This window comes from Athene cunicularia (genome assembly GCF_003259725.1).
Source record: "Athene cunicularia isolate RWA chromosome 7 unlocalized genomic scaffold, athCun1 chr7_part1, whole genome shotgun sequence".
Taxonomy (NCBI): Eukaryota; Metazoa; Chordata; class Aves; order Strigiformes; family Strigidae; genus Athene; species Athene cunicularia.
This window is the reverse complement of record NW_020799107.1, coordinates 23,462,037-23,534,125: the sequence shown is the minus strand read 5'-3', so window position 1 is coordinate 23,534,125 and position 72,089 is coordinate 23,462,037.

The window sequence follows — 72,089 nt, the reverse complement described above, 5'->3', positions numbered from 1 at the left end:
GGAACACTGGGAACAAAAAACAGGATGAAGGAAAGAGATTTCATTCTGGTAAAGCTAAAATAAATAAATAAACAATGTTATATTAAAAAAAAAAAAACAAACCAAAAAAACCAAAGAAAAAAAGAAGTCTTTCTTCCTCCTAAAAGTAACTCTTAGAAAACCAAAAATCACCCTTAAGTAAAATTCTAAATTATTTTTTCAGGACTCTGAGGATTTTTTATTTAAAATTATGTCTTATCAAGAAACTGCTATTTTTCGACTTGAAATTAGAAGGAGAACTAAAAAGTAAAGTCAAGACCAAAAGCAATTATAAATAAATTTCTACCTGAAACAAAAATAGGAGCAATTTTCTAACTAGCTGTAATCCAAAAGCAGATATCAGACGAACTTCTTTGCTTTACTTAAATGATCTTTGTGATTTTGATTTATAGTCAATCTTTTATAGACTAGTCCATATCACCATCATTTTAACTTTAGTAAAACATGACTTATAAGTGAGAAATAAGTGAGAAATGAGGATGTCATGTAAGAATTGGCAATTCCAAGAGGGATGGGAAAGATACCAGTAAGTGGAATTAAATGCCATGATTTGGGTCTTTATTCCACCCCTAACTGTGCTCATGATTTGAGTGCTTCTGGATATAGAACTAGTTTTCCAGAGAACAGCAGTCTGACTGGGGGAAATGTGTTGTTATGCCTGGTAATTCAGACTGTCCATAGCAAAGTTGAGTGCTTCCAATGAAAGGAGTCAGGTTTTGATCCCCTGCTGAAACTTACAGTGCCTTGCTTTCTACCCATTTTTCTTGGACCTGGGAAGTGTGCTAGGGAATTTTCATTTGGTGTCAATACAATTTACTTAAAAACCAAGCTAAAGGTCTTTGGTGACTGGAAAGCTCAGTTGCTTGTAAGAATTGCTTCTTCACCCATTTAAGTAAAAATGATCTAAATTTTACTCACTTTAAGCAGTGGATCCTGTTTTAACCTTTTAACCTAAATTTTTGCCTGAGACAAGTTAGGAGAATTCACGTGAGTGGTTCATCAGGCAGAGGTAAGGAGAGCAAAAAGCTATGTCACACAGCAGAGGAGAGGTGAGGTCAGTAATTTGTTCAGTTGGCAGAAAGACAGTGGGAAAGGATGTTTGAACAGACTTGCAGCACTCAAGGAGAACAACTGGAAGCAGGATGTCAAGCACTTTGTGATTCCAAGTATCACTGATGGCAGCTGCCATTGGAAAAGCACTGGGGTGCACTGGCACTAGTGTAGCAGTATCCACTTGGGTACAGTCTTGTTTGGGAATGGGCTTTGATGCTTGCTGGAAGGGGATTGAAGAGCCCTGCTCCAGTAGTCCTGAATGGCCATTCCTGTAATCTTATTCCACGCGATTCCCAAGAAATGTGAGGCATGTTTTCCTGTAAACTGGAAAAAGCCAGTTTGCATGTATGTTGTGAGACCATCTTTTCTTTTTGTCTTTTGGTTTTCAAGTTTTGGCCCTTCATTCTGAAGTGCCTGCTGGAAAGTTAATTGTGAACCACCTCTGCCTTTTTCATAGTTCTGCTCGGTAGTGTGGTTTATTGAGGACTCTGCAGTGTAACCTATCAAACATTTATACTTTAAAAATTTTTTAGAAATAATACTTTTTTCTTTCCTCGCAATACATATCTGAGGACACATCAGAAGTGCTTATAATCCACCAGGTTTAATGATTTTAACTACTAGATATTGCAGGCAGAAAATAAGAAATACTTATACATGTGTCTTGTGGTGTGAGAGACAAAAAATTCTAATTCCAAGTGTTTACCAACAGCATGTTAATTGCAGGCTGCTGATGTACTTGTAAGGTCTTGTTTAATCAGGGTTAGTTAATCCTAAATTAAATACAATCAAGAAAATATTAAATTGCTTAAGGTTTAGCTTCCCATCTCCTTCATTTACATAAAACTAGCGGAGTAATGTTTAGTCATTATGCAGCATCTGATCTGAAGGAAGGGGAATTCAGCTGGTACTGTGCCTCTTAAAGTTTTACTGTCACATTCAAGTTTATTAATGTTTAGCCTACTTAGGGTACATTAATATGGAGTCATAAGATAACTCTGTCCCGTTAACAAATTAATCAAGCACTAAATATGCCTTAATGAAGGATCCACAGAGAATATACATGAAAGCTTACTAGGGGCATGAGATTTGTCTAACAGAGATACAGACCCTGAGTAAATGAAGACCATGTTATAGTTTTGCTGCATGCCATGTCATACCATGAGTGAATAACCCCCAGGGAAATTGGTGAGCAGCTGCAGGTTGACCAGTGTCCCCTGAATGCTTGGGAGAGTGGAGAATTAGTGAGGCATGGCACTGGTCGAGCCCAAGGTTCCAGTAAAAAGACAGCAATGCTTCCTGGGTTGGAATTAAAAACAAACAAAAACACACCAGGGAATGGTCTAGCATAGAGGACTTCTTTGTTTTGTAGGACAGAAAGTGAGATTAAAGTATGACTGAGCATCACTATTTGGTCCATTGTTGCATTCCTAAAATGGTTAAAAGTCATTGGGACAAATTCAAAGACAAAAAATAATTAAGGATCTTGAGTAGAAATTTTTAAAAATCAAACACATAGTAAATGTTTAAAAAGATGAGCTCTTTATATAGGTTAATATTTTTACTCCAGGGAATAAATGTATTAGGAAAACGGAAGTAATTACTTCACTGTCTTTTAGCCATTCTAGCCTCAGACCTATTTATTTTGTGTATCATCTAAGCTATTCTTTGAAAAGTCTTTCACAGACTTCACCCTGACATGAGTGAGCAGAAAGGGACACAAGATCAATATCTGAGTAGTATTAACAAATTAAACAGAGGCACTTACATTTCCCTGATATCTTGAGATCACTTTAAGTTTAAGTTATACTGGGATTAGCACATTGAAAGAAAAATGGAGATAATATCTCAAAAGAATGTATGTATGAACGCTTACCATATATTTGTTCTTAATCCCATAGACTGGTATCAAAATGTTGACACAGGCTGCTTTGTGCACCATACAACTCAAATCATACAAGATATGAAACCAATTTCAGCAAAACCAAAGTAAGCCAAAGTATTATGCAAATCCCTGCTGTAAATCAGGAATCTAAAGTAAATCTGAGTTATTTTAGTCAGATTATGAATTATTGTTTCTTTTTTATTAAATAGTAAAGGAAAATTTGCCATCATTCACCAGCAGTGGAATTAAACTAGCAGTGTTTCCTGTTTAATTAACATATAAGAAATTGTGAAAGACTTTGATGTATAAAAAAGCAGCTAAGGAGGATACGGATTAATATCAGATGTATCTGTGTACATGAGTACATGAGTGTTAGTGCAGGCATATATATATTAATGGCATTTTCCATCTATCATAAATACAAGATCTACCGAGTCAAAATTAAAGTTAGAAAGATTGAAATCAAGAAGAGTTTGGGTTTTTTTTAAGTAATGAAAGTGATTAACTTGGGGATAATGGCTGATCTTCACCAGTAGCAATTTCTAAAAATCAAGATCAGATATCTTAGTTTTCATGGCAGAATTTAATTCAAACAATAATTAATTTGGGGTAGTATTGTGACTGATTTTTCAGGAAAATCAGTTTAGATGACCACAATGGTTTCTCTGGCCTGAGATTCTATAACTAGCATTCACTGAATAATGAAAATTTACAGGATTTCTTCAGCATTTTATCTGAATTTTAGGCAGACTTGCATTGCCCTCTCTCCTCTCCCCACACATACACACACACACACACGCACACACACACTGTAATGATTTGCCAAACAATTACGGCGACATGGCACATAGAACACTATGACTGAGTTTCACAGCAGCCAGCAACCGAAGATGCCTTTCACTCAGTAGCAGTGTGGTAACAAATAAGCAGTACTTACAAGAGGGAGTGTTATAACTTCCTATGCTATTAACTATAGCTCATTCATACGTAGACTATTGTCAAAAATCAATGATACTAGCATCACACAGAAGCTGTATATTGATATTCATTTTCCTCTGCAATATGGCTATATTTTATATCCCTTTCATCTTAGGCAACCAGCTCCTTGGCTTGTGCAACTCGATAGAGTTTCAGTGAAACTGCAGAGTGATATATATTTATACATATATACACACACATAGGCACACATACACATCCATATTTTTTTCCCTTAGACTAGGTTTTGTCCTATAAAACTTCTGTAAAGTAATACTATACACAGTATAGAAGAATGTCTGAAAGGATAATTTGTATTGTTAAGTGTTCCTGGTTATATTGTATGTTTCTCTGAGAAACATCTCCTGTGTTTTTAATATTTTTTTCAATGCTGACTGTTCCCTGAGAGGAGAATTTTGCACCCAATTGGCCTTTCAAGAATAAGAATTGACTACAAAAGGTCTGATAAAATGTCAGTATGCTCTCCATAAACTTTCCATTATTCACCTTTTTCCTTTTTTATTTCCTTTTCACTTCTTACTTGTCTTTTCCCAATTCACAGCTCTTTGTTTTTCTCTTGATAACTGGGGTTTTCCAGCCAACACCCAATCCACTTAACAGATGGCTGGCAGGCAGAAACCAGATGTGTAGTGAATCCTTGTCCAACATTATGACTTTGGCTCAGTTGCATCCATGGTTTTTCTAGGCAAGGGTCCCAGATTTCAAGAACCCTGCCTTCATCCTCTCTTGGCTTCAAGTATACTGTACCAGAGGGACTGACACAGAAAACAGGCTAATGGTGACTGATAGAGCATATGCAGAAAGACTTCAAATTGAGAAAAGGGCAGTCTGACACATTCATCACAAGGGGAATCAGGATTCTTTTAAAACACCCTTAGTTCATGTTAGATCTAAAATTTTTTAGAAGCAATAACAACATTCAGGAGTGTCCAACCCGGTGAATTGGGTGGCCCTCTCCAAACTTTTGCTGGAACACTCTCATGACCTTTAATGCATGCTATATAAGTTAAAATAAATGATGTCCAGTTAGTGTCAGAAAGTTTTTTTTCCTCAAAGCTGATGTGGAAAAAGCCCTCCCCATGGTTCCCTGCTCTGTCTGATGACTGTAAATGAACAGGAAAATGGACACAGCTGTTAGTATCTAAAAACAAGTTCATGTAATATAAAGCAGTTTGCACACCTCCTTGTGGACAAGGGGAAGATTTAAAAAAAATTTTTTTTTTTTTGGCAAATGATTCCAACTGGTATAAGTGCCTCCTGTAGCTGATACACATGATTAGAAACCATTGCTTGATAGAAATTAGGTGCAAATAGATTAAATGAAGTTATTCTGGAGTGCTTGTTATGATGAGACAACAATCCTGAAAGACTTGAGAATGAATATTTTTTTGAGTGTAAAAGTTAATTTTTATATTTTCAATCACATCTGTCATGACCATATATATAATTTATTATAAATCATTTATATATATTTGCACACATCTTTAAGAAGTCTTAGATGGTTACTTAGGAACTATATTTCTGGGAACTGACTAATTTTGCATCAATATACGAGTTTCCTGGCCTTTGTTATGAAGTGTCCTCCAGAAAATGTAATTGAATTCATCTCTATTCATGTCTAAATGCATCACAGATCTCTCATCACTGTGAAGGATGATCCTGTCTGATGTCTTTGGTTATAACTGAGTAATGAATTCTCTGACACCCCAAGGATGGGAACCTTGGAAGTATGGGTCTGAATTTGGCAAAGCAAGATCTGAAACTACTATAGTGGTCATCAGAATCTAGTGGTCAGGTAATATCATAAAGGACAACAGCAAATTTTGCACTAAATTAAATGAAAAAGAAAGGAGAAAGAAAAAGTAATTTCCTTCATTTAATAAGTCAGAGCAGCTTCATTCTCTTTGTTAAAGCAGTATCACTCTAAAGGAAGTAGATCCAGTCTGGTGAATGGAAAAATCTCTTATGTGTTCCTGGCTTATGACCAGCCCTTGCCCTGGCTGGTAACTCAGTGACTTGCAGGCAGATGTGTCATGCTTACCTAGCAGAGTGAGAAGGGCCCTAATAAGACAAGTTGAAACTGGTGGATTTAATAAACTGGTTCATCAATGTACAGATGGTTCACTACAATAAAATATCTACTTTACATCTGCTGTAAGGATTTGAAGATATTCTCTCTTTTCCCCTGTGACTGGAGGAACTGGTGATGGCATGCTGTACATTCCTCTTCTGCCTCATCTTCCATTTCAATATATCCTAATAACATCCTGCTGCTTGATTTTATCACCGTTCCTAACGGTTTCTAGCCCCCTCCCACAGCCAGGCACTCACCACTAACTTCCAAATGGTATCCTGTTAAGTACATTATGCAATATGACACATCCCCTTCAGCTATACAGGACATCAGCGCAGATCAGAGCAGTTGACAGGTTAGGACCCAAGTAGCCCATAGTCTGGGAGAGTTTAATGGATGCACAAGAGGGTACTATACATTTTTTTCAGCTTTCAGGATTCAAAACCTGCTCATCAGCAGTTAAACCTTTTTGACAGAGCAGAACATGATGCCTTCCTATGAATCTTAATGGACTGCATTTGCTCCACAGCAGTGTTTATAGTGAGCATGATTTTATACATGATTTGTTAATTAAGCAAATTGCTGTTAACAGCTTTCTCAAACCCCCATTACCTCTATATCAATTGACTTTTTACAAATTAACATGATTTATTTAAAAAGCATGAAAAATGAGAAACAAGGCTAAGAATATAAGGATGAAACTTGAGGTCACTCTTCTGTGGAAACAGTTTTTTTATATTAAATTTTCAATAACTTTACACAACAAAAGGAAAAAATACGGAGAGACAAAAATACAGTCAAATGTGTCAACTTACAGTCAGCTTTCAGTTGGCCTGTTTTGCCAGTGCAGGTGAACCAGATGATTTCCACAGGTCCCTTCTAGCCCTGTTCTATGAATCTAAGCATCTATATTCTCAATAGGGTTAACTTTGGGAACACGCACATAAAGGGAATGGGGCTCTCTTCTATTGTTTCAGTTTGGTAAGGGAGGATTCACTCCTCAGGCACAAGTGAGTATGCTGTAAAATGTAACAAAGCTTCTGTGATTTCAGCTAAAGTAAATAAAGAATGGGGGAGGTTTTACCTGATAATATTACATTTATAGACCAGCAGCTAGAGACCTCACACATTTATAATATGAGAAGATCTCTGCCATGAAGAGTTTACCATTTAAGTAGATGAACCAGAAAGGAAGGCAACAATGTCTGTACTGTTGAGATAAATAAAGTGAATTAACTTCAGGTTAACCAGGAAGTCAAGAAAACTGAAGTTGACTGTTGGAATCCATGTCCATCATTTGAAACATGAGACCATCTTTCCACTTCAGGTTTCATCAACCAAGTGTATAAGTAATACTAGAAAAGAACATAGTTTTTCTGTACTTTTTCAGTACCTTTCTTTTTTCCATTTGACCTTGTGTTCATTCAGTTTTCCACATCCTTTTGTAAAATTATGCAGACAACATCCTGCTGTTAGTGTGGGTATCTCAGGCAGTCATAGAGGAGAGAAAAAATGTATATAATAGAAAATATGTGCTTGTCAAAAATTGACTTTGGGACTCTGAAACCAGCACGGATCCTGAAACTGCTTCTAATTTTGATTTTTCACTGACAGTATTCTCTGTGCATATGTAGAAAGAACTGTAAAATTTCAGTCTGCTTTGTGTGTTTATTCTTCATTTTATTTTCACAGTGTATTAGAGACCAGTTGTGGTAGCAAAATTCAGTACTGCAGGTCTGTATGTATTTGCTGACCCAATTTTTCATGTGCTAGAAATGTCTGACAGCTGAAGATTTTCTATATCTTTAAAAAGTCAAACAGTTAATCTCTTTGATGAGATATTGTACATATTCTGAACAGCTATAGGACCTTTTACTTACAGATTCCAGGGGCAAGTATTGACCTTTTAACAGCTTACCAGTTCCATATATCCCTTTGGACTTTGAGGATATCCCCAGAATATTGTTAGCAAAGAATGTAATATGATATAGCTAACAAGTAGTCTGGTCCTATTTGGGTCAACTAAATTAATGACAATAGAGTATTAAACATATATAGTCTCATTTCCCCAGTAAGATTTCTTACATGATTCATCTCATGAGTGTGTAGTCAAGATTTTGTCCTTTATCTTGGAGTACATATTTTCTTGTATAATGACTATGGTTTGTGCCCACAGTGAGGTCCCAAGTTTCGGTTCTAATCAAAGTATCATGGTAATGCTTAGAAGCAACCTTGGGAGCAGTATTTCATTAAATCTTGTGGTTGGTTGCATCTCTGCAAATTCAGATCTTACCAAATGAACTGAGGCAGGGGCTCTATTACTGTCTGTGTTTATAAATTCTTGACACCAACTATGGTTTGCAGTGAAAAGATTATTCATATCAGTACTCATATGGCTACATGAAGAAAAATTTCATCATATATAAGGAAAGGTTATTTTAGCAGAGAGCTGACAGTGTGATCTGAGATGTATTGTTATTGTCATACTGTAATGCAGAGATGTGAAAATGACCCCTAAAGTATTTAAAGTACTGTTTTATTTTTTAAAAAGCTAGTATTCTGGCAGAGCAATGTGTGTATTGGGTTAAAGATAAGTTATCTTGCCTTTGAATAGCTATGAAAGTGGAAAAACTGAGATTGGATATTAATTGTATTTTATCTTTTCATTGTTTAATTTAGAAGGTTTCAGTGTACATTCATACACCAATCCAAACCTCCATCCCACCATATAATATCCGAATGAAGCTCCTACTGGGAAGTATCAGGGCTATGGCAGCTTCTACTGAGATACTGCTCACAGTTACAGTGGTAGTAAAACAGAGCTGTATAAGTGCAGTAAATTTTCTTTTACGTGTCTGTGGGTCAAATCCTGTAAAGGAGAGCACAAGCAGAATAATCAAGCTGGTATCTAAGGTGAGACCAAAGGAAGAAGCTGAGTTGCACAGATCCCTGCTTGCAGTGCAACTAGAAGGGCTTTAAATTTCCTGTGAAGTAATTCCTTAAAAACAAAGAAATGCAGCATAAGGAGCAGTTGTTTTGTAAGCACTGATACAATGCTAGTCAAACAAATACAAAATGGACGTAATACAGACCAAAAAAACTTTAATTGTTCTGATTTCTTTGCTGTCATTGAAAATACCAGTCAATTTGTTGCCTTCTTAAGGACTCTTGTGGTGTAGGTTTAATCATAGTTTTCTGACGGAAAACTGTTCTTTTCAAGAAACATCTTTGACTGGCCCTCATTTTCATTTTTGTTTGACAGTGTGGATGAAATGCACCATTTTTCTTCCTCCTTGTCATTTCCCCACCAGAGGAGAGTATCTGTGTTTATTTGCTTAGCATTAATCCCTCTGTAACCTCAGAAGTGAAGAGAATTAGCTCATACTGAGCATTGTGCTACTGCAAGGCAACTGAGTCTCAGGATCTAACGTGGCTCATTTAAAGCAACCTCAAGTGTATTCACATAACACTGCAGACTGCAGTATAGGCATATCCTGAGTAAAGTACCAGGAAAGATTTAAAGAGTTTCTTCATACCTTGTGTCTTGGGAGTTATAAAATGAAAAGAAAAAGGGGGGATCCAGGGGGAAGATGTGTTTCTGGGAATTGCAGCCAGCAGTTTGTCAGTGAAGTTTTATTTTGTTATTCATGTCTCTTCGTTTCAAATAGTAAATCATGCTCTGAGGCAATGGGCCTTTAAAGGACTTGGCCATGGTGCTTGCTTCTTTTCCCTACCTTCATGGAACAGTCCTTCTAATTTAAATACTATCTCCTGATCATGCAAATCCAGACAGATCAAAAGGACTGCAGAACCAAAATACATACTGATTCCTACAGCCATATTTTGACTAAGGGAGTTTTAAGAGCTTTTCTTTTTTTTTTTTTTTCCCATTCCTCTCCCATGTAAAAGCCCCAAGGAATTAAGGCAGGTAGTCATAGAATCATAGAATCACAGAATGGTTTGAGTTGGAAGGGACCTTAAAGATTATCTAGTTCTAAACCCCTGCCATGGGCAGGGACACCTTCCACTAAACCAGGTTACTCAAAAACCCATCCAACCTGGCCTTCCACGGAGAGGGCATCAGCAACCTCTCTGGGAAACCTGGTCCAGGGCCCTCACCACCCTCACTCTGAAAAACTTATTCCTTACATCTAATTGAAATCTATCTTCTTTCAATTTAAAGCCATTACCCCTTGTCCTATCACTGAATGCCCCTGTAAAAAGTCTCTGTCCGGCTTTCTTGTAGGTTGCTTTTAAGTACTGGAAGGCTGCTCTAAGGTCTTCTCAGAGCCTTCTCTTCTCCAGACTGAACAACCCCAGCTCTCTCAACCTGTCCTCACAGGGGAGGTGCTCCAGCTGCCTGATCATATTCACAGCCTCCTCTAGACTGACTTCAACAGGTCCATGTCTTTCTTAAGTTTGGGGCCCCAGAGCTGATTACAGTAAGTCCTTTGGTGTTACAACTGCCATAGAACTGGCCCAGGGACCTCCACAGAGCATCAGGAAACAGTGTCTGGAGAACTAGAGGAAAGGGGACTTCTGTGGGCCCTAACAGAAAAAGGTAGACGTTTGTTCTGAAATTATGCTTTGCTCTTCAGTCTCACATTAAGGAAAATGCGTAGTGGTTTGGGCATATGAATCTTAATAGTATGACTGAACACAGAGTCTGGTTTCTGACATGTTTTTTTCTGAGAGTAGCTTCCAGGGAAACAAAGAGAAAAAGCACAAAACCCACTTGTGTACTACAAATTATTACAAGGTAAGGGGAAATGAAAACAAAATGAACTCTTGTTCCAATTACTACTTTTAAGTTAGTATTTCCCTTTTGGCTCTCACTTTGTTGCTGAACAGGTGGAGTCATGGAAATAATGCAGCACTGTAATGCCACGTCTTTGGGACTCTTGATTTGGATGGCTGGACAAAGTTATCAACAAACCTTAACACAGATCATACTCTTAACACTGAATCAAATGCCAGGGTAGCCCTCAGAGGAGACTGAGTAGAAGAGCAGATGAGAGAGAAGCATGTAGTGCAGCTGTTTCTTAACAAATTGGGAATATGATACAGTTAGTAGACAATTGCCCTTCGACAGGTGAGGAAAGGAGAGATACAACTGTTTAAAAGCCAGAATGTTTTAGGAACTCTTCAGAAACAGTCTTCCAAACAGAGAATGCCAATAGCTGTATTGAACTAAATAGGTAAATACAGCATTCTCAATTGCTCTACTTTATAATGTTTTGAGTATTATTTGGTGGGTAGGCAGTAAGGAGATTTGTGTTCCATGTTAGGGATTATGAAAGATTTCCTGTATCACCATGGAAATCCACTTAGGATGCATTTTTAAGATTCTAATTTTTTTTTAGGTACCTCCTTGTGGAATTTGAATACAGTAAACTGAATCTAGAAACAAAGGACCAAAATTACCTAACTATTTTGAAGGCCTTGACCTTAATCTCCCTGTGCTATAGTTTTTCCAAATATGATATTTCTGTTTTTCCCAGAGTTTGTCTGCAAATAATTTAACTGGCATTCAGAAGGAAGTTAGCCCATAGATGAAACTATAAATCTGTGTTTAGAAGCACCAAGACTGGAGTACATCTCATTGTTTTGCTTTTGCTGTAATATTTTTTGTGTTGCTACTAATGCATTTCTGTCTACTGAGTTCTAAAATTATTTCACCAACATCCTGTGCTATCTATTAGGGATGGGTAAAACTTTTCAGCCACACTAATGAAAAAATGTTCATCTAAAAATGAATTTGAGCCAAGTATGGGAAACAGTCAGCAGGAATGTTTTATGCTTAGATTTTGCGAGGGCTATAAGGTAGGAAGCATGGTCAACAATTGTCCCCTTTTTCTTCTACCCATGAATTCTTTCCTGACCTTTCTTGTACATACAGAGCTTCACGATTCTGATGAATTTATCCGACTTTAGACTCATATTTTAAGGTGGTGTTTTAAATGAGTTGAATCACAATCTAGGGGTGATCATCTCTCATCAACTATACAGCTTGCTTCAGACATCTAGGTTTCACGGGTTTTGGTTGCCTCACTTAAGTGTTTAAAGCTAGATGAAGCTGATTCTACATGAGCAGAGTATTCTCAGGAGATTCTCATTAGGGTACATATACTGAAGTTCTGTACTGAACTCCCTAAAAGGAGGGGGAGATACGATGGACATCATACCTCATGAATTCTTTTCCTTTCCATACAGGGGGAAAAAAAGCTCTGAACATTACTATTTAATCCATATAATTATTTTTATGTGAAACTAGGAAATGAATGACAGCCTGATCCTAAATACTCTGGTGTTTAAAAGCAATAGTACTAGGAGCAATTTACATCACATCAAATGCAAACACCTTATGAATATTCCATTTTGTGGCTTCTTCCGCCTTACTATTTTCAGAGATTCTGCCTTCTGACAAAGAAATATTTGTTCTACTCAGCATTTCAAAGAAAGTCAGAAAAGAAGAAGAAATACTGTAACTGATTTTTATTGTCACTGTCAGTGGAAAAAACACGTATCATTATAAAGACATCAAACATTTTGGGGCAAAAAAGTCCCAAGAGCTGTCTGCTGTCAGTGATATGTCAATAGGAAGACTGTCTTACTTCAGAGCATGCCTTGGTTGGATACAGGAGAGTTAATATTTTAAAATACTTCAGATTTGCAGTTCCCCAAAATATGAAGTTTGACAGGATACTTAGGAAGCAAAACCAATGTAGTGCACTTTTTTTTTGACTGATGAAAACCCATTAGAAATGATTGTGATGCAGGACCCCAGAAAACATACCCTGTCAGACTTGTGCTGGCTCTGCCGGGTAGGTGTTTTTGTAAAGGGCTTTTGAAACAGAATATACTTTAATGATAATTTCATATATACAGTTTTGTTTTGTATTGTTTTGGTTTTAAATTCAGTAATACCTGCTGATGAGACCAGAAAGGAAAAGATCTCAAGATAAAGAACGTTAGGTGATCATAGGTATCATCTAACAGCAAATCTGCAACAATATGATTCTGCAATACAAGCAAGATTAATCTTGCAGATATTGTTTAAAAGTTTCCCATTGATGGATGCGGGAACCATTTTTTCCTTATTAATCATTTCATTCACTTCATCTACAGGGTGATCATTCCCCCTATTCCTCTTCAGTGGCCCCAGTGTTAGTGCATGATCATCTCCAGGGGAAATAGAGATGAAAGAAGGAAATGAACAATAATATCATTTCAGAAATAGCAATGAGGTACTAGCTGTAAACCACCACAGATGATTACATCTTTGCACTCTGGGATGGAATTTACTTGCAATGGTATTTCCTGATCTGAAAATGAATACATTTTAGCTTCTCTTGTTTTTACACCTCTGTGGTCCAATTTCTTACACAGTCAAGATGTTAATGTAATATTTTCAGTCTCTGGTCCTAGGTAATTTTCTTATCTATTTTTAATGGGATTAGCATAGAGTATGCCATGTCTTACTTTCGGCTATGAAATTTTAACTGCATATTGAGTTGTGTTAGCAAGAACTCAGCTAGCAGGCAGAAGTGAATGATTGATCCCCTCTATTCAGTGCTTGTGAGACCACATCTGAAGTGCAGTTTGGGTCTTCCCAGTAGAGGAAAGATGTTGACTAACTGGAGGGACTTCAGAGGAAAGTCACCAAGATGGTTGAGGGCATGGATGTGCTAGGAGAGGTGTTTGTTCAGCCTGGAGAGGAGAAGGCCAAGGGGAGTATCTTTGTCTTCATCTTCTATATAACTATCCATGAGGAAGTTGAATCAGACTGTTCTCAAATTACAAGGATTTGAGAGGAGCCGGACACAGGTTGTAGCAAGGCAAATTCTGGATGGATATGAGGGAAAAAAAATCACAGTGAGCATGGCTCAGCCCTGGTTCAGGATTCTCAGAGAAGCTGTAGAATCTCTATCCTTAGAAATATAAAAAAAAAATTAACTGGGATATTTCCAAACACCAAAAGAATGGGGTTTTACAGTGTTTTGGTTTTGCCTGACTAGAGGAAGGATGAAAAAAGAAATCAAAACCATGCAAATATTTTCAGCAAAAGGATATCAGGGAGAAAAAAGGGTAAATTTCATTCTAGAATTTGAAAAAGGTTTTTGTAGGTTTTTCCTTGTCCCTAATAACAATTCTGATACTTAGTATATCAACTGCAATGTCTCCTAACATCTTTCCACTTAGAGCACTTGGCGCACTAACTTTTCACTAACTTTTCATGCTACATGTAGATGACACCTAGACCAGAGTTTAAATTTTTTATTCTTTACAGGAAAGAAGTGGAATAACAGATGGTTCCAATTAAAAAACAGCAGGAGAACTTTTTTTTTTTTTAACTGAGCAATGTGGGTCATGAGCAAATACTGTTTTTTCTCTCCTGCTTCATCTTAAAATTGTAATGAATTCTGAAAAACTAAATCTCTAACTAGAGATCTGTGAGATAAGAAATGTAATTAAACCTAGTAGGAGTCAGGCTGCTCTGTAACACCTTTAAACAGATGGAAGGATTGAATGAGGCCTAAGGCAAAATCAGATATCCTTTGGAAAACTGAGGAATTATATTCATTCCTCAGTTACCCCTGCATTCCACTATTGTACCCAATGGTTTGGATAATCTGATGCTAAATGCAACTATATTGCAATTTGTACATATAATTTGTCCACTGTAAAGACTTGGGGGAAATTGCTGTTTTTCTATTCCTAAGCAGAACACAAAAGGTGTTGCAAGAATCATCAGAACACCTCACAAAGTGCAAATACACAAAATAAAGTAAGAATCACTTTCTCAGTTTCCAGATGACTCACAGATATAGTCCTATGATTTATTTTATTATTCACTGTAACACTCTGTCAAAGGAGTATTATCATGGCCAAGGACTGGTTGTACAGGGGACAAAGGGCTCATGGTGCTATTGGTGAAGTCATGTCAGTTTTGAAGGGGGCAGAAATCAGTGGCAAGAGACCTGGATTCAAATCTGATCTTTGATGCAATACATTGTAGCAGCTATTGAATGTCCAGGACATCCTGGACAATCAATACCTATTTCTTAAATCAAGGGGTAGTATTGGTTTGCATAGATGACAGGAACTACTTTCTGCTATCACATGAAAGATGCCTTTTAACTCCAAAAGGCTAAGAATTGTGTCTTGGTATCTAAGATGCCAGGCTTGCCGCTGGGGTCAAGCCAGAATAGCAATCAATACCATGTATAAAGCACTTGCTGTGTTCTACTCTTAATGAGAAATGACCCACTTAACACTGGAAAATAAATACATAGATAGAAGTAGTTATTTAAATTGCAAATAGCGCCAGCAATTTAAAAATGGTGCTTTATGTAATTAATATTTAGCAACTAATAAATTTTTTTAATAGTAATTAAACACTAATTAAATAATTTCCTCAGGAATGTATTTTATAATGGCATTTCTAGATATTCCTTTTTATTTTAAATGTTTCCTAACTGTTGTTGAGTAATTACTGTTCACTAATTAATTTTGAAGTAAGAGTCGTGACCCTCCAAGCAGTTTAGGAATGGAATTCCCTTAGCTGATGTGTATTCATTTAAAGCAATTCATAGTAAGACCAAAAAATAGTATGGCTTATAGGGGACAAAATACCAGTGCCTTAGACTCCTGAAACCTATTGATTCTTAGTGAGGTTTGAGCTCCTAGAGGCATGTCTGGAAGGATTCAGGCAGCTGGACATGTGCTTGTGCTGTGAGTGACTTAGTGATGAACTGCTACTCCAGTGTGGCATCCATGAACATACCTTTAGGTTGTTGCACTTCCCAGGTTAAATTAATTAACTGAAAGATTACAGTATTTCTGAGCTGAATTTTTTAATTTCTCCCAAGTTCAATGCAAACAATTTCCTCTTTCTCTCCTCGCTAGGTTCTGGCAAAGCGGGAGTTTTGTTAAAGCTCAGGGGCTGGTCAGTCTGAAGGAGTGCTCATGGTGCTTGCAGCTACAGACACAGACCCTGGCACAAAGGTAAGGTCTCTGCAGGTGGCCTTGGAGGACTGATGCAGTGGCCAGCAGCAGGTACATTTATAAGGTATCTCTGCTTTGCTGAACAGCCTGAATGGAGAATCAGTGTATGTGGTGCCACTAGCCTCACTTTCTGAAGACCGCAGCAGAGTTCTCTTAGACACTGCTCTAGGATTTGATAAACTCAAGATATTTCAATTAATTATTTCAGACTTAAAGAATTTTAAAATGAAAATTTGCATTGTTTGAAGGTTTCTGAGTATGTCTCTTTATGAGGTGCAATTCCTCTGTGGGCTACAGCTTATAATTATATCTCTGCCTGGATTTTTAGTGGTAGGATTAAATGTGGATATTTTAATTTGGAAAGCACAAGCTGAAGCTCCAGTTTCACAGGGTCAAATCTCATTTCCATTAACAATGGCTGTAGAAGGGTCAAAAAGCTCTGTCTCAGGCAATCAATATCACGAGATCACAAGTAGCACAATGAATGAGTTATAGATGCTTGAATGCACATGACCTGTGCTCAGTGGTAATAGACTTCAGAGTGACAACTTGTGAATATTAAGTCAGAGCATGTTCTTAGCCCATGGATGTTCTCAGTTGCAGAGTGTTCTCTTTAAAGCATTTTTTTTTCAATCCATGTATATCTGGAGCAGTCAACAACTAATGAACTACTGAAACCATTCTAAATCTTAAAGAAATATTAAGAACATATAAAATAACAATTCCTTCCTAGCATTGGATTGAAAAGCATGGATTGGGTTCATTATGGTCCCACAATAATCACAGGCAAAATATGAAAAGGAAATAATCTGAATTTGGTTAGAAAGGTATGCCCAGTTCTGCTTTTATTCATGCTGTGGTAAATCTGGAGCCACTCATGTACAACCTGAGGGTGGCCTTTATTCTTAATTGCTGCATTTCAGTGCTATTTATTCAGCACAAAAAGGGAAAGAGTCAACCTGGAAGCAGAGGTGGTGATATCTGCAAGTTAATAGTATACTGTGAAAAACCTGTCTTTGTAAGAGTAAAGAAAATAGTAATAACTTAGTTGGAAAAATAATTAAAGGATATTGGTGACATTTTTGTCAATTGAAAACACATATTTTACTTGCTTTCAGTTTATGAAACAATGACTAATTTCACCAATTAATTGCTCTGATGGAGAACTGTGTATTTTAAGTTGACATACCCCTTAATTTTACATTATGCTTCATGAACCTAGTAATTTTAAATGAGTATTATTTAATTCTAAGGACAATGAATGAAATAAAGGAGACTGGGAAGTTATGATACAATACAGAGGAGTTCTTTCCACTCCAATCAAGCCTATATTATTATTTTTCTCCTGGTGTTTTTATGATATATTATTCCTCAAAAGTCACCATGAGGTCATTTCTATAAAAGCCTGCAAAATTCTCAAATTGCTAGTTGGGAAGTGCAGCTCTGCTTACTAATCCTGCCTTAGCTTTGAGTCATCCATGGATAACTGCAGCAAACTGTGAATGTTAGCTACATAACACTGCAGTGAGGATGGAGGCAGGTTTGTCACGGTGTCATTTCTTCTCCCCCAAAGCCCTCTCTGGCATTCCCAGTGCAGGACAGGCAAGTTGTCTCAGTCTCACATAGGAGGAACACTGTGCACAAATGACTGAGTGTAAAATAAATAAGGTCACAGCAGGACAAGCAGAACTTTGCTGAGGGAACAGAACCAGGCTGCCTGTTGTGACACTACCACAGGCAAACAACAGCAAAGACTCATCAGATGAGACAGGCAGAGGGTAACTAGAGAAACTGAAATGAAGTGATAGATCAAGGTGCAGCAAAGGCTCATAACACATATTGGATTAAAAATACAGGTTTCCTGAGTCTCAGTTGAATCTGTTAAGCCTAAGATTATCTGCTCATCTAGCCTTCATCTAATTTCACCCCAGTGGGATTCTGTGGGAGAACAAGGAGAGAAGAGTGGAAGGAGAGCAGCAGCTGGTACTCAGACAAATCCTTAATTTTCTGTGTGCCATTTATGCAACTCTGTGCAACTGGCACTGAAAATCCCATGGCAGGTTTGCCCAGGGAATTAACCCAAATGACATATTTATTCAAACTGTGGGTATTTTTCAAGTAACTTCAAGTAACCCAAGTAACTTCAACTTATGAAAATCCACAGATAAATATAAATATGAATATTCATGGAAATCATGTAAGAATGTCATGACTGGTGAAGGACTTTTATACATTCAGATGAAAAACAGCACAATACACAGCTGAGATCTTCCTGCTTAATGCTGGAGTTGGGCTGTCAAAGTAACTGAAAGCAAAGTGTGTGTGCTTAACATGTTGCCCTGAGCCTTCCAAGTATGCTTATTTATGCCTTCAGGTGGTTTATGTGCAAATGAGACCTTAAGCAATAAAGAAGAGTGACTGGGTGCGTCTACAAAGTGTTGGGCATACGGTATCCCTGGAAGAACTTGTACTTCTGAACGTGCTCTTTGTATGTTATTTTGCCAGAGTCTTAACCTGCCCTCTAGGTGCTAGATTTCTGTTTTGAGACATATTGCACAGGTGCATGTATAGACTGGTGGGGTGGGGGTGTCTGTGTGGGTGTGGAGGGTGTGTGCATCTGTGTTCGTGTGTGTGTGTGTTTTTCCTGTACACAGAATTTGTTTAAAATCAGATTCTCTACCTGGAATTGGCCTCGCAGAACCTGGCTGGTTTATGCTGTGTAAGACTCCTTGTCACAACTGCCTTTGAGGAAGTGTCAGATAAGTGCTTTCCAGAGAGCCTGAGCAGTATAGGGGACTTGCAGTAACAATAAAATAATAGTAGTAGTAGTAATAATAACAGTGATAAATGATAATAATAATAGTAGTGAAATGAGATGACACACAAACAAAATTAACTTCCTGTACTTCCAAAATGATATATTTTTTATCATTCTTACTTTAAAAAAAATAAATTTTCATCTCCACCTGCTTCATACATAAGATCAGTCTTTAAATTTGAGAACCAACAGAAGGTCAGATGTCAAGGCAGTTATCCAGCCAAGAGGTATGAAACTTGATAAGCCAAAAATAATTTGGCACTATTATATCAAAAGAGAGTTGAATTCTGTGCATCAATTGAATACTGTGAAGATTTAACTGAGCAGGGAGAGAAGCACTTCTTGGCTCTCGCTATGTCATGATTAAAGTGGGGATGATGTATTTGTATGATATTCCCATTGCTCTTTAAAGTTTTAATGGACTCGGATTCATGGGACTACAGAGGTGATTCAAGCTGATGATCAGTTAAGCAAATTCACTCTTCACATATTGCTTTGGAGAAAGAAAGGATAGTCTTGGGGATAAAGTGAAAGTTTATGAGACCAAGGAAACTGTCTTGGATCTGTTCTCTGCTGCTGGATTTCTGTGCTGGGATGTCCACATTGTTGATTTGTGTCTCGGTTTCTCCACTTGTCTGAAGTAAGTTTAGGTAGCACTTCCAAGATTTTTGAATGGGTGTACGTGCTCTCTTTGAAGGTTAGCACTGCCTACTGCTATTGCTTCTTACAGCCTGATGCTTTCTTTCTTCAGAGCTTCTCCAATTTTGTATATGAATGCACTGCCCTGGTAGAGAATGAGAAAGACAAAACCATTCTGCTATGGTCAGGTCTGCTGTGACCCCAGCTTTCTCTGCTTCTAAATTGAGATAATGAGCTTCTTGATGTTTATGTTTTGGAAACAAACTGTACAATAAAGATGGAGTTAATGAGAAGAGATAGTAATGAGGGATGAAAAACATGATACAACTTTGACTCTCTTGGGAGGGGGAGTTACACAGAGGAAACTGGGTTGTTAACGTATATACATAAGGAGAGTGGTGAAGAGAAACAGTTTCAGACAATCTGGGGAAGAGATAGGGTTACATTAAATGCCTTTGATGTCACAGACTGTACTGCAACCCCTGACCTATAAACTTTTTATTTGACCTTGGACTTTGCATGCATGCTTTTCTCATGTAATATAGAGGCTTAGGTCTGCAGTAGAGGGAAAGAAAATAAAATTCATCTGGTTACTGTTTGTTACCAAACACTAGCAGGGTTTAGAATGTAGATTCATCAGCATTTGAGAGCTGGGCACTGCAACTTTCTGAAGCATGTCTGATGCCACAATCTCTGGTTTATTAATGTATGAATACTTCTGGCTTCTATGAGGCCTTTCTTACTGGAGAAATGTCACCATCGTGCTCCAACATTGCCTGTTGCTTGGTAATTAGCCTGCTTTTCTGGCAGGAAGACATGTGAATTTGAATCCTTGTTAGGGAAGGAATTGATTATATCTTACTCATTTCTTACCATTCTTCTTCTGAATAAGTGTAAAAATTTAGAAGAAGCCAATGAAATGGAGAAGGTACCAATGCCAGTTTATCTGGCAAAGTTTTGTACAGAGCTCAACATGTGTTCTGGGTGTATCTACCAGATGGACAGCTTTTGGCAAGGGAACCATGTCTTTAATGTTCCTGAGGAGATCTGTGCATCTAGTTCATACTCTGTTATAATGAAGACAGTCCTGTTCAAGCCCAGCAGTAGAATTCTAAACGCCCAAGAGATCTAGAGTTTACTTCATGTAGTCCGTGGGTGACTGCAGGGAGATGTGGTAGCTGAAATGAGGGATCAAGGGCTGTGATTCTGGAGTTAGAAGCATCTGTTCCAGTGTGCTGAAGTACATTCACAGATCCAGTCATCAGCTTTTTACTGTGAACGTGTATCGAAGCAATATCATTTGGGAGGTATCTATACCTTCTCAAGTCATTTAAGTGCATTATTACTGGTTTCAGTAGAGTGATTTTCCTATAAGCTATCAAACTTGCTGGGAATATTCAATTTGACTGTAATCAGTCTTTGGTGAGTAATAGGACCTTACAAACAGAGTGCTAATTATATGAGGGATGAATGAGTCCTAACTGAGTGATAAATGAACATGGCTGTCAGTGATACCCCAGCATATATCAGCTTGAAGTTCGTTCAGATTCCTCACTTATTGTGTTCCCTGGGCACTGCTGAATTACATTCTCCTTAGGTTCAGATGTTGTACATGCATTGGGTTTGACAGTGTCACTATGGGATCTTGGTATTTTAAATGTTGCTTTAGGCTTAAAAGAAGAAATATGTCAGTACAAGTCTTTACAGCTTGGCAGACAGATGTGGATTCACCTTGTCAGTCAGGTCTTCCTAATGCATCCTGCTTTGGAAAAGGAGAGCATCTTCTCAAAGGCAGAGCAGGCTGAGCCCTGTGATTGTTATTTCATGTAAAATTTCTACTTTGCAGTGTCTCATGAGTCACACTGATAACTGAGTACCACCTAATGTGAAGCACAATGGGTTTTATGCAACTTTAGATTTCCATTTCATATGAGTAATATACCATTAGGTGTGCCCTGTAATGATCAAAGAGGTTATATTGGAAAAAAAAAACCCAACAAACCAAAACCCTTGTTAATTTTACCAGTTGAAGTTTATCATTAAACAACTACTAAAAGTCACTAGGGTTTTCATTCTGTGCAGCTCAAGTTTATTTTTCCCCTCTTGGCCATTTTTGAACCACAGTGAAATTTTAACAGGCTCTCTTGAGGTCCAGAGGGGCATGTAAAGTTCAGCTATTCCTCAGTGTCCAATTCAAGAATCCCCAGAATAATGCTGTTTGGTAAGCAACACAGTAATTCTCATTCCCTAATTGCCCCTGTTCCCTCTTCATATGTCTTGAGGGAAGACTAATCCTTGATGAATGATAAATTTCCTTTTACAGAGTTTTACTGCGTGGTTTAAGGTCCCTCTCAGAGAGCTGGTTAATTATAAATCACATGCAATTTCTGGCAAAGTTTAGGGATCTTCAGTTAATGATAGCTCTTTACTTTTTTTAAATCAGTGAAAAAGTTGGTAACAAAACACTTTTCAAGAAAGAATCGGCTGTATTGTTGATGTCTTATATAGCCTAAACCTAAGTTGTTGACTGTCCTTTTTTGAGATGAGAGAGCTTTTAGGCTGCAGATAATGTACAGTCTCAGACAGTCAGGATTAGGCATGCCATAATTTTCAGTCTTTAAAAAAGCTATAGTGTTATGACAGTTCCATGGGATATATACCCTTTACCAAACAAGAAAATAATTTCACATTTATCAATCCAAAGGCCATAGGAAGAGATTTCTCTTTCCAGGAAATCAGCTTCCTCTGAGGAAAAAAAACCAAACAAACCAAACCTGCAAAGAATTCTGATCTTTTCATAAAGAGATATGAATGTTCCTGTTCCGATTAATTATGAAAAAGTCATTAAAGTTGAAATTGTCATGGCTATGAATGAATGCTTGGCTTGACACCTATGTATGAGAAAGGAAGGAATGCACTTGTAGATTTAAGGGCAAATCAGTAGATGACAGGTCTTGCTTTAACAAGGAAGCAGAAAGTAAATAATGATTAAAATATTTGACAATCAAATATTTCTAAACAAAACTTTTCTTTGGAGAGGATGTACTCATGATATCGAAAGCTGGGAGGTGATTGTGCAATTTTGAATGCAACATGGCCATGATCTTAATTTGTTTATTTGAAGTTGCAGGATAGCTGTTGTCTTACTCGGTAAGTGCAAGGAATACGATAGCAGATATATACATAGATTCATTCTATGCAGAATATACCTCAAAAACATAAAGATTTTATAGTAATTAAAAAAGATATTCATGTTCAAATTGTAGCCCAATGCCCATAATTCAGAGAAAGAAAAGATCAATCAAATCATCATCATGTTCCTTAAATACATCCAATATACTTTCTGGTTAATATCAACAATAAATTGGTGTACATTTAAAGTGGAATCAGCAGCCTTCTTGAACCAATTATAAAAAGTCAATACATTTTAAGTAAACATACTCATCTTATTTGTCTCTTACAGCACAAAATGTCAAAGTTTAAAAAATTAATAAAATGCTTCTAACTTTTTCAGATTTTTTTTGACAAAGTCATCTTTTACCAAAAATTGGGAACATGTTAGCTCAAGTAATAAATGAAATGAAATGAAATGAAATGAAATGAAATGAAATGAAATGAAATGAAATGAAATGAAATGAAATGAAAAAAAAAAATTTCTAATTTCTGATTTTGCTTTTGATTATTTCATGAGTGACTGGCATGAACATTTTAAAAGCTTAAATACAAGCTTCTGCCAGTCTGTGGACTTACTGATGCTTCTTTTAGCTCTGATCTGTTGACCGATTTATTCCTCCCCTTCTCTCCTTGGTAAGAGTTCTGATTCATTCAAACAGAATTATTTCAAAATTATTAAACTCAGTTTCCAGTGCTGCAGGTAGACTTTCACCTTTTTCTGCTTGGTTAAATTACATTACCCTGGAGTAACTGGCTAGAGAATAAGCTAGTACATCCACTTTACTACAAGAGGTATTTTACTGATGAGAATAACCCCATGGAAGGAAGAAGGAATATTCCAATTGTTGATCTAAGGGGAGCATCGCCAGTTTTGATGAGCTATGTAACTCCCACTATTTTTCTGTGGTTAATATTATGTTTTCAGGACAGTACTACTACCTGAGTTGCACTAATTCATGCTGGATAGGAACAAGTTACTGAACTAGAACTGGGTTTTAGCAAGTAAGACACTTGGGGTGGGAGGAAGGTTAGAAGCTGATCTAAAGAATGTTTTTGAAAGTGGCCACTTAAAGTGAAATTTTTATTTTACTGAGAGAATTTTTTTTCAGTAAATGTTAATTTATATCTGCTTTGTTGAGTGATTTTAAAATTGTTAAGTTTTTGAAACTAACTTGCTGTCAGTGCCTCTTATCTCATGTCCAAGAAAATTAGGTTGTTTTGGTTTGGTTCCTGTCAACCTGTTGTTTTACTCCAAGTCTGTTCACACTTTTCCATCCCTTACATCTCCTGTGTTTAAACAGGCATATCATAACCGATGGGCAGGGAGAGGGGATTTCGTCCAGTCTGTGGAATTTTTTCAGCCTCACTAAAACAAGTCCTGTGTAATCATGCATCCTCATCTCCTGGGCTTTCAGAGAACATCTCAGTAGGTGTTTGCCCCCCACATTGGCTAAACTCCAAGAGCTCAGTTTTGCTGCAAGATTCCCCAATCTGCCTTGTCTTGGCACACATCTACCTTATGGCACATAATGTTCTTTTTATGAGAGATCCAGCTGCAAATTACCCTGACACATGGGAATTCTCTGCTAGTGTCTCATTAGTGTAGCTATAGCAATGCCAGCAAAATCCACTAACCTCAGGTATAGGACATACTTGGGTTATATCAGCATTCAATACAGGCTGTACCCAACTCCAAAGCTTTGAGTCGCTTCATGAAGGAATTATTTCTTTGAGATTGCCACAGCCAGAATTATTTGGGAGTATGAGCTTGCTAAAGCACGGCACCCATTTAGAGGGCCATTTGCCAGTTTTCAACAGCATAAATCACACTGAGAGCATGGCTCTCATGGGAGCCAGCTATCAGGCTTGGAGCTTGTTCAGAAAACAGCTTACCTGGGAGAGAAAGTTTCTGTTTCCTGAGTTACAACATATCTTTCTATTTACAGGGCATCTCTTACTGCAGAGATCTATACATTAGAAATTAATGACGACTGAGTTAAAATTACAAAAACAATGCTTCATATTTATAAATGTTATTGTTCTATATGAATACATTATTTGTATATACAATCTCCTTTAGCTGAGGGAATATGGATACTTCTAAACTTTGTTCTCATGGGCTTTGTTGATTTTAATTTTTTCCCAACTTTCACTCTCCCACAAAAAAATATTTCCTTTTTTAAGCAAGATCATGCTTTATGGATGTAAGGACTGGGCTTGTGGACAACCTTGTATGATCTGTGGGAACAAGGATATAGAGACAGCTGGAAAGGAAGAGCCAGAGCTGAAAGGCAAGAATCAACCAGCAGGTGGGTCAACAACTGTGGGACTAGAGCAGATGACAACCATGGAGGTGAAGGACCAGTCATACTGAGAGATTTTTAAAAGCCTGCTTTTTCCAATGACTAATCATGCCAATGGCCAGATTCCTTTTCCAGCTGCAAGAACAGTGCACTAGATGCATACCTGTAATATTTTTAATAATTTGAGACTTGAATTTAGCTAACAAGATAGGGAACTGGAGCAGGTAGTAAGAATAGGTATCCCAATAGACAAGCATCGGAGCTAACTCCTGCCCTTCTCCAGTGATTGTGCATTGATTTTTTCTATGAATTATCCCTAGAGTATGACTCCTTTCCACACTTCAAAAGTCTTGGGAGTAAATTGCTTGCTCTGGGTGGTCTCATCCCTGGTCAAACAATGATCTTTGTGAAACCTCCTCCCAAACGATGTGGAATAATGTCTATCAGGATGTAAGCAGTGCCTTATCCTGTCACTGTTTTACCCTGCTGTAGGCCATGGCCTTGAAACAAAAGAATGTAATGTAGATTACTGTAGGCAAGGTAACACCGTGCCTGTAAATGGTTCCCTTGTGCCTCTCAGAGAAGGAATAAAGAAACCCCTTATGCTCAGCTGACTAGGACCTCACTCAAGAAATAAACCTTTTTCACACTCCCCTGAAATCCTATTTTAGGTCTGAGAATAGTGATGCTACAGTTTAAATAGCTAAAAAAAGCTGCTTAAATTTCTTTTGTTGGCATCTGCATTGTTAGTGCCTTCTCCCTGTATCCTTTAGAAGTAGTTTTGTTAGAATACTGCAGCATTTACCTTTGCACTGCTGGCTAAACAATGCTATGCATAACACAACTAGTAAATATTCATGGTATTTAAAAGAAAAAAAATAAGGTTTTTTTTCTGTTTTTTGCCAATTGTCTTACTTGAATGACAGACTTCTTTTCTCTATCATGATTCTGGGAGGAGGCCTTAGATTTGTATTAGCTTTCAGAAGAAGAAATTATTCCAATGCTGGCTAAGAAAATTTTTTAGCCAAGGTTCTGCTTTGTAGAACAGTGACTGCTTTGAGATTTGTGGGATCTTTCTACTTTTCAAATGACAAAAATTGTAATTATTTCCAGAAATTTAAAGAGTGATGTTGAATGTGCTTTTCAGGCTTGTGCATGACAATTTGATGGCACATAGGTAAAAAACTGTAATAAAGATGAAAGTTTTCCCATAGCTATGCAAGTCATTCACAGTGTTACTCAGCTCCTGAGTGCTGGCCACAAGGGGTAAACACGGAGTTCCTCAAGGCTGTGTTTGGTCTCCAGGATGAACTAGAGCAATTTGAACACAGGCCTGAATTAAGCAGTTGTCAGCAACTCTATGTATTGTGGTGGCATCTGAGAGACAGCAGCAGATGACAGCAGCTGTCCCCTGAATGTTGAAAAAAGAACCTAGTCTGAACCCACTGACAGCAAACGTGCTGGCTGGTCCTAGATACATTTTTTGTAATCAAAGATACCAGCTTTAAATCAGCTGTTGAGAAAGGTGTCCTAATCCATATATTTGCAATACTAAATGAACTTTCATTAGAGGAACTAAAACATATTTTCGTCATCAGTTAAGTGCATTAATGCTGCAGGAAAAAATAAAACTGAGATTTAACTTCCAAAATCAGAAAATCATGGTTCCTGTTTTTCTTTTTTGTTGCCCAGAAAGGTGATTTGTTTAATTCTGAAGGGCCATAAGACAGATGTCAGTTACTAAAAAATAATAATAATAATAATAATAATAATAATAATTAAAAATCCCAAACCAAAACAAAACATAAAACTGATGTTTATTACTCTAAAATGGTCTCAGATGCTCTCCGGTGGTTTTTCTTCTCTTCTCCTTGTATACTACAAGTGGAGACATGGATATATATAGTACAAAGTACAAATATATATTTTCATATATGAAAGAATTTAAGACTTCTAAACCAACTTTAGTTTTTAATCTCTCATTCTGATAGTTTTGTGCTTCAACTGCATTTTGCTTCTGGAGTGGAAGTGGCAGGCATGGAAGAGAAAAGTAAAGCTTATCTCAAAAAAACCTTCTGTGGTATTAGTGTATTTGTCTTCTAACACAGTAACATTCAAGATGAGTATTTATAATAGACTTGCAAAAGTACTACTTAACTCTACAGGTCAGAGCAGACAGCAACTTTCTTGGGGAAAATTAATGAAAAGAGTGTGGACAGTCATGCCACATCCAGTAATATGTAGCTCTGAAGCACAAAGAAGGAAATGGTTTCCTGTAGTGAAACTTAATCTGTGTAAAATGTTAGTGGGTCAGTAAATTTAACTTCTAAACAAATCAGGAGGTTTTCCCACATCCTCACACAGTTTGAAAAGGTATTCATATTCAGAGCAGTGATGTAAGCCAAAATGTCTGGAATATGTAGTGTGATTAGTAGTGTTAAAAGCAGTGACCTTTATCTGACCTTTATTTTATTATCATGGTCTGACACATCTTCTTTGGTAGAGGCTGTGTTTGAAAGGGTCTATAATATAATGTGCCGAAAGCTGGTGGTGAGATGTAGAAAATGCAAAGTAAATACCATCCAGATCTTTGCAGCTGGCTGCCTGCTATGTTGCTGGTGTGATTCTTAGAACACGTGCTTTCTTTGCTCTTTTGAACATCTGCCACAGACAGATCACATGTTTGGAACCTTATAAATGTGAAGTACACAATTGTGTCTCCCCAAAGAGGGACAAAGAGCTAGAATTTGACAATTCTTAAAAAGGTACAACATAGGAGAGAGATGATGCAGCAGTCTAGGATGGTGTAACCCAAGTGGGGCTATGAATATGGAGAGTTTTTTCTTTTTAAAAATCCAATCGATTGTATTGTGCCTTGTTAGACAGCTGTCTTTGGTGGCTACTCAGGATTTATAAAGATGGCCACCTATTGACATGAGTATTGCTTAGGCTGCACTTTTCATCACTAGAGCTATTAATGAAATTGTTGGATGCTGATCAATCCAAGCAACATTTGGAGCTTCAAACTTTGTTTGATAGCTCAAAGCAAATGAAAAAAAAAATCTGGAATTGTTTCCAAATGTCTGTTTTTTTTCAGATTAAAACCTGAATTTTTAACTTGAGGAAGACATGTAGGCTTGAGACAGACTGTGATACTGGATATATGGTTCTGGGAGAACAAGAATTAAATCCTAGCTCAAGTGATTCAAAACACAGCTTTAACTCGGATTCAGGGAAAAGTGTCATCACTGCTGACAATGGTACATGTGTTTCTTTGGTGATTGCTGGAACATTCTGGACTCCCCAGTTTATTAAAGGTTTTGATAAACAAAGGTCCTATTTGGCTGCAAAGACCTTCTGCTGACTTGAAACATCATTAGTTGGAAACTGCTCTGTCTACTGCTGTTTCAGCGCCAGTCAGACATACCATTTTTGAGAATACCATGAAAAGGGCTGCTCACCAGCACTTGGTGTTTCCACCTGGGAAGCTGGCAAATCTGTTTCTAACAGGCATCCCTTTTCTTTCATGGCTACAGTGGGAATTACAAAATTCAGTGAGCCCTAGAACTGTCCAGCTGACTGTCCAGCAAATTCGTCTTTAGGACCAATGAATGAGGATACTTCGTGCAACTGCACAAAGTTTAGACATTTTCTTATTTTCCATGGTGCAAATCACAGAAATACCACTGGGTTTGTGCCTCTTCAATCTCATTCAGTTTTACCCAGCAAGAACAAGGGCTTTTATTCCTTAACTTTTATGTCTGAAGTATATGTAGCTTTTCTGCATCTTAATCTTTTATACCATTTTTGGTTAGACACATTTCCCAAACTACTGTAAGTGAAATTTGCTTTTGACTTAAATGATTACTACAGTCAGTAAAGAAATAAGCATAAAATATGGGCTTAAAACACAGTGTCAAACCTTTTAATTGTGTGGCTTTGCATCATATTGATTTACAATATTACTGCTCTTATTTCCAAGTCAACACAATCCAGAGAGGAGTCTATCATGAAGAGAACAGGTTAACCAATGGTACAGGCTGCATGAAGGTCAGCCTGTTTCTTTTGCCTCATGTAAACCTTTTTCAAACTGTGACGAGGTGGCCTTCCAAATATCACCAAGGAAGAAGAAATTAAGGTGTATCCTAGCTTTCTGCTGTGTATCCACAAAACCTGAATGGGCTGATGGATCAGGATTCAAAGCCTCCACCTGGCTGCAGGGAAGAGATCAGACTCTTTGGGATATAGCTTTTTTTCATTTTCTAGCCTCTCTACAAGGAATGGAAGTTATCCATAGGACTTCTAGGAAGAAGATTGTCCGCAGGGAAATAGCAGGACCAATAGGAAAATTGAGGCTGGGTGTCTCATCACGTGCCTTGAAGTAGAAGATAGAGGCCTGTCAGTGGGTGCCAGACTAAAAAGCAGGAGAGAGCAACAGCCCTGTCTCCCAAGCAGGCTGTGACAGGGAAAGGAGTCAGGTGACCTTTTCATTTAAATGGATATTTTCATTGCAAATGGCTGTTGTTGTGGCTCCTTTATACACTTTTAAAATATTAATTGACTGCAGAACAGCCTGGAAAATGTTGTGGTTTTCAATTTCAGAAAATGAAGGAGAAGAAAAAAATCAACAAAATATGTTTCACATTTGTTACTGCTATGTTGAATCTTATGGTAAAAGCTAATATGTCCCAAATAACTCTCATGGGTGATACTGTAGTTTGTTAGCAAAGGGAATAGAACTGGATTGTCACGGAGACGATGGCTGTGCTCATGGCCCAGAAACTTCTCTTTGGCTGGCAGAGTCTCACCACGGCATAGTGGTGGAAAGAGAGTAACCACTTCATCTTCCTTATGGATATGCTGGCACATCTCTCTTGTGTACTAAAAGCAGGGGGGAAAAAGAATTTATACGAAGGGTTTGAGACTGTCCAGCTTTTTAAAATAAATAAGCCTGTGTTACTGTTGCAGAGCATGCACTCCATTCAGCTGGGGTGGAAATGCATCCTGATTGCCTGTGAAAAATGAAACTGCAGTACCTGACCTTCATCTAAAGAAAGCAAGCTCACAAGTCCATGCCCAGATCTGTGTCCTGGCTAATTTTTTTACATCTGTGTGTCAGGATGCAGATCACTGAGGCATCCACAAAGCATCAGATTTAGTCCAGGAGTACTAGAGAAGGAATTTAGCACTGGAACAAGTTTTAAGAAAGCATGAGATTTCTGTGTATAATGCTGATTGACTAGTTGGGGTGTTGGAGTATACTTGTTTGCCATATAGGCGGAGGCACTTCTTTGAGACTCTCTGCTTCATTTAAAAAAACACAGGTAATGTGACAGCAGAAAGAGCATATAAATAGCTCCTTGATGACAGAGCCCTCTAATGAAGTAAACACTCTGGCACTCTAGCCAATTTCTTTCTACATCTGTCCCCTCTAATTACAGGGAAAAAACACGCTGTATCAAGGAAGGAAGGGTGGGAAAGAGCATCTTGAAACACTAAAGGACACAGGGTGGGAAACAGAGGATGAGTCTTGTGAGGAAGAGGTCTAGTACCAAGCAAGGGGCTTTCATAACATGTGAAGCTAAGGCACAATACTGTTCACTGGAGAATTAACCAGGGGAAAAAAATGCTTCTGGTATAGTCATCAGAATTATTAAAATGTTAGAAAATCCCTTGTGGTTATTCATTTAACAAATAAAAACTGTATTTGTTATGAGCATTCCCATACAGCTTTATGCTTTGAAAAGGGATTATTTTAATCAGGCAGTTAGCCTAGCCAGTTTAAGCAGATGACTAAAATGTATGGCTGTGACTCTATTTGGCAGGTAGTCTCCTGTTTTCATATAGGTATCAGCCATGCTATGTTCCTGTTGCATATCTCACTCTTTGGACAGAAGAATATAGGCTTATTTTGTACTTTTTGATATATCAGTTTTATTCCACCAGATTAATACAGAGAAAATCTAAATTTACCCTGTTAAATATCATGTGAAGCTTGCACTCAAAAAAGATTGGTAAGAAGCACCTTGGAGCAAAGCAGATATTTCTCTTTTGCTTTATATTTTGCTGTGACCATGGAGTCTGCCAAAGCAGCTGGCACTTCTGTGTGCAAGATTATTTGCACAATATCCACTACATATATTCATCCAGTCCTGACACATTCTGTTACAAATTCAGCATCTGTACCTCTTTTAAACATGTTCCTTCTCCATATGAAGGATAAGTATGGAATATACTTGCATTCTTTAGAGCTCTTAATAGGTCTGACTCTGCTTCACAGGCAAGACTTTGGTTTTGGGACCTCACAGAGAAACTGAGCAAATTTTTATACCTTTGATAAATGTCTCACGTGAATCTGAACAAATAATTCCAAAATCAAGGTACTGTTTTGGTCTCTGTTCAGCAATAATAAGTGCACTGCAGGAATGAGAGCTTTTTAAGTCTCTGAGTGAGTGGATATACTCTAAACACAGGTATCTTCGGTTGCTATCCTTGAAACTGAGTATATAGTTCTTTAGGTTTAAAGACTTTGAAAAAATCCTGTGATCTTCCTTCTCTGAGCAGCTGAAGAAGGTGAAAGAAGAAGCTGCTTGTCTGACCAGCAGTCTCGCAAGATGATCTGACAGGGACACTGTCAAGTTTAGCCCGTCTCTGCTTACTGGAGCTCTTATAACTGTTCTGAGACATTCAGTGGGTCGTGCTGGAAAAGATAATCAAATCCCAAAGAGATGCATTTTGGGGTGAGGAGAAGGAAATCACTGACAAGAGCATGAATTAATTATTTTGATGGTCCTGTGGAAAAGCAGAAGTGTTTTAGAACAGTTTCTTGTGGTTGTTATTCACCAGTTTGTGCTTCTGGAACCTTTAACAAGTTCTTATGCTGGATAAATCCTGGGTCCTCTGGGCACTACCATGTGTATGAAAGACTATGATAAACACAGCAGCTGCTACTATACTACATAATGCAAGAATAAATAAAGATAGCAATAAAGCCTGATGCATTTGTATCACACTATGCAGGCAATATCAATTGATCACATAAATAGTGTCTCACTCCTGAAATGCAGCTACCTCTAGGAAGGAACACAACAAGTGTTGTCACAGTGCAGAAGAATTTGAGACAGGAAAGGTAAAAGTAGTAGCTACAACTGCCTCACGGCATAAATTTATACACTTGTAATAAATTTATCCACTGGATTTTCTTGCTTAGAAAATTCAGGAGCATACCTGATTAAAAAAATAAGTCGGTACATGATTATCCCTCTTTTCCCAATCAATACAATCACCCAGCAGGGTAGCTTATTCAAAACCACTCATCGTATCTGTTTTGTGTGTAGAAAGACTCTTATCACCTCTCTGTGATTTCAGTGGTGAGTATTTTTCTAATGCTGCTTCCATTTCAGGCACTGAGCCGTGGATCAGGGTCACAGATGTGGCCAGAGAAAAACAAGCATAATCTACTATGTGTTTGTGAAAGGGAAAACTTTGAAAGCTATTGTGCTCAAGGCTTACAGCCATAAATTGAGCCTTCCTAATAAATCACAGGCCTGTGTTTGCAAGCTGTGTATAACCGATCTTTGCTTATCAGCTTTCACTGGGGTAACTCACTCCTGCTTTCTTCAAAAGACCCCATTTACATCTTGCAATCTAAACACTATATTTCTCTTTCCTTTTCTGCTGTCAGGGGACCTCTCCTTCTTCATTACCTTTCTTTCAGCGGCTCTGTGTTCATCTTTGTGTGGCAGACATACTTAGGGAAAAAGTATCCACTAGCAGGGCAAGGTAAGAATACATGTATACTGTAACTTAAACATACATCCAGCCCTACTGCCAAAACCAGATTTGACATTTCAAGCCTTGCTAAAACACTTTTTTCTGAACTCCTTTTTGCATAGTCAGAGTCCAGACATAGCTGGTGCTTTAGTAAGAGTCTTAACTTTATGTTGTAGACAGCTGCCTGTAGCTTGGGCCTATTAATGCCTAATGTGAATCAAAAAACTACTTTTCACTTTACAGCTTGACTATAATTCTGTAAGCATTCCCACTCTTCCTTATCTTTTGACATGGGGTTGAGAGCAAATCACTGAACAGCAAACTCAGTGCCTTCCTGCATAGCTGCAGTGGTTGCTGGAGGTGCAGTCAAGATAGTTTGAAGTTTTGAGCAACCTGGTCTGATCTCATAGCTGATCCCACTTTGAGCAGGAAGTTGGACTAGAGACCTCCTGAGGTCCCCTTCATCCCGGATGATCATCCCATGGTCCTGTGATCCTACCCTATGGTTGTAGGCTCCTACGGGTCTGCGCCAGCCACTGCGCCTTTACCACTGCAATACTCTCAGTCCAGGGTGGAGGAACGTAAAGAAAAATGAGACATAAAATACATATTTTTACAATAGATTAAGTAGACTCTAAAGCCTGCTCTGGGCTACCCAGGTTTTGCTATTAGGGCCCCTATATCTTGCAAAGACTTTGAAGAGAGGAGAGGAACAATGCAGTTACTTGAGCTGCTATGCTTTTTTGACTTGCTACATTTTGGGCCATCTCACTTGGTTCTCCAAGCTTGAAGGCAGATCTATAAGAAGTCACTAGAGAACTGCTAGTATTTGAGTGATATAGCCAGCATACTCACCCAAAGTCAGCCTTAAGGAAATAGCAAAATGAAATTTAGTCCAGATTGTCTCATGTCTCAGTTTCCTAAGAAGCAATTTCCCTCTTATTCACTTAACCCCCAACAGTCTGAAATTTCATTGGCTCGGAGTCTTGCAAGCATAAGATGTTCTGAAGGACTGTGGTGTCCAGGTCATCTGATGGTGGCCTAGCCATGCTTTGCTAATTCGAGCTCGAAAGCTAGGACTGCTCATAAATTTATTACATGTTTATCAGCAAGGCAAGTTTTGCTTTCTTGCTTTATCTGTGGCATACATTTTATGGTTGAATTCTGTGGAAAAATCCTGGGTTTTTTGTAATCAAGTAGCTCAAAAATATTCTCTGTGGTTGCTTCTGAGCTATGATATCCTTATTGTTGCTGAAGTTATTTGCAAACAATGCTTCACTGTATTTCATTATTGAATTTGCCTGTGGCTGTCTCTAGGATGAACCGAAAATAACAGCCACCTTACCTCTAGAGAGTGGCTTAGCCAATGCAAAATCTAAATCCAAGCCAGTAAGATCAGATCGAGTATCATTCTAGTCATATCATTGATTGTTTTCTCTGGCAAAAGCAATTCAGCACCACAGGTATTGACTAACTAATTAGGGAGGACAAAGAGATACAAGAAGTAATTCATTTTTTTTTTCTAAATTTAAAACATAATTCCGTAAAGTATCTTTTTATATACACTCAACACTGAATGGGCATTTATCGATGGTTTGAAAAATCCCTCTTTCAGATGTTCATGTTAATGAACGTAAGGTTAAAATTAATTGTCAGTAGAGCAGCACTGCAGTTCTTTGCATGCAGTCTGTGGTCTGGACAAATCTTAATTTTAAAATATGCGTTCTCTATCAGAGTGGCAGCCAGATACCTTAGTGATCACATGGAACTACACCAAGAATAATAATGACTATTTGTTTTTTATTATGAATTTAATATTGTTGAAATGCTTAGCTGACAACTACATTTCCAGCTCCACATGCAGTGAAATCCATTTTCATCAGCCTCTGCTTTGGGAGATCTATGCACTATAATACCATCTATTAGAATCTATGTGCTGTATCATTGCACATTATGGATAAACTTACAGATTTTCACCTAATGTTTGGGGGGTCGTAAAGAAGGAATAGAAATACAGAAAATGCTATAATCTCTTTAGCTCCTTTATGCACTTCATTTACAAAAAATCATAAAATGGATAGTAAAATATTTACTAGTACTTTGCAGTTCTCAAATGGCAAAAATTGAATTGTATAGTGTATCACTTCTGCAGAAAGACAGCTTGAGTCCCAAGAAGTCCGCCACTAGAAGAAATGGACTTTTTAACCAGTGTGCTGTGAGGACTCAGACAAATCTCATACCTGTTCCTGCATCACTGGAATTGGGACTTCTGGTATTTACTGTAACTACAGAGAAGTCAAACAAATGTGTTTGGGTTTTTTTCAGCTCAGGTGAGGGTGTATGTTTTGATAGCTGCAAATTATCTAATTGAACTTATGTAAGAAAAAGCAAACAACAGAAAGTTTCAGCTAAGCTATTTGATTTTATATTGTAGCAGACAGCTAGCTCACCTGTAGGTGCACACTTACTGCAGCTCGGCTGAGGAATTCAGGAACCTTTTAATTCTGTGGTTTTATCACAAAGTATATGTTTTACTAGGAAAGGCTTTGATTCAGTAAAGCTCTTGAACCTTATCAGAATGACATATTTAAGTGAGGTGTGTGTTTCAAGTTCCAAATCAGAAACATCTTCCAACCTTGTATTCCAGAAAAAGGAAAGAATCTGATGGATTTGGATCATATTATAATGCATGCTGGGAACGTAACATTACAGTCATCAGTCTGAAAAACATTATTTCACAGACCTCAGAGTTTTCATCTTTCAGATCAGCCTTTTTCTAATTTCACCTCTACCTTACATGAACCAGTCTGTCCAGTCTAAGCTGTTTTCATTTCAGCTGGTTGTAAAGCAACTCCTGCCTTGATTGTACCATCCACAATAGCAATGCAGGGATAATCCTCTTTCAAATCATAATCTGAACATAGTTAACTCATGCAATCTGTGTGGATTTTATGGATTTTTTCATCCATTTGATGACACTTGAAGATGACTCAATACAGACTTAAGCACATCCCATTGTTCTACTGTTTTACGAATTGTTTTCTGCATCCCTAGGCAGAAAACTTTTCTATTGGTGTTTCAGAGGGCTTAAAAATTCTGTACGTTTCATACCATCGTCTTTCGCATGTATTATATTTTCTCTATTATCTGTTTGCTACTAGGTAATATGTTCTTTAGGAAATGTAAATAGATACATCCTGACATTTCATTCCTGGGATAATAGTCCAGCATTCTAATCCTGGAATCCAACTCCTTATTGATGGAAGTGTAGAAAAACAAAAATAAAAATTAAGTTGAAATGCAAATATACAACTTGGAATTGCCTGCAGAATACAAAATAGAGAAGGGTTTTACTAATTTAATTTTTAATAAGACTTTATCTGGCAAAAAAGTTTGTTCACTGAGACGGAAAAGCTATCCTTAATTGCACCTCCTTCCCATTGTGTATTGGGCTAATTTTTGAATAACCATCGCTAATCTAGTTAACTTGAGCACTTAGTCATAATGAATTAATACATCCTTGTAAGGTAAGAGAAGCAATATTCGTTTTTACCAATAGAGGGTCCTGTTCACCAAGGGGTTTCCCTGTTACAGTGCCCATTGTTGGCACTGCCATTTCCAGTGTGTCACCGATGGACCCCCAGGAATCTAGCTGTGACTCCCCAGCTGTTGGTGAGTGAGGTGGCAACTATCGTGGTGGGACAGGTTGGGATAATGACATGGTCTGGCTGCAATCTGATTCCTTCTGAGAGGTCACCTCTACTAGCCGAACAAATGCTGGAAAGGATGGAGAGTCCTAAATCCTCTTCCCTTTGTGGGAACTAGGCATCTAAACAGGTGAGGATATAAGGCTCAGAAGACATCCCTGCACTTGCACAGCTAAACACTTCCTTTAAAAACTGCATCCACAGGAAGAACTTTAAACACCTGAGTGCAATCCAGTCTAAAGGAAATGCATTTTGTGTCACTCATGTCCAGACTGTGACAATGTGCAAAGGAAATCAAGCCTTATTGAACCAAAGGAGAGGCTGTGAGCTTACTTCAGAGAGTGAGATTTGGTTCTAGTTCTGGCTCACCACACCAAGCACAAGACATGCTTTTCTCATTTGAGAGCCAGGACCCAGGGTTGGCCTTTTCTTACCTACTGCCAGTCAGAAAACAAGCAGTGCTGAAGTGTCATCTGCAAAGTCATAGTCTCAATGCAGCTCCTTTTGCTGAACATTGAGTTTTCAACTCCCCTGGACATGTTCAGGTTTTAATCACCTCTTTGGAATATATATATATATATATATATATTTACATAGCATCTAAATCTCCTCTGACTTTCTTATGTTGCCAATTTGTTTTGGGCTTTGTTGATAGACACTTGGAAGTCAGTTATAATTTTTACATATATTAGGTAATTATATATAAATATTTGTCCCTAAAGAAAATTACTCTTCCTGTAAGACATGAATATTCAAGTACTTAGAGTGTAATCAGCAAATATTAACTTTTTTATTTTTTGTTATTACTCTTGCAGTTCTGCAGTCATGCACATGAGCTCATAGAAACTCTGCTATTCTGTAATTACAAATAATAAAACCATGTTGTAGTTGGCAACTGTGGAGTGGTCACAGTAGAGTTAGCAAAACTCACAAGAGTTTATTACTCTTTTATGAATTAAAAGGTGGAAAGCAAAATGGGATGAAGAGATTTCATAGCTACTTTGGTTAATTGATGGGAACTCTGTTGAAATTCTTTGAGTACATGGCATCATGCCAAATAAATGTATACATCCACCTGTGCAAGCACAGGTATCTCAAAACTGAGATGTTAACTGTGGTTCTTCAACTAAATCTTCTTCCACACACTGACTGTTCTAGATAAGAATTCAAGAATTCAAGAGAAGGCTGAAGTAAGACTATGAATTGGTTGTCATTTACCCATAGCAACAGTAGGTTTTTTAGTTTTTGTGTTTGTTACATATTTTAATTCCACTGACATAAGAAGGTTTTCCATTGATTCTATAGGAGCTATAGTTTTTACCCATGTTTAGCTACGTATGTTGAATATTGCCAGATCTAGATAATGGACTTGGGCAGATTATTTACTTCAAAAGGGTGTTTGAACTAAGCTGGCTGAGTTTGTACTGAAGCAGATGAAAAGTGCTCATAAGACCCGTTCTCTTATTTCAGCTCTGCATGGTGTTTTGGTTTGAGAGGTGGCAATGGTGAGCAGCAGCAGGACAGGGAGTAAAGGATAACACCTGTGTTGTTGCAGATATCTTGTCTGACCTTCTCCCAAAGACTGTTGCAGGAACATTTAGCAAACCAAGAAAGCCAAAGCTGAAACCCTCCTGCTGCAGTTGCCTGTTGGTGATTTGTCTGGGTCTTTCAGTTCTTCCATGTGTCCAGCAATGTCTAACATGGCAGAAACTCTGGCAAAAATGTGCATAGAAATATATGTAGTTCTACTTTGTATTGATGCAAATGAGAGATAGGTTCAGGCAACTACAGAAGTATATCCTTTTTGGAAACAGGATCAGTGATGTTTTAGGTTTCACTGCATATGGAAACTGTTTATTTACTTGTAAATGACTTTGTTATTTTCAACCTGTTAAGATATCCAAAGTTTATGAAATAATTTAGCAGGGGGGACAATTGCTTGAACTCCTGTAACAAAAAAAAACAAAAAAAAAACAAAACAAAACAAAAAAAAAGACAAATTGCTTATTTATCTTTTATTTGCATCTCTCAGCTGTCAATCTAATTTTCCTGCCTCCACTGATCATATTTTTGCTGTCTGTTCCTTAACAGATTTTGTTTTGATTGCTTCTGTTTCAGATTCTGTCTGTCATCTCAGTGTCTAAGCTGACCATATGTTAGCTTGACCCACTACCAAAAAAACTTCAGTCTGAGTTCACTTGAGAAGTTACTCTTGTTATTATTTGAAGATTTATTAATTTGTCAATGGCATCTGGTTCTTTACCACCTGCCCTGAAATCTGCTCTTGTTTTTTCACTGCTGGGATAACATATAATAATAATTTCTGCCTTTAAACATAATCAGAAATAACAACTCTTCCAGCCTTTCTTCCTACCATAAGGTACATAATAATAAAACAGCATCTTTATGCTACTAAAATGATTTCTATCTAAGATACACAATGGGGAGATAGTACTATTGCCATTTTGATGCTTCAGAAATTGAGGCACAGATGAACAGTCTGATTCAGCTGACGTTAGTCAAAAGGATGGAGGTAAAAAATGAAGAGTGCTTCCAAGCCTATCATCGATGTTGGAGAAGGAATTAAACTTTCTCAATCTTTGGAGCTGCAAGAGTCCTTCAGAGAGAAAGCATAGCCAGTCTTCAAAGTCTGCCCTCTCTGACGCTCTCTCTACTGTTGGTGGAACTCACTACTTCCTTTGCCTCTCCTGCAAAAGCAAGAGAAGGGATATTGAAAAAGGTCTGCAGTCTTCATCACTGGGTATTTTGCTTATCTGTCCCTAGCATTGGCCTTGAGTGGAGTGGTGAACTGAGTCACTGCCTCCTGACTATCCAGCTCATGGCATAATGAGTTTGTAAACGGGGATGCAACTTCCTTTCTGCTGCTTTGGCAATGCCCCAAGCTTTGCATTTTTAGTCATTCAGTGTTCTCATAATAAATCCCTCAAAGCTTACATCTAAGCCTTGTCTTTGTGCATGAAAATGAGACCTCTACAGCTTTGTGCCCAAAGCTGCTTTCTTTGTAGCGAATTGTCCATCTTCCCTCTATCATTCCCTGCTGAAACACTGCTAAATTGTGTTGTATTGAGCTTAGCTCTTCAAAGCAGAGTGATATATGAGAGTTGTAACTGCTGGAAGATACCCATGAGAACACACTGAAGATACCCCTGGGGAGGCAGAAGGAGAATGCTGTGCTGGAAACAGGTAGCTATTATTTGAATAATGCAGAGATGTAATTTGAAAATTCATTCTCACTATAGTGTTGACCTGGAGATAAGTCAGGCCATCTATCTCTTTCTTGATCAGAGTTCAATAAACGTTCCTATATTTTTACTTGACTTTATAATTCCTACCTTTTTCCTTCAACTAGCCAAATGATAAGCAGTGCATTTGCTAAACAGTTGTGTTGTTTGTGTTATCTCTCCACTCGCTCAGAACTATAACAGGATGTTTATCTACTGAAGAAAAACCTGCCTCTCATTTACTTTGCAAAGCACTCCACTGCCTTCACAGTAACTGTAGCTGCAATTATCATTGTTGGCATCCAGAGATAGTGATTTTTCTATTTACACTTCATGCCTGGCCCTTGTGAAGTTTAATAAATGAAGTCAGCAGTTACATTATCATTTGATAGACTCATCACCTGATAGTAGCTGTTGAAATATGCAATAAATAAAGGTCCTAGAGGGAAGGAAAAGGGTTAGAAAAAACATTATATGTTTTTTTCAAAGCAAATTGAATTTTTTCTTTTAGCTTATGTGAAGAAATTTAATTACAGTTTTTCTGTTTTGTTTAGTATTTACTTTCTTTTGTTATCTTCTAAGAAGTCACCTTCAGGCATTAATTATGTCTAAGCAAAATTTGACTCAGGATGCAGGACACAAAGCAAAAAGTAGCAATAGGAAGAGTGGTCTGGCGTTTTGCTGAGATCTTCACCAGCAGTAGTTGGGTAGCGCTTGTGGTATGTTGACACATTAATTCAAAACATGCCTCAAGCAGCGTCCACTAGTAGGGCTGCTGTGAAGCTTCTTTGATGGGCCTTAAAACTAACCTCTCCACACAGCTGGAAACGCCCAGCCAAGATGAGATAGAAAAGATTCAGCCTCACCAGCAAACACAACCTGATCCTCTGGAAGCATCTGTCTTGGTAATGGAGCAGTCCTTTGTATTGTGAAATCAATGGCAAAAATCCAATTTCAGCACAAGTCTGAAGACAGCAGAATTTTACCCAGTATACCAAGGATTTGCCTTAGTGGTTTTCTTCTTTGAGCCAGACAGCAAACACTATCATGACTAGCAGTGTTTGCCTGGAAATAAGTGCTGAGCATAAACTCAAATAGACTGTTCACCACTAAGCAAATACTAATGCCCACCTACACACATGTATGTTTATCCTGGTACTCCTCTCATTACATTTTTCAAGTAGGCAAATGACAGAGTCATTGGAAGAGTTCAGCTCACTGATTGTGTTATAGGTTCTTTGTAGCAGGAATTCAGAAAATACTAGTTCTAGTCACTGCAGAATCTTAATGACAATTGCACATAAGCTAGATGAAAATTGGTTAAAAAAATGTTGATCTGTTCTACTATGAGCAACTAAAATAACCACTGCAAGTACCAAATGCACACACATTTAGAAGAAGTACAGTGCATAAGCACCACTGTTATTAAAGCCACTAATAATAAGGAAGCTTCTAAAATGGTTGTGCAGTTTAATTCTGAATAGTCTCCTTCTCAGAGCTGCTTGATCTTTACCCTCTGTAACATATATTCTATCTCCTGGAGATTCCTGGATTATTTGACAGAGTCTTTGCAAAGCTTTCATTTGGGGACAAACACTGATGGATGTATGTTCTTCCTCTCAGCCCCCACGCCAAGCATGTTAGGTGTATGTAGATTTGGATTTAATGTGATTTCTGTTTCTTTCCTCTTGAGACTTTGTCTGTTTTTCTTATTCATGGTGTTAAGTTTAATAATTTATTTTTCTGCCTGCTTCAAGGATATAATGATGACCACCAATCCAATGTTTTCCTCATTCTTTCTTTAGTCACAGGCAGCAGCAGCCTCTGCCAGAGAACAGGGGCGTTTGGTTCTGGACCCAGGATCTCTTTTGCTGGAGGTAGCTTGAGGATATGACCTGCAACTGTGGGCTTAACCCCAAAATGATTACTATAAGCTGAATGTTCATTAGTTCAAAAGGACTCAAAGTAAAGGTCTTGATGAACTAATAAATGCTAGGAAAAGTAATAACCCTTTTCCAAACAACACACTCAGAGGTGGCCACATGACCATCTTTGCAGATGGGAATAGTAAGGCAGTGATCACCTGGCCTCCCAGTTTGTTCTGATTATTAAAAACATTTAGGCACCTGCTCTTCATGTAGATTTGTAATTCTCAGTCAACTGGTTAATCTTTATTGTCAGTCAGACCTTCCCGAGTCCTTTCTTCACCAAAGTAATGCACTAGATGCCAGTGACTAAAAATCTGGCCTATAAATATCTATAAAATATAGATAAGATGTATATGAATGTATACAAACATAAAATAATAGTAAATATAAAAATGGTCCTGCCAGCATGGTCTTATCACACAGTTGTTTCCAAACTGTGAACTATCTCTGCTTTCATTTTTCTCCTTAATGAAATGGAAAAAAAGATGGAAGAGCTCAGAAAATAAATAAACAACAGCATGCAAGGCATTGCCAAATCACCCAGAATTTTGTGCAAGTTTTGTGACCCATTAAAAAAAAGATCGATCTGGGTAAGTTTAGGTAACCACAACTCAAAACACAATTGCATAATAATAATTCTAAACATCATCTAAGCCAAAATGTCCACAGCCTAACTTAAGTGAAATGTGCTATGCTTCCAGTTTCCCTGAAGTAATTTGGCTTTTAAATATGATTTTTAACCACGAGGTTATTATGCCCACAAGGCATTCCCCAGTAATGCTGGTCTCAGATGTGCTGTGAGCAGACCTAAGCTCTCAGGTGAAGGCAGAGGGCACGTGGGATGGCTCATCTCATGCACGAGGCAGCTGGTGGTCACTTCTGCCTCCCGCTGCCAGGCTGCATCACCAGCCATGCTGTGCTGCGCTGGAGAATGGTTAATGGCAGGGCAAATTCAACTAGTGTATATAGGGGCATGCCCCTCTGGAGCCAAGATTAATGTCTTTCCATGGTACCATATATGAAGAATTTATTATTTTTAAATTCAGTCCTTTATATTATTTCCCAATGGAAAAGCTGAACAGAGAAAGTAATGCTTGAAATCATAAGTAAAATTAGAAACATTTTTTTTTTTACTGTGAAATCATGCTACAACATCTTGTGATCACTAATTAACTACTAAACATGTTTCGCTGTGGAACGAAGTAGGTTTAATATTTTATTAAAGGGAGCTGAGCTGTGGAAGAAGTGGTGTAATTCTGAAGAGTGGTCGTACTGAATATTTTCAACTCACCAAAAGTCTACCAGAACCTGTTGTTTTTCTTGCACGAGTCTGTTCTTTTTCTTCTGTGAGTTTTGGATCAAGTCCATTATGAAACATTGTCTACTGACACTTCACTGTTCCACAGAGAAATGGGCTTGCTGATTAAACAGTCATTTTGTGCCTCTGAACTGAAACTTATACATTATGGATGATCTGACTGAAAGTTTTAACATGAAATCCTAGTCACTTTTATATCAATACTAAAGCTTCCATTAAAGTCAATAGGGTTAAAATTTCTATCTGGATCCTTCAGGGAACTTTGTATCAGATTAGAATGTTAAATCTAACCCATTCCCAAAACAGACAGAAAAAGATTGAGAAGACGCACAGGCCAGGAAATTCAAAGTTAACATAACTTTGATTCTTAACTCACCTTGGGAACCTTTATTTTTAGAAACAACCAAGATAAGGAAAAGATGGTGCCTGTTGAGCCTTAACAGGTTTTGTCATTTTGCATTGCAAAGTTACTTAGATCTTAGGATTTATATTATCTGTGAATATCAGTTCCAGGTTTGCAATTCTAAATACTATAGAGCAAGAAAATACACTAAAATATCGTCTGTCTTTATGGTGCTGAAACATGCGTGTCTCTCAGATGTCAAAGGCAACTCAAACAATACACCAAATCCTAATCAACAGAAGTCATCATAGTTATTTTTTTTATTGCTCTCTACATCAGCTTGTTTTCATAACACAGACATTTTACTTTATGCAGGAACAGATGTATTTGTGACTATTTGCACTGAAATATCCAAACATTACAGTAAAGCCGCAATTTACAGTTGGCTGACTGTGTCTCATCTTTAGTATACAATTAGTGAACAATGAAAAACTCATTATCTTCTTATTTCATTACAGCCAGGGAAGCAAACAATTAAATTTGGTGGCTTAAAAAAGATACAAACAAACAAAATCATCTTCTCAGAAAGAACAAAGTGCAAGTCTTTCCATCGACAGCACTACAGTGAAATTCATTGAAGGGATGTGCTCTTGAATAGAGTTCCTCTTAAATGCTCTCTCTTAACTTTCAGGCTGAGGTAGCAAATGATAGAGAATAAATTTATAAATCCACTACCATCAAGATACTTATTCGTATATTATAGGGTGGTACACGTATAACATATATAGGAATCTAAGCATCTCCAAATTGATTTAAAATATCATTCTTTTCTTTCAGACTTGGTTAGTGTTTGACTTAGGCCATGAAGCATGGATCTTTTTTTTATGTCTTAGCATCTCTAACTGTTGCTGTTTCATTGACCAAATAAATGACCAAATGTTGTCTGAATCTTGAAAAGCTCATGTATACAAAATAATTTTTAAATGGAGGATTAACCCAATTTTAACAGTTTTAAAATATACAGTTTCTCATATTTACTGGTTTTCCACTCATGCTTATGTTACTAAAAAAGAATGAAAAAAAGCCATCTCAGTGAAATTTGGGCATAGCACTTATTAGTACATAGAAGTCTGTTCTGTCTTTTCCTCTTATTTTTAGCTTTTCAGTAGTCATTTTGCCCATCTTTCCTCTGACAAAAATCAAACATCTAGGAATCTTCACTACCAGTATCTAGACATTCATATTTTGTGATGTACAGTAATCAAGATGATTCCCAGATTCAGAGGTCAGTCTGCACCACTTCTTTATCAAATGACAGTACTCTGTTTTTTACGCATTCTCATATGTTATAGCTAGTGTAGCTTGAATTTTATATCCATATGGTAGACAAGGATTGTTCCTTCTTATGCAGGTCCTTCAACACTGAATTTCACTACGCTCTCCACTCATAGAGTCCAATGCTCTGGAATGTCTTCACTTTTTTTCCTTTTTTTCTTCTGCCTCATCTGAAAAATATGTTGATTAATTCATGGTTTTCCTACAGCCCAGACTTTTCTGTAGTATACTAAACAAAACGTGTCCTAAAGTCCTGATTTGTAAAGAGTTGTTTGATCTCTCTGGAGCTACTTATATGTTTAACATTGAACAGAGCCAAAGGGTACAAAGCTTCTGTAGTTTGCAACATTGCGATAGATCTTTTCCTCTATGACTCAGGATGGTAGAGAAAGGGATGTTCAAAAGCAGAATGAGTTGTCAGTTCACTCACTTCATGTTGATGTTCACAAAGAATCGATCTAAATTTCTTTTATGAATTCAGGCTTACTTCTCCCTTTCACATCCTATGTTATTCTTCAGTTATTGTTTCACCACTTAATATTGACTGATACTGCTCATTTGTTGCCCTTCAGCTTTCATGAACATTCTCTTTTAAAGCATTAATTCTATTATTTGTACTTGCTTGTGGGTGGGCATCTTACTAATATCTTCTTATGAAAAAGGTGATGTAAGACATTTTAATTCCATTGTCTCCTTCTCCCTTAATTGTCCCTTACTCTAATAACATCAGTGGCAAAAAGCTGAATGTTAAATTTTGTGATGCCATTTCTATTTAATGTTTGGTCTGACTAGCTATTAAAAAAGTGATGTTTTACTCCCAGTTAGGGGTTATGAAGAACTAGGAAGTTCTCAGGTGAAGGGACATACAGAAAGGTAAAAGATGCTAATACTGGACCCCACAGTAGAAGTTATATCATTCTTTAGCACATAAAATGAGCATGTGTATGTGAAGACCTAGGCAAGAATTAATCTCAAATTAGGCATCTCATCACATCTACTTTTCCCATGATGATCAGAGGAGAGAACTAGCATTGGGAAGGTGAGTCCCTCTGTGTGTTCTGCAATGGATAAATCTTTCTCTGTCAGTGCCTATTGATATTGAGAGAAGATAGACAACTTTTTCTCTGCTGTGGTTATTGACAGAGAATGGCTGATTAGTTTCAACTATGTGCCTAACTTTCATATAACAACAGATTAGGCAAGGTGAATCCTTCCTTGGTGATGAAAGAGCAAGTATAAATTAAGGATGATACACCATGACTCTCCCAGTCTTTGAAAAAGCAGATTGTTGCAAAGAGTAATTGTTGATAACAAACACATATATCAGGTTTATATGATATTGAGGAGAACAGATTAGATTAACTCATGAGGTCCCTTATGTCCTGATTTCATGCTTTGTTTTTGCTGAATGACAGAAAACCAACAGCAGTTGTTTTGAAGACAGATGCAAACATCAGAAGCTACTGAAAATGACATTGATTAGAGCTGTTCAAAATCCCTGTCCCATGGGAAGTTATTCTGACATATGTTTTCTTCCCGAAATGGAATGAGAAAGGTTTGAATAGCAGTAATTTTCATGGTAATATTTCTTCACAAATACTGAAATGAAGAATAAATAATTCATTTTGAAATAGCTATACTGTCAACATTTCAAAACAACATCTGAAAGATTTCATTTTAGTCTCAGGTTTCACATTTAACACACATATATTTGTGTGTGTATATATATATATATCTGTGTGTCTATGTATATTTGATATTGACTTTTTCTGTTTGAGAAGAAAATAGTGATTTCAAAAATTCCCCCATTTTTCCAGGAAAATTCTTTGTTCTCTACATTTAGTCAGTCACAGTAATGGCACACCAGGCCCCTTCCTGGGAATCTGGACTGTTGAGTCAGTTGCCATGATAGAAAGAGAGCTGCCTAAGACAGAACTCTACCAGGAGACAATTCACAGCTTGGTTGTGAAATCCTTCTTCATAGTGACTACATATCACCATCTTTCATTTTTACTGACATAGCAAGGGGTAGGGAATAATATAATCTATATCTCACATGAAAACTTGCTAAAAGTTTATCGTGATAGGCAAAGATATGCAAATAGCAATTTTATTCATGCTGTGTTCTCCTAGCACTTTCACGGTGCACACTAAAAGAATGTTATTTCAAGCTAGAGGTAAAGATATATGTATGTTTATCTGTGTGTGCACTCTAAAAATGTTTTTAAATTTTAAATACAAGCCAGTGTTTAAAAAAACCTAGTGTAAATAAATAGCATTATTAAGACAGTAATGATCTTTTATAAATTGTTTTAAATTAAGAAGTCTTTCAAGTGTTACTTAGGAGGAAGTTTTACGGTCTCTGTTCTATGTTAGGTACAAGTTAATGCTGAAAGACCTCAAATACACACATACACAATAATGACACCTTTTGTGAATTAATTTATTGTCTGTGCTCTGAGACACAAGACCTATATTTTGTTTTACCAGTAGCCTAGTAGCTTTTTTGAAACTATCAAGGATATTGTTTCTGGGTCTCTGCAGCTCCTCTCTGGAGCTAAATCCTGTTGTGAATTTATACAAACCTGCTAAAGTAAAGCTTTGAAAAAGCATTTAAGACATTAATAGAAGTTAAGGATCTCCTTTCACAGTAAGTATTTTCAGGGTCTGAAATCACTGAGTCACTATTATGTATTAATTGTTTGAGGTTAAAGAACCCAGAAGATACTTTTTAAGCTTCCTGGCTTTATGTCTGCCTCCTTTATTTGGAGACTGAGTATTTTAGCATATGCTGTTTCCGTGCCTCTACTTAATACCTAGGACACCAATGTCCCCAATGGCTCAGGCTACTGGCTGCAATTGCAAAAATGTCATTAAAAATACAGCAGGAAATCAATTTTGTGACTTTACATCGGTTCATAATGTACATTTTTGCCTCTAGCAGTGGATTATACTAGAACGTTTCTGAACAAAAGAACATCCTGTGAAACCCAAATTGTAACTGATTCAAAGTCCATGAATAGTAATAAATAATTCTTACTATTTTTATTGGGGTTTCAACCCACACCTCCATGCCTCAACCTTCACAACTACATTAGCTTTTCCTTAAATTGCAAAAGAAAAATGCTGTTTCAAAACTAGTAATTTGAAATAAATGGACAACAAAATTTCAAGTTTATAAGTGAGCCCTACACAATGATATATGCATGTTTTAAATTAATACTATGGGATGCCAATTTATTCAATGCAAAAGCATGCAATGACACATTGTTACTGCAATTTCCTGTCCTTGAAGCAAAGTATTAGCCTGCATTGTGGCAATGTAAAGAAAGCAGCACGGAGTAGCATGCTGTATGCTTTTTCAGATTTTTTTTTTTTTTTTTCCCAGAGAAAATATATGTAGATAGTGGCAATGGATTTACTGGATACATGTTCCACCCATCACACCATCTGAATGTCCAGCTCCTACTGGTGAACTTAGATGGCACAGGAGTAGCAGAGATCTCATTGTTGTCAGACGTAGCTGAATAGTTGTGCAGTGCCTCTCAGTGACTCTAAGATTCAAAGCAGTCATTCAAAACAACAAAAAAGGGACAGCAGACATAATTACAGCAGTGGTCTGACTCACGGAAGTAAGTTTTGTCAGAGACCTCTGCCTAAGAAAATTCACATGCTTTAAAAATATTTGGACACCTATGGAAAAGAGGAATAATTTCCTGTTATTATTTCCCTAACACTGATTTGCTAAGAGTTGAGTAAGAGCACACTAGGCCTCTAAGAAAAGGAATTTTGTTGCAAGAACTGTGTTTTCTTATGAAGAACATGGAGACACTAAGCAAAATTCCTTTAGTAACTGCTGGGAGCTTAGGAGAAAACAGAGGCTTGTACATGTTTTTAACAGCTGTGAAAATCCTTCTGATACAACCATGCAGTAGAGGTGGTAGCCACAGTAAGGGCTGGAGTTACAGATCCAGACACTGCTTGTTCTGTTCTATTCTACAGCAAATAGGCTGTGAGTGCTCTTCCAGCACTCACATGGATCATACCCAATGTGAAAACTTTTTTTCTTCTATCTACACCACTCATCCAAAGTAGTGTAGCATCCTACCTGCAGTGAAGCTTGAACAAATCAAGGACCAGATTCTTCTCACCCATCTACAGTGAAGTCATCTGTGGCATAATCTGTGCTTTCTTAAAATCAAAGAAAATTTTATTTCTGAAATGAATACACAATATTCCAAGGAAAACCTTTTGGATCGGAGAACAATAGTACAATTTGTGCAAGGATGTTGACTCTTTGTTCTGCTCAAGGAAAAATTACCCCTTAATAAGAACAATAACAAGGCTAATTAATCATGTATATACATGCACACTGCTTGAAATCAAACTGTAGGGTTCCAGGTTGAAACCTCTTTGTTCTGTAGACATTACACATGTACCAGAACATGTGTCTGATGTCTGGCAAAGTGCTGGCATGGAGGGCTATCACAGATTATCACATTTTCATGACCGCATAAAAATGAGGTCTTTAAATTATAGAATATTGTTTACACAAACTCTCTTAGCTGTCCGCCTTGCAGATTAAAGCTTGTTCCACAACAGAGGACATTATTCCCACAGACCGTGTTGATAAAATCCTTCCCACCCGAGTAATTCAACCATTTCAGAAGTAGAAGGTCTTCTTTCCCTTCGGAAGTGATGGCTCAGCCTGCATAGCTTGCCCCAGCATCAGCCTCTACACAGAAACAAGGGCTTAGTGCGTTAGCTGTGCTGGGGCTTTGCTCTGAGACCCGTGTTGAAAAACTCTGCTTAGTATTGCTATGTGTAGATTTGGTATGAGAACAAAGAAACAAAAGATTTTAGAAAAATATAAGCAAGGAATCTTAGTTAACACCACAGATTTAAAAAGACTAGCCACAAAAATTAATTTCCTTCTTTTTCTGAATGTTTAAAGATAGTATCTCCAAAATACCATATGTAGGCATGTCAAGGATATTTGCATATTTAAGAAATATATGTGTGCCTTTGGTTATGTTTATATATAAGCACAGAATTTCAGTTCTGATTTTATATTTTTTACTAAATTTTTGATCATTTTTAACTTTTTAAACATTTTTTTTCACAACAAAATAAAAAGATAGAGGAACTGAAGGAGATAACACACAATATTAACAAGAATTATATTTTTCTTTACTTTGTAACACAGATTTTGGGCTTGTCTGTAGCACTTTAGCTCTCGTGTAAGTGGATATGTCTAATCATCACTGGAATCTGAATTGTGGTCTGTGAGTGCAAGCAAAGCTGGAGAAATGATAAGAAACTCACAATCCAGCACCAAGTAAATAAGGACTATAGATGTGATTCTCTTACCAATCAAAAGTGCAACTGTGCTCGCACATACACAGAGAAACACTGCCACTCTCTTAGCTATAAATCCAGGGTTTCTGTGATACAATCCCTATTTGTAACAATAGTTATTTCTCTTTCCTGTGCTTACTGGCTATTGCAGCTTATCATGCCCTGTGTTGGTGATACAGGTGGATGAACTGGTTCAGATGAAATTAGAACTGACCTAAATTTTCACCCCAGGCCTGAAATGCATTATTATCCATGGCTGAAAATCTTCTGATATTTTTTCTCTTTTTCTATATTTTCAAGTGGTTCAGAAAATAGGCAGCAAACACTGAAAACCTCAGAAGGAAACAAGCAAGCAAAAGATGCCAGATTTGCAAGATTTCACAGGTTTAATCTGAATAGATGTTCACAAAAGCATTCAGAATAAAGTTCACCTATCAGTGTTTGGAGGGATAAAATTGTTTTGAAATGGATGATTTTGCAAACATTTATTCCGAACATTAAAAACTTTAACAATTGGTTTTCCAGTAGCTGCTAAGTTTGGGGTTAGGTGTTTCTGGAAATCCAAAGACTTACTCTGCAAGTGAAAAGAGTGAGCATCCAGCTGTTCCAATCTAGGATCTGAAAGCAATACTTTGCAAAAATGCTTATTGTCAGCTGTGATGCACTTATTTTTAGAAACGAACATTGCTACCAAAGGTTGTTTTCATTCCCAACATTCCCCTGCCTGAGGGTATGCTCGTTCCACATCCCAAGGTATGTTTGCAGCTCATGTAGTTATATTTGCTTTAGATCTAATTTAGCAAGTGCAGGTAGCAACAAAAATGAAAGAACTGCACAGAGTCTGAAAGTCAGCCCTGGGATTCTGGGTACTTTCTTGGCTTTCTACCACAGCACAGCCTGCACTGCTGTGTTGTGATAGCTACTGCTACAAACTAAATGATGTAAACTTACATCTCCTGGAATTGCAATGCTGAAATGCAGCATAGGTAAACACCCACTTCTCTCTCTGTTCCTGGCAGAGCCTTTAAGTGATAGTGTTTCTCCATTTCAATAAGAACCAGAGATTTAGGGTTGTGGATGGACTGAATAGCCAAGAAACTCACCCAAAATGTATTATCTCAGAATCTTTTGACCCACCAATGAGAACCATGGGGCATCAGAATCCTGTGGCTGAAATGTGAAAAGCTGCAGATTCTTCCTGAGTGACTTGCTATGTTGGGCAGATGACATCATGGCTTTTTTCTCTAGCTGTGATTTTAAAAGATGGTTTCTCAAAATCAAGCAAGGACCAGTGATCTTGCCTAAGAAGGATGTGAGAGAGATTGATTTCAAGTTCCAGTCCCTACTAATGGCTGCAGGGAGCACCAGCAAGAGAAGAGCTTGAGAGGGAAAGGGAATTTCACATTTGTTCTGTTTCCCCCTGTTTCCTCTCCTCTTCTGTGGAGTGGATGTCCTTCCCTGAACTTGGTGCTTTGAAGCTTATTTCGTACACTGCTCTGCTTTTAATAGGCAGAGCTGAGAGCCCATTACTGTCAGGAAGGGTTTCCTCCCACACACTATTAACAGACGTTGCTTCCTGTCTCTCCACTTTACAAGGATGCACACTATGACCACGGAGCTCATGTTCCAGTTCAGCACTTATACCATGGTGCCATTAAAAGCTCTGTGAGGCATCAATGGAAACAGAGAGATCTCACTGTCACATTTCTCCCTTCACATTCCCAGGCCAAAATGATCAAGCAGGTCAGGACTTTCCTCTGAAAGCAATTGCATGACCCAAAGCTAATTCCCGACTCTTCTTGCTTATGCTTAATGGCTCAGACTTGTTAATTTAGTCTGTAACATTTCAAAAGCATTAGTTAGCTCTTGATTATATCTCATTCCTGGGGCAGAGCCACAACACATGTGGTTAGTTAGGACCTGAAAGCACTACTCTAATTAGCACTTCAGCTGTGCAGAAGGGTGCTTTCATGGGAATGGAGGGAGTCAGCTTCTGTGGAAAGAAAAGTGATGTGTTCTTCCAGAGGCAAAAGCTTGTATTAAGGTCCTTTTCAAATGAAGTGTCTCCATCTCTCCAGAATCCTTCCTTTTCATGCACTGCCAGATGCTCTTCTGTGCTTCAGTGCTGAGTCACGCAGTCTCTGCCTGCTCCAGAGTGCCAAGTGACACATTCTGACAAAATGACACATCACAGCTGGACTGAAGATGTCTCTGGTTTTTCAGAGAAACATAAGAGAGATGGGACTTTTATGGCCCAGACTGGTATTTATAATTCTAACTTGCCATAGACTCCTAAGAAACAGAAGTGCCTGCCACTAAAACTGCGCTTTTTTGAGGCGTTACTGGAAATGGGAGCATAGCTGCAATGGAAAGGAAGGATGTTTTCTGTTAGTTACTGGCTTGGGAAATCTGCATTGTATTCTTGTCTGGAATAAAGTCTCAAGTGTTACCCTGCACAGGTCATTCAGCCTCTCAGTGGGTCTGCTCCATGTCTATGAAATGGCTTCCCAAATGGCTTCCCAAATATGTCCTCTCTTTTTATCCTGTTTTAGCTATTTAGAGTGACAGTGCCTCAGTGGGAAGCCAGGCTGTGGCTTAATGTTAGCACAGCACCTAGCCCAGCTGTATTATATTTCTTGCTTCTAGCTGCTGCTGCAGTATAAAGCAATAATTAAGTGCCCATGCAAAAACTGTATTAAAATGATGGCTTAAAAAATGAGGACCTAAAGTGCTCCTTAAGGATTTAAAGCATGCCCCTTTTTGGAAAAGCATTAAGATGCTTCCTTTAGAATATCCTTTTTTTTTTTTTTTTTCCTAGAAGACTGCTGTTTTCTTTCACACAGAGAATGAAATGAGCCTAGAGAATGACCCAACTGATCAATATTTTTTCCAGCTGTTGAATCAGTGGATGTTGATTTTCTCTTTTATTTTATTTTTTTCCCCTGAAGCCTACCCAGAGCTTGCAAAGAATGAATGATTGATCTCTTCATACAATTATGAAGTTCTAGGGAACTCTTCAGCAAAACATTAAATTCCTCCAAAATCATGAATTAAATAATGTAACCATTATTCTCCTTACTATCAACAGAGGGGACAAAACTGATTTTCCGTATGAGGGAGACAACTTATGCCATAATGAGGGCTACATAGCAAGGCCTTCTGCAGCAGGGCAGTAAGGTATGAACAGATGCTCTTTTGTGTGATACAAAAGCTAGATGCACAACACTTTATGGAAATTAAATATCCTGCTTAGGAACATGAAATCTATGTTGGTTTTCTTTTAGCTATGGTGTAGTTTCTTATGAGCTTTCACAACCTGCTTTACAGTCAATTGTACTCTAATATGTCAAATTTCCATATTCTTCTTACTCTCAACTCTGAAAAACACAGGAAGATAATTTAAATTATATGCTGCAATCTCTCATTCCATCCCTTCTTTGATGAATGAAGGATACTAGTAGATATTATCACTGATTTATGGAATCCTGTATTTAACTGAATGGGAATTTTTTTCTCTTCAAGATAGGGTATCAGTCTTTCTGCAAACTAACCTGGATTGTGGTTACCCTCGACACTTTGAAGATTTTTGGCCTCATAACAATTTTGCTGGGGTTTTTTTTGTTGTTGTTTTGTTGTTGTTTTGTTTTGTTTTGTTTTTGTTTTTGTTTTGTTTTCTTTTTAATGAAGATTGAAAATAATTACCAAAGTGACAGTTGGATCTATTTTCTTCCCCTCATTTGATTACACTCTTAAATCCTTTCTTTAAGGCATTGCACATTGGAGCCTGCAAAAATCAAAATATTCAGAACTGACTTTGAAAAGCATTGTTAATATATACTTACATGTATTCACACTTCTTTTTTTCTGCCTTCTGACTTTATGCAATACATATTGTTTACAAGATATTACTTAATCCAGGTCATAAATCAAGGGATTATTCTTCCCCTAACAGCCAAAGCTATTTCTTGTTTTCCTAAAAGATAAATGAAATGCGGAAATAAATAAATAAACAATGCAGTCAAATTCTCCTTGGGAGGGAATCCAAAACACTGATTTAAATACAAGGAAGAAGGAAAGTCTGTGAACCTACAAACTTCTAAAAATCATCACTGAAGAGCCTGCAACTTTTAAAAGAATGAAATAAACACAGATAGATGAACAGCCTGGGATCCAATTAGAGGGAGAAGTGGTTTCAGAAGCCATTGCGGAAAAGATGAGGGGGGAGATGTGGAAATGAGATAAAAAAACTGAGTTTAAGGTCAGGATCTGTGGAGTAGATAGTTATCATCTCTTCCACAGCACTGCGTAACCAGGAGCAATGAGTAAGCAGACAAGAGAAAAAGAAAAGGCTCACCAGATAGGTGAAGTCAGGGCAGGAAAGTTGTGCGTAAGAGAGGAGTTTGCATGGTGTGTCTTGAAATGCTCTGTCTGTGTGATACTGGGAAGAGGCTGACCCAAAAGCTGTATAAATTGTAGCTGACGGGATGCAGAGAAGCAATTGAATGTCTGCTCTTCTACCACAGACATTTTGTGTGACCTTGTCAGACATATCATTAAATCTGCACTGAACAGCCAGCTCTTAGAGGCCATGTTTAGTTTAATTCATCATTTGGTATGAACGCGCATGGTGTTCAATCTCACACTTGCTTGTTTAGCTCAGCAGTGTCCTCTCTAACTCTGAATGCTATTCAGCTCAGTAAACTTTTATCGTTTATCTAAGTTATAATCTCTGCCACAATTTTTGCTGTATAAAAGCTGCCAAACACTTGTGACTTGACAGGAGCATGCAGATAATATTTGCCTAACTTTCTGTTGAATAACTAAAAGCTTTTATCCCCTTTCATTTTGATTCCTATCAATGTCACCTCTTGTTTGTCTACTAGTACTCTTTTCTGTAGGAAGCCAGCCTGATCTTCAGAATGTAGTCTTGACATGGTATTAGTTTATAACACAGCAGTAGTAGTAGAAGTATTTCTACTGATTCTTTTTGGTCCTAAATTCTTTTGTATCTCTTAACACATCCAGAAATTACTTTATTTTTAAATTTCCCATATTTTAATTTCTCCTAAAGAGCTTAGACTGCCTTTTTTTTTTTTTTTTTTCTTCCTAACACAGAAAGATTAGATTCCTAAAATGAAAAAGGAAAAAAGGAATTTCATAAACGCTGACATCAAACTGCTTACAAAAATGCCTTTCAGATCAGCTTCTGCTCAGTTTGTGGGCCTGCAAGTTCAGGTAACTTGCTAGTAGAGATAGAAAATATATCCCTCTAAGGTATCATCCAACTAGTTAAGACTCCAGTCCTCACGTGAGAGCTACGTGGCTCCCACTGCCCATATGTTTGGCATGGTAGAGGTTTTCTGTGCAGAAGGATCATTACAATTATAGTGTCAAAAACCTTAGCATAATTTGGCATGATTAGAAAATATTAACTGCTGCTGTTTACAACCCCCGACCTCACTGAAAATGGCATGACTTCTCCCATTGATTTCCCTTGCAGCCTTGCCTTGCTGCCGTTGCTGAAACTGCAGGAATGAGAGACCAGAAGGAGGATGTAACAGAAGGGTCCTCCTGTTTAAATTGATGCTACCAGTATGCCTATGTCTGTGGTATCTTCTTAAGGGCTTTTAATATTTTACAGGACAAAACAACAGTTTACCACTTTTTAAATCTGTTCTAAGTAAGATCAGTTTCGGCAGGGATTGAATTCTGGCTTTTACACTGTCAGCAGTATTAAAAAGCAAAATACTGCAGCAGTAATAAGCTGGCAGCAAACACTGGACACATTTCAGTCACTTGACACCATTCTTCTCACTCAGATCAATGTTTCTCTCCTCCTCCTCTTCCCTGTTTCCCCTTTCCTACCTGACTATGCATATGTAACAACCAGCATGTTCCTACCATCTTTTAATAACCTTACTGAGTAGAAGTCCTGAACATTTATAATCATCTTCTCCTTTCTCTGGATCTGTTATTTTAGTCCTTGCATGTGCCTCTTCTTTACATTTGATTACCCTTTTCACTACATAGGTCATCCATTTGCTTCTTTCCCCCCACTCTAAACATATTTATTGCTAGGTAGCTCACAGCCCTATGGGTATACATTAATTTACCTAGGAACACTTTCCATTTCTCCTCTGTGTCCTTTACCTCTGTTGCCTCATTCCATTGATTTCAGTGAACATTTCTTGCATGTCTACACAAATTATCTCTGCTGAAATTCAGTGTCTTTATTTATTATTATTTTTGACTCTTTTTATGGCCCCTATTACTTATACCATACATTTTCCTCCTTTTACCTGTCATCAATTTGTGTTACAGTAGGCTAATCATGAATTGCCTCCCTCTTACAATTCTTTTTGATCATTTACATGCTGCACTGTGTGTAGAAAAAACTCTAAGAAGCTACCAGCTACTGGCTCTCTTGACATAGTAGTAGGATTGGTTTGAAAAAAATCACCTTTTTTAAGGGGAAGTAGTTTTTTTAAAAAATTGTGATGTGTTTTCAGAATGCACATAGTTCATTTAGAAAGTTTTTCTTTTCTTTTAGAAAACTGAAATCCTTTTGGGATAGTTTACACAAAAAACCACTGTGCTATGGGAAATGTAAAAAAATAATCTCAACATTGTAGGAAAAATAAATCAATTTTCTGACCATTTCAGTCTCCTCTAACATAAATTGCCTTTTCCTGAAGACACCAGAGCATCCTTACTGAAAATGTTTTTAGTGATACGTATTTAGTGATATATTCAGGTAACATAAAAATATTTACCAGGGAAGATCCTGATATGGTGTGAACCTGTCTTGTTAAATAAATGTAGTTTTTTGATCAGGGAAGGGTCTGGCTTGTGATAATCCTAACTGTGAATCGTACAATTTTATGCTAGACTGATTTTGATATTCTGTCTCATGTGATATAAATGTAAATATTGGCTGTAGGGTAGAAGAAAAAAAAGAATTAGCCATGATGGCTAAAGATGAAACTCTTAACTGAAGCTTTCAGTATGTTTGTGAAACTGCACATATTATTAGAATTGTTTCCTCAAACCTAGATGAACTGTCAGGTGATAAGAAAAATTGCTCTGTCGTGGATTGTGTTACCCAGCTTGGTCTCTGGCTATTGACAGTCAGCAGATAATTTATCATCACCAAAGACTGGTGAGATGTGATGGTTCTAATGAACTCAATTGATTTCATGCCCATGGGGGTTTATATTATGTGGTGGTTTAGCTCCCTAACTGTCTTTCCACTAACTAAAATGATGTTATTCTATGCTATCGTTCTGGATCATAACTCTGGATTTGCATTATATATGCAGAATTTTTTTTTTGTTTTACCCAGTGTTATCGTAACATTTCAGGCCCACAAGAAGGCAGAGCCCTACTGCAGGCCCATGATGAGAGATGTAGTTCTTGATTCAAAGAGTACAGAGAAACACACAGATCCAAAGTGATGGGCCCACGGCAAATTGATGTCGGTAGAAATAGGTAGCACACTGTCCTGTCTTCTTGATTGAATTAGTCACCTCCTTCATGCCTCTCTCATGCCCATTTCTAGCTTATTGGGTTTTTTTCCAATGCTTATCCACAAGCACATCTTGGTTGCATTTTCTCTGCCTCCTAGCTGCAGAGACTTGCTCACTTTAGCTGTATTTTTCGTCTGCCAGCTTTCGTGTAGATTCTCACTGCAGCTGTATTTTTCTTCTCTCTCGCTCTTTGCTTGTGTATGGACTCTCCTAAGGATACTATATATTCATTATGAGCTAGAGTTACTCGTACTGTAACTCTCAATTCTCCAAAGCCCAAATGTATGACTCAGGCTTCTGAAATAAGTGAGAGAGACCTAGGGCAAGGTACATAGCAAAAATAGCAGTGGGAATGATGTGAGATTATTAGATACATATATTTTTTTAATTAGAGGTGGTCCCAAACCAAATCAGTCATTCCCAATGCACTAAAGTGTTGGGCAAGTTTGATATGAGATCTGAGTATGAACTTTGCAGTTCAGCCTCACCTCTAATTTTAATATTTATGCAGTTTTCTATAACCTCACCTCTGAAGGTCAAAACTGATAGCCAGTTATCTAAGCAGTGTAGGTTTTTACAGCCAGTTTTTGTGGAACACCAAACAGCTATATGGTAAAAATGACCACTATGTTTTATCTAGCTCACTAAACCAATGAGAGTTTTTAATATGAGGCTCTTTTGGGCTAGATGGTAACACTGTGAGATGCCCTGACGAAGAGGCAGCACCAGCTGCCCCTGGAGTCCTAGGAATAAGTACATCTTGTTGTGACTTAGAAAAAGTCATAACGAAACCTTTATTTTCTTGCTTGCTCTGTCTGTGCTAGCAGTGAGAAAGTGGAGTCATATGAGGGTGAAAAAAAGATTATTTGCTTGGTATGAAATGTAAATAAGAAACATAGAAAGGTAATCTGGCTTTAGGCTATTCAGGCCAAAATAGGTATGTGAGTGGAACATTGTGTCCCTTCACTGTCCTCAGTTACAAGGATGGTATAAAGCATCTGGAATAGCTCGAAGTGGTGTACTGCTCTCAGCCAACCGGGACATATTAAAAAGTGAATCAAGTAGCAGTGCTCATTTCTGCTCTACTTTCACCATGCCATTATATCGATCAGTCCCTGCCAAGGCTGCCTATCTTCAGCTACTCATTTCTTGAGCACATTATGATGTATCCAGGATCTATTGGAATGTGTAAAATAATAGAAACTCTTTCTAGGAACTCATTTGCAGATGTGTTGTTTGTCCTTCTGGGGCTGTCTGTGCTTAGGGACAACTAGAGGAGGAGGCCTGTGCTCTGGAAGTCAGAAAGGTGTTATGGGATTGTTCACCCAAAATTGCTGTGGGCAGAATTCCTTTGCTTGAAAGTTTCAAGCATGACATTAAGTTTGAAAGATGCAGGAGTGTGGTGGGAAAGCAAGCTTCGTCCGCAGAAGCTCAGCTGAATTGATTTGACTAGGAGATCAACATGCTGAAGATTTTGAGGTATTCAGTTTTCCTATCCATGAATGTAACAGAAACACTTTCAAAAGACACTCTAACCTTCTCTATGCCCTTCTATCAAGATTTTCAAATTACTTCGCAAGTATCAGTATTATGCAGTTGGCATGAAACCGTGATATTCTTATTCAGTTAAAACTTCTTTTGTAGGGTGAGGGCTTCAGAACATGGACCATTAATTTAATGTAATATCTCAGACATTTTATGGCTTGGTGATGGGGTTTCAGTTTGCTTTCACTTTCTATGTGCACGTATATATTTGTGAAATATTTGTATGTACAGCTATGTATTTATGCACACACACAGAAGTGTGTGTGAGCAGCCATGTGCACACACTTTCACAGCAGCTCCAGAAGGAGAATGTACTCAGCAGATTAAACAAAGCATGGTACGTCAAGCAACATTATTCAATTTAATTTCAGTATTTTCCAAATCCCATTTAAAAAATATTCTTTCTCCTTTGCTTGTACTTCTTAATTTCCCTCTCCACATAATACTGACTTTATAAACTGTATGAATGCTTTAATATGTCCACCTTGTGGTGTTTTCCCAGGACTCTTGTCTGCAATTTATAGCAGAGATTGCTTTTTGTTCTGTGTTATTTAAGGACTCTTGAGGTCTGTGAGGCAGGAGAGAATGCAGTTTTCCTAAGAAGTGCATGCTGGTGTCAGATGAAATCACTACTATTTTAGAAAGAGAATGAAGTAGGCAAATGTGGTAGAACTGTTTGGTAAAACTGAGTAGTCATTTTTCCCATAACCTGTTTAGTGGGTAAGGAGGTTCTTGGCAGAGGAAGCGCTACTAGATAAGGACTTTATTCTGAAGCTTTTACAATGGTTCTGCTGATTGAAGTCCAGTGGGATAAGAGCTGTAGGTCCAAGAATAACATTTTGCCTGTAATTTATAAATCGAGTAAGTTTTAAAAGTTTGGATTCACTGTTAAATGAATTTGTTTAGCTTGCGGCAAACAAAGATTCCTATTATCCTTTCTTTATATATAACATGTACATGAACAAATACAAGTGCATACTGTCTATTGGTGTTTTATCTCATAGGTCAGCCAAATCTCTGCATGCCAGGTCATATGTATATGAAGTCTAGCTAGGACTATAAACCTGGCCCTTTAATACATCCTTTGATTTATACACCTAATCCAACATTGAAGCTAAATGAGGTAGCTGAAATACCATACATCTGTAACCTACAGGACTTCAGGGCTTTTTCGGCCAAAGGAATATAAGTTCACTATACACAATCACACCAGTGACATCAACAAACTAATGGAAGGCATGTTTAGGATGGTTTGATATAAATAAAAAAGGTTTGATTGCTACGTTGCAATTTTTTAGATAACACAGGAGAATGCATTTGTTGTTATTAAAAGGGTAAAAACAAGCCACTAGGCTTCTACTGTGTTCCTTTTTTTTTAGAAAATAATTTAAAAAACCTCGAAGAATTCTTGAGCAAGCTCTGAGATGAAGTGAGGTCTTAGAGCAACACAGCCCAGAAATCACTTCCTTACAGACAGTGCATTTGCACCACTGTCACACCAGCATAAGAAATGTATGACTCCTATAGTTGTAAAAAAGACAGTTCTGAACAAATATATGCAATGAATCCAGCCAAACCTGCAACAAATAATTACCTTTTTAACAGTGTGACTGAGGTGAGAAAATCTTAGCATTCCTAGACTCAAACCTTCATATTCTCACCCACGGCTTGCTCAAGAATTTTCCCAAATTAAAGTAGAAGGCCAGATTAAACATTCAAGTCACAACAATTCAATCAGAATAATTTATTTATGAGTCATTTTGCAAAACACTCAGTGTATATTTTCCCATCTCTTTCCTTGCATGCACTTTGAGCCTTCTGGTATTGTAAACACTGCATGCATTATCATTTAGTACAGAGGAATTTGTGGTGGCTTAATAAGGAAATTGAGAGCATCTTTCATTTCACCTCTCTAAAAAAGCTTCACAGTATTTAAAACACTTCATAATCATACATGAAGCAGATCAAAAGCTGACCTGTGTATACAGTGAGAATGTGTGGCCATTCCAGGATGTCTGAATTTATCTAGACTATTCTTCTCTTGTGGTTTATTTTAAGTTTATTGCAAAGAATATCCATATTAGGCCTCTCCAACCATCATCTGTCTTTTTGGCTGTCAAAAACATCTCCTGATTGTCTGCCAATCTTTCCCTTGATGTCCTTGGGTGACAAGAACAAATAATGGTATAAAAAAACTTTTTTCTAATGCCTGAGCTAGTTCTACCATCTCCAGTCCAAACTCTAGCAGGCACCATAAATCCTTCAGGGTAAGCATTGCTGCTCTGCCTGCTCTGTGGATCACCTGCCTTCCATGGATGATGAGTGGGTTCTCTCCACCACTCTGTCAATTGATTTACTTCCATTGCAATCACATTCACATCCTCAATTCCTGATGTGTCATAAACTTAAAAAGTCAGATTTGGGCCTGACCTTGAACCTCTCATCTCAGTCAGTTACAAGTCTACCCCTAATCATTCAGTTCTGGATCAGAACCAACCTTCAGAAACAGGGAAGAGAAGGGGCTGTTTGCCAGGAATGGGTTTATGGACATGTCCCTGGAAAATAGTGCTAACAACAGTAGTTTCTGTCCTTGGCTACCCTGTGTTCCTGTTCCCACATCTCCTCTTTAACTGTTGCACAGCAACTTTGTACGGGACCAGGAAGAGAAGTGAATCATGGAATTGACCCAAGATAAAACTTAGACTTAAAAAAAAAAAAAAAAAAGTGGGAAGAGTATTTTTAACATGGATGTCTCTTAGACTGGTTCCCTGCCAGCCTCCAAAAACATCTACATAACACGTATATAACAGCATAAAGAATGGGTGGTGCAGGGGTGAGAATAAATGTGCATAAAGTTGGAGAAGAGGCGGCACAGGGTGGGTGTGAAATGCTCTTATGAAAAATGCCCTTGGAATCATGGCTGTACATAAAAAGAAATAAAATACAGCCCTCTGCAAATGCCCTTAAAAAGGTGTCACTAAAAATGCAAAGAAAGGAGGAAAACAAATGAGGATAAGAAATCACTGAAAAGTATACAGCAAAACACATGAACTTCCACACAGCTCAAGCTCCAGCTTTGTGCCTGTTTTATTAAAGAGTTTAATCAGTCCTGAATTTCCTGTATCGCTAACACATACACAGTAACTGCATGGCAGTCTGCAAGCAAATGCATTATTGCAACAGCAGTTGAAGTTGGGATTCAGCAAAATACTCAAAGACATAGTTATTTTTTGGTACTACATTTAACTAACATGGAATAAAATAAAATGCAAATATTCAACAGAGAAGTCGAAACCTGGACTAAGTTACCTAATAGATAAAGAAACTAATGCCATCTGATTTACACTGTGTTGGGGGATAGAGTGTGTCTACCCAGCTCACAGGATACAGGCACTCTGAATGAATATTGGAAATTCATACTTTCATTTTGCTTCAGTATCAAAGCTTCAGATCTGAGTGTTACTTTCAGGGTTGCAGAAGGTGTGGGCTGTTTTAAATTTAAAAATGCTAGGGAATTCTCAGTCAGAGCTAAATGGATATTGTTCAAACATAATGCTGACCAACAGAGGGATGCTGTGTGATCTGATCTGCTACTCCTATTCAATGAATAACTCAAACAGTGTGAGGAGCTGTGGATCAGAGAAGGTATTCTGGTGCAGAGGAAACTTTTCAATTGAGGTCTTGCTTTGCCTTCTCCATTTCTAGTCTTCTAAGCTTATGAACTAATTTCTGTGTTCATTCCATTGTTTAAGAATAATCAACATCTTCTCCAGGTTATATATATAACTGTGAAAACATCAAGAAAGAGATACTGGGATATTGCAATAGGATGGTTTCCTTCTACTCACCAGTGAATGGAAGCAGCATCCCATCATTGCTGTGCTGACATGTGAATCTTTCCAGAGACCTGTTACACATTTTGGTCCTCTGTCTCAGTGCTTCATTTCCAAGATCCAGGACAGAACTGTCCTTTAAAGGTAGTACACTGCATAAAAATACATATGTAAGACATTATATATTTATGTATAGAGAGGTCATAGATTCAATAAATAAATTAGGTAGGAAGCTGCGAAGCTGCTACTTTAAGCAGGATGGGTTGTGTTGAAATGACCTACAGTGTTAGATTCAAAGTTAAATAAGTTTACTTAAAAGTGCATTTTGTTTGAAATGCACATGTATGATACACATCATACATATAAATACACACATGTCTATGTATTAGGGTTTTAGTTATGTGAAAACACCCAGTCCCCAAACTGAACTAGAATCTTGGAATTCAAAGCAGTACAAGGGGATGATACATAAATGCGCCATTCACTAGACAACTATGGTCTTCATCACACACACTAGTACTGATTTTAATGCATAGCTGTATTAGCCTAAAGAGAAATAGATCTAGGCTGAGAATTGCAATCGAGTGCTTTCTTGTTTAAAGTGTTGATAGGGTCTTTTCCTTTAGATTATTCTGAATGCTTGCTACCTGCTTTCACCCAGCTCTCTTTTAGATCTCCGTCTGATAGATATGTAGCAAGGAGAAATGATTTTACATTGAGAGCAAGAATGGCTTAAGTTGTTAATGACTGCATTGATCATAGCAGCTGAATAACATATGTTTACAGCTGTTCAGACATTGATAGTTCCTTGCCTTTGCATCAAATGATAGTGTTTATGACAAGTAAGTTTTGAGCTATTGAGGCTTGATTCAGATCTCATTTCCCACCAGCACTAAACTGGCATACCCTTATTGGTTGCAACAGAGTTTTTCCATGTTTACCCCTGTGTGTAAGGGGCCAATCCATCCTTTGTGATTTTTACTGCTGCCATATATTAATGTGCACAGTATCTAGCTTGTCATTTTCTTTATCCTTCTTTGCTCTCTGAGTTTATGAGTTAGATCTCTGCATAAAATGTCATCATATAACATTGTGCGTTAAAAAGCCTGTTACTTATTAAGACTGCAAGTTTACGCTGCTGGGGATATTTTATTTTCCCACCAGGAAAATGAAAATGTCATTGAGGTCTAACCAGACCCCTGAGCTTTTCAGACAGAAGAAAATTGTTTTTAGGATTCCCTGCAGGACCTGGTAGCCTTTGTGCACATACCATATGTCTGAAATACAATCTCCTCCTCATTTATCCACCCCTCTCTTCCTAAAGAAGCAATGACATGATATTGCACATTAAGGTTCCCAGTTCCTCTGTATTACTTTGCTTGTTGAAAGATGTGACACTGGAGCTATGTAATTATCCTGGTAGGAGTCATCACTACATTTTGTAGCTGCTGCTCTAAGGGCTAGATTGCAACTCCAGAGGCAGCCCTGAGCAAGGGATCATGTATAAAAAGTTCCATTTGCTGTCTTTCTCTTAGAGTAACTCAGAGGCATAGTGTCAAAACATGCCAGGATTCTCCCACTCTATCCCATTTAGATTACATCTGGTTCTCCGCAGCTGGCTGTGTTGAGGTGCAGACCCACTCTGGGACTCTACCACTGACCTGTCTTTCATGCTATGTAAACCTGGAAATGGGCTTGCTTTCAAGACTGGATTCATCCACCATCCACAAGGTTAGCCTTCAAGCCTCTGCTCTTAGGCAACCTTGTTCCAAGTTTTTCACTCATCTGACAGGAAGGAAGCATGTGATATTTCGCCACTGATCTTTGGTCATATTTATATGCTCTGGAGTCACAGGATGGCTGGAGGGGACACTGACAGGTCCACTAGATGATGCTCTGAACTTGGATACTGTCCTTCCTCCAGCTAAAATGAAAAATACACACAAGTCTTTCAAAATCTGGAGTGAAAGATGTGGAGCTTGCTATGGCTGAAATACAGAGTTCTTTGTTACCTTCACAGGCTTGGGTCAGAACACCTGACTTCCAGAGGAAAGCCCATGTCATTTAGCTTTGCCTGTTGCTGTCCCTGAGCAACGCATTGCAGTGATAGATCTCTTGGCAACACAAGGATATGTGGATTTGTGAGCCAGAGTGTTGATGTGGTTCTGCCCAATCACTCAGCAGTATTTAAAGCTGTTTCAAAAACGATAATGAAGGAATAAGCCAGAATTTCTATACAGGCATTAGGGCTTCCTTTTCCTCATTGCTAAAAATGGAGTCAGTGCACACTGTAATTCACCTGGTCCCCTGTAAAACTGAGTGGTTCCTCTGAGAACCTCTACCACAAATGCTGGCAGCATTTCACTTTCCAAAGACTAGATCATGGGAATGCAGAAGTGACTCACACACATCTTTCTTTTCTCTGAATTTGACACTCCTAAGATCCTACCTCTTCGTGGATATTAATTTCAAATATAAAAAGACAGTGAAGATTACCTGAGCTAGAGCTGCTAGGAGTTCTGGACTGAACTTTGTTCTTAATTTAAAAATGCATTTTTATATAGTTAATTCTCCATAGAAAACTTTGGTTCTGATTTGTATTTCCTGATTCAATTCAATAAATTATCTATACATGCATATTATATTTTTTGATTGCTTATTTTGTGTGGGTGTGCAGAAACTGAAAAGGTTCTGCAGAAAGATTAAAAAATTGTTCCTGCTGACATTTCCCACAGAAATTCATGCTATTTTTAAGTAATTCTCATCTGTGTGTTTCATACATTACGTATACATTTATCAGCAATTGTATTTTTAAATTAAATACTTCTTCCTTAAGACTGAAGTGAATCTAAATTGAAGCTTAAATGCAAGTTATTCATCTCATTCGCCAGAGCAGTTAATGAGATGTTTTCTAGCATAAGTAAAAATGTGAGAATTTGTTGAGTCATCTTTGCCTTTCAGGTGTCTTGCCAAACCTGAGGCAGGTTTTCTGTGGATCTGCTTGAAACCCAAGAATGCTGTGCATCTTGGAGCAAGCAGACAGACATAGCCCTCTGGGCTCTTGCGTATGAAGTCAAGAATTAGGAAGCCCTGAAAATCTGGGTCAAACCAGAACTGCAAAACAGACTGATCCTGAGGAGGGCATTAATTCCAGTGAGCAGCCACAAATCTTGCAGTGCCTGTTTCCTGAATAAGTATTTTCAAATTTGTTTATTCAGAACTAAGTTAAACAGTAATTATAACAAGAATAAGAAAACCCTCAGAAACTGTTTTCCTTTTTGTCTTGCTTAATTCAGTGATACACTATTGCTTACATCATTTAACTGCTTGGCAAAATTTGAGGAACAAAATGAAGACTCAGGCTTTTCCTTTCTTTCTTATTCATTAGATGCAATGAGCATTAGTATTTATCAAATAATTCTGCATTTCCTATTGCCCCCAGATTTAAACAAAGACTGACTTCAGTGGACAGTCAATTGTTCGTGAAACAGAAAAGGCATGTCAGATCGTTTGCAATAACAATGAGCAGTTTAGTAGTTTAGATTTTCCGAAGGTGCTGTTTATTTTAAGAACATCTAATGTTTCTATCTCTTTTTTTTTTCCTTTCAAGTTTTCTACCTGAAGGCACAGAGTTAGCTAAGCTCAAAAAAGGGTTTATTTCATCTGTACCTAACATAAAGGTTAGAAAGAAGCTGGTTTGTTTGTCTTTCTTTTTTGAGAATATCTGTGTATTGTAGCTTAAACATAATTTACCAAAAGGACCTGATGTGACCTCACAATACACTGTTGCTCCTTTGATTGTTTTCATTTTTGTCTGTGTATTGATTCAGGCAAATTTGAATCATCATGAGCATTTTACAGATGTCCACATAATATAAACAGTAATTTACAGCCTTCAATCACGGAGTTTTTTCTAGATTTAAGTAAACAGGTTAGGGTTCCAGCATCAGAGAGAAAATAGATCAGAATACATTACCTTAAAAAGTGATGAAAACAGCATACTTTGTGAGGTATAACAAAAACCAAAACGTTTCTTATCTGCTATGGCTGAAGACAAGATTCCCAGAGAAAATCACAAAGAGAAGAATAATATAGCTTAAGTAGCTGGCAGAAAGTAGAATTGGTCATCACTAACCAAAAGACTATTTGGAAGCAGAATTCTACAAGCAGTGATCCCAACTTTCAGCAAAGCTGAACAAGTAACATTGGGTGATGATATTAGATTGTGTTCTTGCTGTTGGCTTCATTTGTAGGTTTAAAAATTTCTGTGAGTAAGCAATAGCAAAGAATCCTCACTGGCAATTTGTCATCTATGAATGACAGGTTAGAGACCACTACCAAAAGGAATTAAAAGATCATATGAAAGCTTTTTTTGAGTGCATCTCAAAACAAATGTGAAGAACATATGTAGTCAGTAAGAAGAGATTAAAGCAACATTTGGAACATGGAAGGTGAACTATGAGCAGCTGAAGGAGCATCTTGAAGCAGAAATCCATTCCAGGAAGAGAGAATTAATCCCATTTAAATTACAGAGAGATTTGTGGTATTATACACAGAAACTGTTCAAAATTATATGGCAAAAACAACTGAAGTAACAAATAGTTTGACTTCTGCAGAAAACTGCAGTTGTCTTGGAATTATAAGGTACGGGTCTTGCCCAATGTGATGCAAGATGAAAAGACAGCAAGATGAGAAAAAACATTTGAGCAAGAAACTCATGAAGATTTGCAGACAATCTGTGAGGTTTACAGATTGGAAATATAACAGCAAGATGCTAGGGAAAGTGACATGGAAATTTGACTTCGTATGTCATATTCAGGAGGAAAACCTGTTATTAATTTAAAAATATCCACTTAATCTAGTCAGTTTGTTCAGGTTTTCATCATGTGTGAACCAGGTATATTTTTTTAGTAGGGAGCTGGCAAAGCCACGGATGGGAGTTTTGCTCATTTGTCAGCCTTATCAGTTCCAACTGGTGTCCAGTGTTCTCTGTACTGAGGCCCACAGCAGCGTCCACATGGCTCTAATGCTTTGTTCACTGCCTGTTAGGATCATGGCTGATTTTGCTCTTGTAAGTACTGTAAAAATGCGATCATTTTAAATGGAAATATTATCTGGGAGAAACTTTTAAGTTCATGTTAACTTCATATCCCAAATTAAATATTGGGAAGATGACCAGTGAGGGGCATTTCAGTGGCAGATAACCTCAGAAAGTAGTCTCAGCTAACCATGTAACAGAACACTTTCCTTTGGCCCAGAGAGGATAAGGGAAAGGAACCGATCTATTTGAACTAGCAAATCATTTAAAGGCATTAATAAGGGAGGATAAAGATAACCGGAAAATAGCGTTGAGCTGGTTGAACTAGATACATGAAGAGAGGGATTTTTTTAGCGTATTGGGGAAAAATATTAAACCTTGAGTAAGACTATTACACCTGCAGCTAATAAAATAGTTGTTATTATTAGTACATTAAAAGGGAAAGTGTTCTATAAATATTTGTGTTCAGTATTTGGAAAGAAGGAGGATGTACTTTTAGCAGGTGAAAATAATAAAGCAACTACTAGTCCACTAGCAAATTAAAATAAACCAAACTTTCTCTACAAGGAAAATATATTTTAAAAGAGCAAGTTCAGATGAATTCACTTAGGAATCCCAGGAGGTTTTGTTGAGAAAATCTTTGGCTAGCCATTAACTTTGATCCCTGGAGAAAAGCCAGAAGCCTGGAAGAGAATGTAACTGATGTGAGTAGCAGTGGACTGTTGGTCTACCAACAGTCCTGCGTAAAATAATGGAAAACTGATACAGTATTCAATTAAAAAACAATTAAGGCCTAGGAATGTAATCAATACCAAGGTTATTTTATGGAAAATAAATCTTCTCAAACAATTTCTTTTCTCTGGTGACTTTAGAAGTTTGAGGAGTAATAGCAAAGATGAACTGCTGTTAAACTTTTCCAAGACATTTGATCAAGTAGTGTAAATTATTCTGAGAAAAAAAATAAAAAATCACTATATAATGTTGAAAGGGCACATGTTGAATTGGTTAAGAATTCGCTAATTGAATTGTCTCACTGCTGGGAGTAGTGGCAGGCCTAATGTTATTCGGTAATTTTGTCAGTAAACTGCATGTAATATTACTGCTGCTAAAACTGGGACTTGAGATGAAGGGTGGTAGAATTGCAAGTGATGGCAAAAATGGAGTAGATAAAATACTTTTTAATAAACACAATTCAGAGTTTCACACCTTTTTGCTATAAATGGAAATCATTCTATAGAATGTGGGGAAAGATACCTGGAAAAAAAATCTGTAAACAAGAAACATTCCTTCCATTTCTGACATGAGATGCTGAGCCAAAAATAAAAGTACAATATGATCTTTGGATTTATAAACTGGGAAGCGATAGCTATAAGGAGGTGATTTTTAGGCTTATTAATCATACCAAAAGACCAAGAAATTAAAACTGTCTACTTCTGGTCATATTTTTAGTATGTTGTTGCAAAACTGTAGCAGATGCAGGAAATTATAACATTTTATAGAGAAAGGGGAAAATATCTTACAATGAAAGAACTTTGGGGACCTTGAGCATCTGGTTCAGAGTAGAGCCTTCCTACAAAGGATGCCCAGCACCAGTGGGAATGAGTGAATAGAGAGACAGGATGCTAACTGGAAGGTGTAAAGGAAAATATATCTTGGGTATTGTGACTGGGCGCAGAAACTTACTTTTCTTAACATTAACCCTGTAAAAATCTGAACTCCAGGCTTAAGTTATTTCTCTGAGTTCTTCCCCAGAGACAATGGGAAGATACTGGCACCTTTTTAAGATGACTTTATCCATCTACCTGATGTAACATTTTAGGTTAGGCTTGCATCTTGCTCTTTGTATACTCCATGCTCCACAGGTCACAGAGAGCCTGGCTAACTATATGCTTAAGTTTTAAAAAGCTAAAATTAAATAGAAGGAATTTCACCTGCCGGTCTTCTCTTGAGTATGAGAAGACATGAGCCTAAAGCCTATCATATATGCTGGATTTGTGCCAAAACTGGTTGAGGAATTGTGGGTCTGTATTAGTTCTGCATGTGGTTGTAACCCTGGCTGAGAGCCTTGACATGTTAGCTAAAGAAAAAGATGCCTTTCACATGGCTGCACAGCTTCTTGACACGTTAATGTCCAGATGATTCTGTGTTGGAGAGGAGGGAACTTTCTGTGTGCATCCGTGCAGCCATATACTTAACAACTCACATCGCTCATTCACATTCTTCAAACTCTACATATACAGGCAAATTTTTGCAGAATTCTCAACTGCCAAGAATTAAACTATGATGCCATAAAATGCCTTTGCCATCTGTGAGTGAATAAGTCACACTGAAGTTTACTTCTCAAAAATGTGCCTGCTGGTTACTTTTGTACAGTAGCAATACACTCTGAAATTATGCCAGTTTATATTAATTACTCCAGCTTATTATTCAGACCACTCTCTGAAGGAAGGCAATTATCTGTAGACACAAATGCAATATTGTAGTAGATGAGCCTTCTGTGATTAGAACAGTAAGAACATTATTAATCATATTATGAGATATTACAATTTCTACTTCCTTGGATCAGGAGGAAAAAGAGAGACACAACTAAATTTATTACTGTATAAATATGTCATGTTTATTCAGCCACTAGATAGGAAATCTCTCATTTTTTAATCATCCTGGGTTGAAATGCATTATTTTTTTCCTGAAATGAAGTGGGTTTTTTCTTAACACCAGTCAGAATTTGTTTGGAGGCCACTTTCCTGGCAGGTATCACAGCAAATTCATTGGAGCTGCCTCCACATCTGTTCCCTGTGTTGTGAGAGTTGTATGGACCTTTTCTTTTGAGAAAAGGAAAATAATTGTATGGTTATGAGGGAATTTTCTATATCTATTTAATATAATAATGCAATCCACTGTTATTCATACATTTATTCTCTCAAGAATGAAACAAATCCTCCATTTTCAGAAAGAGTTTGAACTATCTGTGAAGCAGTAGGGATGAAAAGAGAGCCAAACCAGGCTTTTGAGTGTTCCCTGAATGCTTCAGATCTGTATACTTCAAGAATATTTATTGATGACCTAGTGGGCTGGAGAGAATTCCTGGAAAAGAGAGAGACAAAATTAAAAATTGAGATTTAAGGAAACCCCTTTGGGTCTGCACGTGCAGATGTGCTCCTTAATAGATAGTTCCAGTAGGAACAGGATCATGATTTCACCATTTCATATGTTCAAATGTGCCAATTATGCATTAAAATTTTATAGCACGTATTACTACTTCCGTATGAGTCGAATTAATATTTCCTGCCCTGGGCAATGAAACACATCAGATATTATGCTCTGTTTCTCCAGACTGATAGGAAATCATGTCTAGATATCAAGGGGTCTTATATTTCCCTCCTGATAAAGTGCATCTTATATGTAAGATGGTATCCTACATCATAGGATTAGATACAGAAATACAAAAGCAATCTTCCTTTTACATACTTGAACAATGAAAAAGGGTTTCTTTATGTCATTCCACTTAAGCACTTTATCTCAGGTCATGTTATTGACATGGTTAAGCTTAGAAGACTCTTCTATGAGTCCTGTTAAAAAATATACTGATTTGTGCCTAATTAAAACAAAACAAAACAAAAAACAACCAACCCAGTTACAACCTAGTACAATTTGGAAATACTGCTTTCTGAGTCCATGCAGTTTGGAATGCATGCTGGTGCTGTGAGCTCAGATTGGTCTCTAAGTATGTGAGAATGCATGCAGTTGCACAGCTGAGCATTTTCATTGAAGGTTAATGGTTGAAAGGCCCAAGGAGCTGATGGTGTTTGTCAAATAATAACATAGAAATTTGATCACAAAATAAGTCACTAACTTCTAGTTACCCACCAGCTAGACATTTAGTTTGGTCTGGTTGTCTAGGATCCTTGCTCAGTTGGTGAATAGAGAGGCACAAACCAGACATGTATTCCCCAAACAGATATGTGTTAGATGTGTTGAATCCATTGACAGAGCACACCAAATGGTATTGAGCTCTAGAAGTGTGAAATTATGTGAGACAGGTCCCACCGAAGGCTCCAGAAAGATCTCTCTTATTGAGATGTTTCTAATTCATGGGAGCAAACAGCATCTGTTTTTATGTGAGATCTAATGTTGCATAGCTTTGGGTTTTGACC